Below are 72,089 nucleotides of genomic sequence, written 5' to 3'. Positions count from 1 at the left end.
TTAGTTGACTGTGATCTTATTCAATGCTTCTAATCAATTTTATATTTGTCACTTGACCACACAGCTTAGTATCATAGCTGCTGTAGTTTTCCAACAAGTTCTCTCCATGAATAGTCTAAACAGCAGGGAATCCAGAGCAAGCCCAGTGGGACTTGACTCATAACTGCATTTACTGACAGAGCTGTTTTCATTTATCATCAACGTCTGCTTTCTAATGCCAAAACAGTTGTCAGTTTAACTTTTTGTTTTAATTGAGGATATCAGTGAGAGCCTAGTTGCTCTTTTTTTCTGTCTTGACTGCTTTCACTTGATGCTCCTTTTTGGAAAAGATTTTGAAATCATTTTCCAGCAGTCTCTAGAGAAAATGTGCAAACTCTTTTCTTCAAACACAGCTGGCCAAAGTTCTGACTTTATCAAGATGTTAGGCCAGCTTCTTAGTCTTTAGTGGCTGCCCTGCAGGGTATGAGATCCAGCTGGCCAGTAAGCAATTCTCACACTTTGAATTCAACCATGTCTCCAAATTGGGTTAAAAACATACTACTGCAAATACTAGAGAACTAAAGTAAAAACAGATCGTGTTGGAGAAACTCAACAAGTCTAGCAGCAGCAGCTTTGGAGAGAAGAATTAATGTTTCAAGTCCAATATAATTCTTCTGGAGAACTAAACCAAATTTAACTAAATTGCATCATTGTGAAGTGGCTGTGGATTATCCACTGTAAGGGTCCTACTGAAGTGGCTATTGTCCTAAGATACCAAAATTTATTGTGTGATTGGAGTGAATATAGCTACATTTGGTCAGGTACAAGTACTAGAACATTATAGGTCGGTCTACTCTGTCTGGAAGTTAGAACAGAACTCCTTGTCTCCAACCACAACGTGTGAGTGGCATTAGTGGAATGGGTGCAGCCAATGTAATGTAAGTACTACCCTTTTCAGAATCATAACCTTGTACAACAACCCTAACCCTGTACTACTGGCAACAATGTTGAGTAAGTTAAAATCTAAGAGAGTGAACCCAAGAAATCAAGAACAAATCCCATTAAGCAGTTGATGATTCCTTCAAAGAAGCATCTTCCTTCAATTTAGGCAACCAACAAGTATCCAGATATACAGGCTACTGTCTGTCACACTCGTAGCCAGTAATCTGATTGATGTTCTTTAAACTTGCTGGCCATTGTTTCATCTTGGTCATATGAAACAGTTCCTTTCTCATGTTTGGTTTTGCCATGACTGTAGTAACCCAGGGACATGTGTTGTTGGTTACCCCTTAATCGGTTGGTTGACAACTATTTGTTTTTGGACCTGTTGGTCTCTTGGAACTAGTGGGACTCTTTCGGCCATCTTAAGGATATCGTGACCAAGACATGCATGCTGGCTAAAGAGGGAGGTGTGATGATGGTGAACCACATGAATGTTTTCAACTCTCTTGTGCTACTGATTTGCAGTGTAACTTGGAGCATTCCTACACTGTACTTTTGACAGTTATTTGACCTTCACCACGTAGTCCCATCTCAATAAACTGCAGTCTCTGCTTCATGCTACGATAACTGGTCTGCTAGGATAGCGTAAAAACAGTATCTTTTTATTTTTCTGAATTTTTGATTGTGGACTGGTGCAAAAATGATTACTTTTAAAAAACAATGATTATGGAAAGGATTGCTGCTCTTTTTAAAAGCAAGCTACATTCATTGTAAGTGTTGCTTATATTGCTGTTTGTTCAAGCAGTGGGGGAGGTTACTACAGACAAACTGGAGATAGGAGGTATGTATTAATGAGCACTCAGACAACAACAAACAGCTGATGGTCACTGAAAAAGGCCTTCTGCCTGCCAACAACTATATATTTGGTTTTTACGTGTTCTTGCCTTCCCTTTCAAGTCTATGCATCATTTTTCATGAAGTTATTCTTTTTCCTTTAGGAATATTTAACTTCACCTCCTGGACCTTCGGAGGATTTTTACAAAGTCTATTTCACTAACACTCACGTTTGTTTTCTAAATAAGGCTGACTTTTCTCACTTTTTCTAACCATACTCTTTTCTGGAGCTTCTTGCCAGCTTCTGGATGAAGTTTTATCTTTGGAACTCTGAGCTTGCCATTTTTCATGCTTAATGCAACTTCCTAACCCCCCAGCCCCCGCCCCCGCTTCTTTCCATAATTCAGCTGCTAACTGACTGTGTCATCTTAAAGACATAATAATCTGACAGTGGCAAGTTCACTTGCTTGACATTTTTTCCTTTTCCTGGGTTTTGTAGATTTCTTCTCATGTTGGGGATTAGATCTGCATTGCTGCAACTGTGTTGTATTTTCCCAGACTCTCTCACCCCTTACCTCCACCAGTACCTTCTGGTATGTAGTTTGGGTGAAGCTTATTTGAAATAGCTGCGACTTTATCATTATTTCCCTGAATGATTTCTTCGATATCTGTGGCAGATTCTCCACATGTCATGGAAGAACAAAATCATAAAAGCACTCAAAGGAAATCTATGAAGTATATGCATACCTGTCAAGCAGAGGCTACCTCTCTGGCCTGGATGTTTTTGCAGGTTGGAAGATAAATACATTCCCAAAGACGCCATTAATATTTAAATGGGAATTTAGTTGGAGTGAGGAAAAAAGAGAGAGTTAAAGCTCTACTTAAAGGATGCTTGAAAGTGTGGAATGAAAACCATAAACATCAATTTTCATATATGGAAGACAGTAACCGATAACAGAGGGAAATGGTGACGTTACCCTGGTGGACCATATCTGTTACCATGCATTCAGTGGCTGCAGCAGCTTGACAACAAGCACCAATGCTGAAAAAAGCATGTTACAGTGATGCCGTCTCAAATGAGACACTTAACGAAGAATCTGCCTCTCATAGACTCCTCTCTTCAGCTTCCTGCAAAAGTAGATCATGTGAAACTATCCAAATGTTACTGGAGGTGCTGAAGGTCTATCATCTCAGGAATTTGGAGGAAATGTCAACGGGGATCCGGGATGACCCCTTCAACTCTTCCCGACACGGCAACAATAATTTAAAACTTACTTGTTCAGGGACGTGTTGGCCTCAGAATATAGTCAGAATATACATGGTGTCTCTGTGACTAGTTACAGCCCAAAATGGAAACTGAGGTCTTATGTACAACATAAAACATGAAATAAAGCAGGCCTTCAATTGAAACAGGCAGGTGTTCCAGTAGGTAGAGCCCTTTGATAGTGTCTGCTAGCTGGTCATTAACAGGACAGCACGTTGACAGCCATTACTACTCCATTAACCATGCCCTCTGCAGGTTAAAATCACCTCTCCCATTTACTGAGCTGCTTGGTCATTGTTGCTAAAAAGAATTCCCCCTCCCCCTTGAAAATGAGCTTAGTTTTCAAATTAGTAATTGTTTGGCCTATTCCTCTGAACACATTGTCAGAGTTATTCAGAATGATTGTAATTGTTCACAGCTTGTTCTCCACTATTGTTTAATTATCTAGCTGCTCTATGACTAATAACCTAGTTCAATGTGGTATATCTTGACACAGCCACTAACTGTGGGAGTTTGCCATAATGAATTCCAAATATTTTCTTTTCAATCATCTCTTTGGAACAGGCAATATTCTTACCTGTGCTCAGTTAATGTTTCTGGAAGGCTCAGGAGCTACAGTCAGAAACCATCCTAACTAGCTCCTTGATGCCTTTTGATCCATTGATTTGAAGCATTGCTTTTATTGAGGTACCTGCTCCTAAGAAATTTTAAATATTCTGATATAGGAGATGTTTCTGTGCATGCATATTGATTTTCAATAGATTTGCAATATGTATGGTGATTTACTTTAAATACCTTGAGTTTACATTGGTTATATGCAAAGTTACTGCACTTTTCCCGCCGCGCATGCATTGTGTCTTTACAAAACATGGGTGACTATAGTGGGAAAGAGGGAGGCAAAGACTCTTTCCATGTTCAAGTTCAAACACAGGCATTTCAACATCTACGTATCAAAAAAATACAGCTATTCAAATGAATGACTTTTCTCCAACCAAATGATCAAAACAGGTTCAGGATCCAACTGGGCTGCTGCTACTATGGACTTATTGAATAAGTTTGAGCATGTGCATTACAGGCAGACCCCAGGTTGTGAATAAGTTCCATTCTGGATTTATGTATAAGTTGGAACCCAAAGCAGGGCAATATAAAGGATCTGTACATACGTACAGGTAATGTTCATATGTCGGTGTTAATTAAGGGATATGGGCCAAAGGCAGGTATGTGGAGTTAGGCCACAGATCAGCCATGATCACATTGAATGGTGGAACCAGCCTAATCCTGTTCCTATGTTTCCACGTTTTTATAATTACACCCCCACTCCCCACAAATGAGATTCTGTTCATAAGAATGTGTGCTGTAAGTTATACAGTCGTAAATCGTGGACCTCTGGACTTTATTTTGCAAATAGGTTTTTTTTGCTCAGTAGCCCTACACATTCCATTAGTCAAAATACCTTCAGAGTAAATGACCCTAAATGTTGAACCCACTGCCTATGCAGTATCAACCTAATTGAGACATTTGCTAGAATTGCTACGGCTCTGGCAGATGGACAGGGATGGCCAGAACTGTAGCAAGAAGTGCCATCAGGCAGCTTCCCCAATGCAGTCCTGCCAAAGGAAACACAAGTTTCCTGTTAAGGGATATTTAATGGGGCCCTCAGTATTTCATTGATGGTAGAACAGTTTCTTAACATAAAAGACGATCTCCAGCTTCATACAGGCATTGGAGGCATCATTCTGCAGTAGTCCAGGAAGTCATTGGAGAACTCTTTCTCTGGGACTTTTAACTCCATTTGTTTTTCTCTTTTACCTACTGGAGCCTCAAGATATCTCAACTGCCTTAGTAGCAACTAGCTGTCATGTGGCAGCACATAAGTGACTATTAAGAAGGCTAACTGTGGCAACATTGCCAAGGTGGTCCCTGTCTTGGAAAGTGTGAGCTTAAGCCCCACTTTTCACCCCAATGACAGTATGTAATGACTCCAATAAGATTCAGACCACAGTGGTTGATCTAATGGCACAAATGCTACTGGGTGTCCTATATTCAGGAATGGTAAATTGTGCGCTGTTTTGACTATTAAAAGTGAAAATGGGTCTTCAGCTGTATCATTGAGGAGAGTACTGGGTGGAACAATGAAGCATTATCGGATCAAATATGCCAGGGGAGGGAAGTCCTTTCTCCTGTGAATGAGCACCATGTTCTGTGAGGAATCAGGATTATTTGCAAGCAGTAGCAAACCATGACAATGCTAATGGTTTTTACTTTCAGAACTTTGCTGGAGTACATAAACTTCTTTCACAGTTGCATATCCTAACATCAAAATGGTCTGACAGTATGTAAAATTGTGAGCTTCCCGTACTTTCCTTATGTGCAGCATGGAAAACTAAATTCTCTCTCCCTTTTATCGGATCTGATCCTCTGACATCTTTTACTGGTACTTCCCCCACCTTCCATGTGCTGTAGCAGTATGATGTTGTATCCACTATGGGCAATAAGCTAATTATCTGAGGGTTGAGGTGCATTCCTCTACCACTATTAATAACGATTCTTTGTGCAGATCAGGACTGCTCAAAAGATAAGGTGAAGCCACGCCACACAGCTGAAGGATGCCCCACCCCCCAACCCCAATCCCCTGATTTTTCAAGTTCAGGGCATCTAGGATAGGAAAAATACTCAAAAAGTAAAAGGTGAGTGTGCAGGAAAATGGATTTGAGCTGTACGGTTCTGCTCATGCTCCTTACACTGACTCCCACTGTGAAACCAAATCAAAAGAAGAAGATCAATTCCTCACCCTTCCTTGTTCAGGAAATGATGATTGACCAAATTGCCACCAAGGTTGTGTCCAAAGTTTTTTTTCTGTATTTTATTGAATACTTCTAAAGTTTTGATATTTGCTGAAAGATTACTTGCTGTTATTGGATTCCATTATAACATGAGATTTCGTCAGATGACAGCAATGCAAAGAATTCCTTAAATTGCCAGTATAAATTGTTATGTAAGCTGTAAACTGCTACATTCTGTAAAAGCTTTAAATGCATTTTGCTTCATTTGTACAATGCAAGACTTAGCATTTGTGTAGGCATTTAAGTAGGTAATAACGAGCATGCCAGTATTCATCTCAATATAATTGTATTTCTTCTGAGCTCACTTTCTGTATTGTCCCATTCTTTCCTAACATGATGTAGTCACAATGGATAGATGATTTCTGTTCATCTTCTTGAGACTCTTCAACTAATTAACTGCTTACTTCCATCAATGAAGATTGAAATCTCATGGTTGCCCGTGCCTTGAAATTTACTTCCTTTAATCAAGTGAGTTTCAAATGTTTTTGACCAGTCTGCTAAACTTGGGTAGATTATTTCCTTCTCCACTCTGACGGGAAAAATTGTCTGAGTGGAGCATCTAAGGAAAAATCTGATAGGGAGGGAACATCATTTCTAACTCTCACCAAAACTTGCTGGAATGATATTTTCAATGAAAAGAAGAAACAGCAGATTTCTGCCCTCTGATCCCACACACTCGATGTTCCTTTCTGCTCTCCATTCAGCTTCCAAGCGTAAAGAAGAGTTTACAACCGTGTGTGATAATAAGCTCTTCTATCTTCAGAGTAGTGAATCACTTGGAGAAACCAACTTTTCCAGACTGAACAACATTTCCGATTGATTGGCATTAAATCAATATTAAAGTAGACCACATTTGAGTCCACAGTGCAGGTCCTGTTAAAATAAACATAAATTTGACTGCTGAAAAATAAAATGTACGCTATTACAAGTGAAGTGCACCCTCGAATTAATTATTTGAAAAAGGTGACTAGATAACAGTGGACTCTTTAGGCTAAAATTGAAGTTTAGTTTTAATGAAGGAGTAAATAGTTCAGACTTGTGAATGGTATAGAACTTGCGAAGAAATTTTTTTTCTTAATATTTGTAACAGTGTACCTTTAAAAAATACGTTTTTGAAAAATAAATGTACCCCAGCTATTCACAATATATAATAAAGATTTGAATTTGGGAACTAAACACAAAATCTCCAAATTCACAGATGAAAAAAAAAATTGGATGCAAGCTGTGTGGAGGATGCGGAGATGCTTCAGTATGGTTTGGATGAGTTGAGTGAATAGCCAAATGGCTGATGCAGTGTAATATGAATAAATCTGAGGTTATCCATTTCGGTAGCAAAAACAGGAAGGTCAATTATTATCTGAATAGCTATAAATTGAGAGAGGGGAATGTACAATGAGACTTAGGTGTCCTTGGACATCATTTTGTGAAGGTTAGCATGTAGGTGCAGTAGCGATGAAGAAAACAAATGTGAGTTGGCCTTGGTAGCTAAAGGATTTGAGTACAGGAGCAGTGATGCCCTGTGGCAGACATACAGGGTTTTGAATGATACCTCATCTGGAATATTGTATGTAGTTTTGGTCTCCGTGTCTGAGGAAGGATATTCTTGATGTAGCAACAGTGGAGTGATAGTTTTCCAGATTGATTCCTGGAATGGCAAGACTGATATAAGAGGAGATGACAAATCATTAAGATTATATTCACTGGATTTCAGTCGAGTTAGGAGGAACCTCCTTGAAATCTATTAAATTCTAACAGGCCAAGACATAGTACTTGCAAGGAGGATGTTTCTGATGGCCATGGAGTCCAGGATCAGGCGTCACAGAGTAAACCATTTCGGACTGAAATGAGGAGAAATTTCATCACCCAAAGAGTGGTTAGCCTGTGGAATTCATTGCCATTGAATGTCATTGAGGCTAAAACATTCTATTATTTCAATGAAGAGGTGGAAGTAGCATTGAGGTTAAAGGAGTCAAAGGATATGAAGTAAAAGAAATAGGAGTTGGATAATCAGCTATGATGAATGGCAAAGCAAATTCAAAGGGTCAAATGGCCTACTCCTGCTTCTATTTTCTGTTTCTATATCACTTTGGTTAGACAGGTAGCATCGCACTGTTTATAATGCATCACGTTTGCATAATGTCGATTGGTTTCATTATACGTCTGTTTGTTTGAGTCTCTCAAGGACCAAACATAACTATGCTAGCATGATGTTTAGCTCCATGTTCATACAGGAGTCTACATTGAAACTCAGTTGCAGCATGTGGAAACAAGATGAATAAGAGTTTTATAGGGTGATGGGTTCTAATGGTACCCTTTTGGTCAAACATCTTTATTTTTCCTTGGCCTCAGTGTAAATGAAGTGGTCAGCAATGTGTGGGGTAGGAAGGTATACAGCTCACAGGGGCTCAATACATTAGAATCATCAGAGATTAGGGAGCTTGCAGGTCTGTGTCCTGTACACTGCTTGGGTAATGTTTTTTTTCCTGGAAAGTGCTCTTACAGGCCCCTCACCCACAGGTCAAGGCACTGACCCCACCCACTCCCACTATGAGAACAACCATTTCTTTACCATTGCACAAGTTCAATTTCCAGCATGATGGAAGGTCAATGTGAACACTCTTCAGCCAGTTGCTTCCAGCCTCCAGTTCTAAGTTTGGTGAGTCCCAAATATCCAGATCTCTTTCCACATTGCCCTTCCTGTGAACCGATAGGCATTGCTCCTCCTCAGGTATACAACCAACTCATCGACATGAACCTGCACCTGCCACCCATTCATACTGCCCCGGCATATGAATTGCCCTTACCAAATGTGGTCATTCAGTGACCCTCTGTGAAGCCGGGATGCTCCTGATTATGAATGAATTACCCTCCCACATTATCCATTCCAACACAAGCTTAACTGTGTTTCCTCCCTTACAAATGCAGCTTCCCCCTTCACAAAAGAGACCTGTATAAGATTCTGGCCTGTGTATTACTTGAATATTTCAGAATTCTTCAGTGATTGATTGCTTAAAAACCTGCCAAGAATTTTTTGTGTTGTTTTGATGTGTTAGTTATATCAACTTCCATTAGAACTTGGACGACCACTTTGACAGATCCAATCTAGATTCTACCTTAGGAAGGTGAACTGATATCACTTCCAGGACACGTTGGCCGCAGGACATCTATAAATAGCGTGAAGTGAGCTTTAATTGGTCCATTGTATTTGGACGTGAATGTTCGTACTTCAAAGTATACATTTGCAGAGTACTGCTTCCCAACCAAACAGTATTGTAAAGGTGAGAGTGTAACTAGATCTGAAACCAGTATCAGCAGTATAACAGTCTCATAAGTTATTATCAGTAAACTGCATTAGCAAGTGAATTATTAATCTCAGCAGTCTCATGATTGTCAGAATACTTATAAAAATTTCTTCAATTTTGACTAAATGTTAATGAGAATAACTTTCAAAGTTACTTCAAAATGTAATACATAGCATATAAGTATTTATTCCTCATGTGTTGACTGTAAAGTTATATTTTACAAAATATGCCTGAAACATATATTTGGTAATGATTGGATGGGAATTTCCATTCATTGTCACTGATATTAAAGGGAATCGTCTTGGCCCTGCTCAAACATATTAAAACAGATGTGAAAATAGCTGCTTTTATTTAACCATGCTGTCTAACTAATGCAATGTAAAATATCATAATTTAATTTTTTTTGCATTCATAGTCACCAGTATCTAATCTTAACTTTATAACAGGCTCTCAGGGATTATGTGGTTTGCAAAATGGTTAAATTAGCTTTAGCTACACTACTTTGGTTACTTGCCAATTGATAATTTGTGCAGGTTTTGTAGGCTGATAGGGGCATAAGTCATAGTCAGCAAATGTATAATTTTATGTTGTTGGCCAGTCTCCCACAAACAATAGTTACCTTGTTAAGTCAATAAAGAGGCCAATTTAAGTCAACGATCAGAAGCTAACACACATTTTTCCATTGGAATGTGGGACCAAATGGAATCATGTCCACAGCAAATGCCTGGCCTCCAAACAGCAGACAAGGAGCCAGTGCTCCAGGGTATTATTGAATGTGTCTCCCCAACTCGCTGTATTCCAGTTACATGGCTGAAATGCTAGACAAAGGTTGTTCAGCAGAATAATAGCAGTCCTGTGACTGTGGCTATTTCTGTGTTTCAAATACTAAAAATGCACTGAGAAGATTTATTAAGAGCTGTATACCTGGAAAGGAGGGTTACAGATCCTTCATGCCTAGAGGGTCTCCAATTGGTCCTCCAGCATTGTGAGCCCACTCACCATCCTTAACTGGATGGTAAATCACCCTTTTGGCCATAAATTGGCCAATCCAGCCAAGGTCTATGTCCAGGTGACTGCTCCCAGTGTGATTCAGAATGTGAACCTACAATTGATCCTGAGGTTTAGGTCCTGACCCACAATGGAAAAACTTATCCTTTGTTTTAAAGCATTATGCCATAAAGGGAAAATTTCTATATAACATTTAGATAAGAATAAAAACTATTTCTAATCCTGGTTAGGACAATTGGTCCTATGGTAATTGTCTGACTGAATTCTTAAGACATGTCAAGAATAATTTCTTCCTTTGCATTAGAAAATGGTGTGTATGAAGGAAACTTGTTCCAAATGTAAGGTAGGTCCTCCTCAATGTCATATATCAGTTCAAATAACATAAATATACCTTTTACTAAAATTGTAAGGAAGTCCTAATATAGACTGTATTAGAATTAATGAAATGATCCCTTTAATGTGATATTCTTTGTCAAGTCTTTGTGGCATTAAGACAACCCTCTTGGAATACATCACTTGGAAATCTGACCTCAAAAGGTTATTTGGTTAAGACAAAGTGATAAAGATCCATTACAAAGGTGTGGAATTGTGACACCAACAAACCTACAATGATATTACAAGAAAATAAGACACAAATTCATTCAAAAAGGTATAATCAAATATTCAGAAATTCTGGCATACCCATTACTTATTCATGATAATACAACTATATTAAGAAAACTAAACAGCATTAGTGCTCAATCATTTACAAAATAATGAGTTTTTGCATTTATCACTACCTAGTCATCAAACACTAAAAGGAACATTGAGGAGTCACTTCAGAGGTAATTAAACAACTGCAGATACATTTTCACCAATTTAAAGGCAACAGAATTTATAGGTATATCCTGAAACAGTGGTTTATATGATAAGAATACAAAATTAATCATTAATACCATTAGATAATAGTATTCGAACACTCGTTGATCTATCCTTCATGTTTCACTTTTCTGATTGGAGTTCAGTTATGCTTTATGATTATGATGAATGCAACAATTTAATTAGGCTTTGTTGATTGTTGTCAACAAACTTGATTTCTTTCTATAGAAATGTTAGCAACACTTTCCTGATCAATTTTCAGCTTTTGTTTTCTTATGTGATAGACAGGTGGAATTATCTGTATTCATATTTGAACTACCACTTGAATGTTTAAGTTCCAATAATAAGTCACACAAAAAGTAGATTATTTGAAATTGAGCCACATTAATAATATTAAGAGTTATCAGAAGTGGACATAATGGAATGCACCTAAAACTGTTCTAAAGTTTCATCCTCACTGAATTTGTATTACTGACAGCACCTAAATCAGCAGAGTGTAACAGTAACTGCTTTATTTGTATTTTTATTACTTTTTTCATTACTTCAAAAATGCATGTTGGATCTTATAAAGCTTATAAGATGTTGAGATGTTTGAATTGATGCTTCAATTATAATAAAATAGTCTAAGATAGCAAATTCTAAATTTGATTTAATGAAGAAAATACACAATACCTAAATCTGGTATAAATCAGATAAATTATCATCACGGATGCATAAGGGAAATGTTGTAAAGATAATGTGCATTTAAAAGACTGATAAGCATAAAGACAGTTTTAAAATCATTACTTACTTGATGTGTAAAAAAAATGATTAATCTTACTTATTGCCTATGATTAAAATATATATTAAACAAATTTTATTTTGTGTGTATTGCTATTTTAAAATCAAAACATGTCAAAACAATTATTTAATTCCATCAGAATTTGACAGCATATTACTGAAAAGTATACTGAACAATTGCTTATCAACTAAAATGAACATGGCTAAATTTTGTACATGAACTATTGGGATTTTTGTCTTCACAATGGGTTGTAGTCTGGTGGCATGATTGCCAAACTGTTTTAAAAAAAACTCGTGAATTTCAATCCATTGATTTCAAAGGAAATAAATCAGAAAGTTCTATGCCAGGCAAACAATCGGCTCCACCTGATTGTCGTCAAGATTAGAGTGTGTGCTGGAAAAGCACAGCAAGTCAGGCAGCATCCGAGGAGCAGGAAAATCAATGTGTCAGGCAGAAGCCCTTCATCAGGAACCAGACTTTCGCCTTCCACCAGATTATCAATAAGGCTCTGTAAATAAATATCTTCTTTAAAATAAGAACATTGGAAAAGCGAGCAGGGATAGGCTATTTAGTTCCTTGAGCTTCCTCTGCTATTCAATAAAATTATGGCTGATCTGATTGTTGCTCATCTCCACTTGCCTGGCTACCTCCATAAACCTTGACACCCTCATAACTCAATAGTCTGTCCAATGGTTCTTCTCAATCAAAAATCTGTGAGTATGGCTCCCAAACAGTTTTAGTAAGGTGAGAATGAATGATTTGATGCATGGATAGTGGATAGAGAACTGTCACCTGTTCTTAAATCTTTAGACCCTTATTCCACTGTGGAATAGTGGGTCATTCATTACAGTCATTAAAAGATAATATCTTTGTGTTACTATGCTTGAAATTCAAGCTGTGTTCTAAGAAAGTGGGGTTTTAACTGATTACTGCCCACTTACTAGTGAGCAGGTTGCTTTTTCATCAATAATCTGTTTACAATTGCTGTGTGGAGTGTTCTGCATTTTCAAAATATGCATCACCAGATCTTATAATGTCTTCATATCAAATAACTTCTCTAAGTTTAAATTAATGTTTAAAGTGTACCTTTAAATGTGCAAGGTTTGGAGCAAAGATTTTACCAAGAGCGTACAGAAATAACACCTGAAAATCGAATAAAACCCAGATCACTTTGTTTCTAAATTGTGACTGATCAATCTAGTAGATCTAAAATCAGATAAAACTTTGACAAATGAGTGTCTGCCAACCTTTCATGTACTGGGAGTTTAATACTTTCTTCTGTCTACATTTAGCTACCCTGCTTCCATCAGTGCCATTTCATTTGATCAATGATTCATATGACAATACATTTTAAAACCCATCATGCTATTAAAAGCTCTGTAGATATTGCTTTCCCTCGATTTACTTTCAGACAGAAAACTTCATAAACCTAAGTAGACAGGATTCCCACTCATCACTCGCCTTTTCTAGCTATGAATAGGATAAGAAAAATGAAAACATAAAAAAATTGTCATCCAGGGACCTACCCTTCTGTAAAATTAACTTAATTAAAAGTGAAAGATTTAGTTATTTTCAGTGCCTTGATGTTTGACCAAAAAGGTACAGGAAATTATACTTTCAGTAAAACATTACTGCAAAAGCTTTTAAATAATTTTAGATCTTCTCCTGCCACATGGGAAGAATTGAGCAAGGTTGCATTATAGATTTCACCTGGAAATGAAGCCCTTTTGTTCTCTCTCAGTTTTTTTTCTTGTTTCTCTCCTTCTAGGTCTTATTATTATCATAGATGGATTAGGCAATTTACCAGTAATGTTTGCAATAGCTTCATATGTAAGCAATGCCAAAGATTGTTCAAGAGTAGTCCACAGCATTCCCTTAAATCATCCTTTCCTTCCTGTAGATGTGTTCCTTGTCACCAGGTAATATTCAATAGAAATTAGGAATTACCAGGAATCATTGCATAATGTCTGCACCTTTGCATTTTGTGATGTAGCAGTTGACCTGCCAAACTCTTGGGTAGCTATTAACATTCCTGGAATCTTAGTTGAATCAGAATCAAAGTTTTTAATTCCTTGCCTGTACACATTCCACTATTTTCATGAAATGCTCAGATTTCCTAAAGGTCCTGGAAAATGCAGTCCTAATAGGAAATTGACCCACAGCCCACATTGTCTTGCAGTCAACATGCCATTTGCCAGGGAAAGGAGAGATGGTGGCTTAGCTGCCAGCCAAAAGGCCAAATGTGTTACAAGTGACAAACTAAGGGCTACTTCTCCACAGGCTCTGCAAGAAATGTACTCACATCAGGAGACCCACCACCCGGTAGAGAGATCGCCTGATGAAACCTGATGGCCACTAAATGGACTGCAAGGGTGGATGATGTGTTGAGAGGGAAGCTCCCTTCTAGACAGTAGATAAGGAAGGCATTGTTGTGATGGTTTTATCAGTCAGCTATTAATCCTGACAACTAACTAACATTCTGGGGACCTGGGTTTAAATCCTACGATGGCAGATGCTAAAATTTAAATTCAATAAAAATCCAGACTGTGGAACTATCATTGAGAAAAAAAAGTCTGATTCATTAATGTCTTTTAAGGAATGTAACTGCTGACCTTACCTGGTCTGACCTATATGTGACTCCAGACCCACAGCCCACATATGATTGACTCTGAACTGACCTTTGGACAATAAATAGCCAGTGATGCCCACGTCACATGGGTTAATAAAAATAAAACTTCCAGTACTCAGGGAGAGGATCCCTTGTAGCTATGGATACCTTTCGAACAACAGCACTTAACAGTGCTGCTCTCACGCGCACACACACACACACACAAACACAGATACACACACAAATACAGACACACGCACACAAGCACAAACACACGTGCACACACAAACACATGCGCACGCACAAACACAGACACACACACAAACACAAACACATATATGTGCACACACAAACACAGACACACACAAACACGTACACACACAAACACAAACATGTGCACGCACACACAAATGTGCATACACACGCAAAAACACAGACACATGCACGCACGTGCACACACACACATTCACAAAATCTACAATTGTCATAAAACCCAATCAGACTCAGTAGTGCCCTTTAGAGGAGCATATTTGCTAGCCTCTCCTGGTTGTGGCTTGCTGTAGATTGATTTTGGTTGCCCTCTAGTCAATTAGATAGAAAATAAATGCTGTCAGCAGCAACAAAGGATGCCAGGTTGACATCTGAAGTTCCCTCATGTGATCTAACTGCAAGGAACCTTAAGGAGGATGGATTCCTATCAGTACCCAGAAATTATTGGCTATTGCAGCTCACTCATGCTGAACAGTTGCCCCTGATTTAGTTAGACTATAAGACCATAAGCCATAGGAGCAGAAATTAGGCCATTCAGCCCATTGAGTCTGCTCAGCCATTCAATTATGGCTGATCATTTCTCTGGGACAAAGTGAGGACTGCCGATGCTGGAAATCAGAGTTGATGAAAGGCTCATGCCTGAAACATTGATTCTCCTGCTGTCGGACATTGCCTGAACTGCTGTGCTTTTCTAGCAACACACTCTCAACTCTGATAAGTTTTCAACCTTATTCTCCTGCTTTCTCCCATCTCAGTCATAAATATACTCAATGACCTGGTCTCCACAGCCTTCTGTGGCAATGAATTCCATAGATTCACCACTCTCTGACTGAAGAAGTTTCTCCTTATCTCTGCTCTAAAAGTTCTTCCCTTTATTGCCAGGCTGTGTCCTCAGGTCCTTGTGTCTCCCACCAATGGAAACATCTTCCCAACATTTACTCTGTCCAGACCATCGGTATTTGATAACTTTCAATTAGATTCTCTCTCATCTTTCTAAACTCCATCAAGTATAGATCCAGAATCTGCAAACGTTCCTCATATGTTAAGCTTTTCATTCCTGGGACCATTCTCGTGAACCTCCTCTGAAACCGCTCCAGGGCCAATACATCTTCCTAATATATAGGGCCCAAAACTGAGCACAATACTCCAAATGTGGTCTGACCAGAGCCTCGGAAGCACATTCCTGCTTTTATACTCAAGTCCTTTCAAAATAAATGCCATCATTGCATTTGCCTTCCTAACTACTGACTCAACTGCAAGTTTACCTTGAGAGAATCTTAAACTAAAACTCTATTATTTCTACAATAGTGTATGACCTCACACTTTCCACATTATACTCCATCTGCCACTTCTTTGTCCATTCTCTGAACCTGTCCAAATCCTTCTGCTGCTTCCCCCCTCCTCAATATTACCTGTCCCTCCACCTATCTTTGTATCATCTGCAAACCTAACCAGAATGCCCTCAGTTCCTTCATCAAGATTGTTAATGTATAAAGTGAAAAGTTGTGGTCCTGACACTGAGCCTTGTGGAACAACACTTGCCATCCTGAGAAGGACCCTTTTATCCCCACTCTCTGCTTTCTGCCAGACAGCCAAGCTTCTCTCCATGCTAACACCTTGTCTCTAACACCATGGGCCCTTATCTTACTTAGTAGCCTCCTGTGCAGTACCTTGTCAATGCCCTTCTGGAAGTCCAGGGAGATAACATTCATTGCCTCTCCTTGGTCTAACCTGCTCGTTACTTCCTCAAAGAATTGTAATAGTTTTGTCAACCATAACCTCCCTTTGATGAAACCAAGCTGACTTTGCCCTATTTTACCATACATTTGCAAGTATTCAGAAATCTCATACTTCACAATGGACTCCAAAATCTTACCCATGACCAAGGTTAGGTTAGGCTAATCAGCCTATAATTTTCCATCTTTTGGCATACTTCCTTTGTAAACAGGAAGTTATATTAGCAATTTTCTGGTCCTCTGGGACTTTCCCTGACTCTAGCAATTCCTGAAAGATCATCACTAATGCCTCCACTAAGTCTTGAGCTATCTCCTTTAGAATTCTGGGGTGTAGTCCATCTGGTCCAGATTATTTATTCACCTTCTGGCCATTCAGACTTTTATCACCTTCTCCTTGGTGATGGGCACCATACTCAGCTCTGCTCCCTGACTCTCTTGAATTTTTGGAATATTAATTGTGTCTTCTACCATGAAGACTGATGCAAAGTAATTATTCAGCTCCTCAGCCATTTCCTTGATCCCCACTACTGTCTCTCCAGCATCATTTTCCAGTGGCCCAATGTCCATTTTTGCCTCTCTTTTGCCCTTCATCATAGATCAAATCATTTCAAAGTGTGGAAACCATCTCCACCAATTACATACAAGATCAATTTCACATTGTTGTCCCATTGAAGGTTGACCATTGAGATTTGTCTCCACAAGATTCTCAGGCTTCCCTTATATTTGCTAGAAAAACATAATTTTCCTTTTTGTTCCATTCCCCTATCATTACTCTCGCTAGTGCATGTCGCCAAATGATAACCTTCACATTAAGTACTCTCTTTTCACCCTATCACAGCAAGTCTGTGTCTGGAACAACCTGCAGAGTTATTGGAGTAGTTAACGTCTTCCCCAGATATATTCCCTTTGATTTTAAAAACACAATAATTTGTTTAGTTGTGCACATAGTGTCATGGGCAGTTGAAGAAATAGCAGCAAATGCTAAGGTTACTGTAATTCTTCAAAAAGGATAAGAAACTAAGATTACATTTGATAAGTATTCCCAATCTTAATAAAGCTTCTGCTTGAAGTTCACTTCAAACATATTCATCCCTTAGAGTTCAACAGTTTATTTATCGAATTCTTTTAATGTCCAGTTATTCGGCATTAATTTTGAAGGTAGTCATGACCCAGAATTCCGAGCCTAGAGTTTTGTCCCTTGTGAGATCAGGAATGCCATGGTGAGAGTGATTGGACAAATTCCCTTTAAATTAGTTACACTTGAAGGCTAGTAATTGTTGCTCAGCAAACTTAATGGGCTGAATAGCCTTGCCCTACTTCTATGTTTTATGGTCTGTTCCTTGTGGGATGCACAGTTAATTAGTTAATTGGCGGTTTTGTGTAAACAAAGTGGTTGAATGTTTGGAAAATTTCTGATATCAGGACTGACTTTTCCTGCCACCCAGGTTCTTCAACCAAATGGTAATGATACGTAAAAAGGCTTGTAAAACAGTGCAAGTGGTTGACAAAGTATATTAGAACTAATGCCATGATCTAACTGGGATCCTTGTTCAATGATTGAGCCTTTTTCTGTGGCTTGTGACAATACTTTGATGAAGATGTCAATGAATGCCCAATACTTCATCTCAGAATCGCAGAACTGTTATAACACAGAAGGAGAGCATTTGGCCCACATGTCTCTATCAGTTCTCCAACAAACATTGCCTGCTTTTTCCTCATAATTTTGCACAACAGAATCATTTCCCACCACACAAATATGGCTCCTATGAGCCTTCTCCAACCACTCAATGCATTTTAAAATATACCTCCTGTCTCTTAGCTATTAGTGACAACTCCACCAACTCCCTTCATGCACTAGAAAAATCTGGGAACCTTTCCATTGTTGCTATCCCTAAGGTGGATACTCCTGCTGTGATTCTGAACTATAACTAGATGCAACATTTTAAATATTGTGATGGGAGCTGTAGTCTTCTCCATTCCAGTAGGAAATCAACATAAACAGTTTTCTGGCCTCCAAATCACCTTGCATAACAAGTAAATGTTCTAACAGTAAATAAGACAGATTGGTGGTTCACATTGGTGGCACTAGGACCAGCCAATTGCAAACTTGCAAAATGGAAGCAGGGTTTTGTGTGCTTACATGAATCAGCAATTCTGATTGGTTCTGTATTTACTTAAGTAAATGTTAATATTTTACCCATATTTAATGATATTGGGTCATATCATTTATAGTGTATAACAAAAAGATTGTAAAGGCATTGCAACTTATAATAAATTCAAAATATTTCTTAACTCTGGCAAATTCATTCTTAAAAGGGAACAGATTAGAATCTTAAGGGCTAGTGCACAATATTTTGAGTTATCCTAGGACTATAATGTAGATTATATCAACTATGAACGTGTAAGAACAAAAGCTATTAATCAGCCTTATTCCTAAGTCACTGGGCTGTTCCAATCAATTTACAGTAATTAGAAACAGCAGATCAATAAGCTAAATATCAATAAGGTACAGGTATATCAATATCAGCTGCTAATTTATTGTATAGAGCCACATAAATACTTATCCCTACTTTACATGATACATGTTAATATCAATTTGCCTCTCATATGAAGTTTGTTGCAAAAGAATATCAATGTATTTAATGTTTCATTTTTTATCCCAAATTCTTATGAAATACAATCTACATGTTGTTATTAAGTTTCCATACTAGTGGTCTGTTATGCATTTTTGTATCTTATTTTAATGGCAGTATTGCATAATTACTTTGCAATTATTTATTTGAGTGAATATACAGACACTAAACATGCCTGCCTGTGTCTTCATATTGCCATCTGTTCTAATTAAGATTTTTGCAACAGAAGTTAATTGAAGAGCAGTAATTTAAATGTGTGTTTGCGTTATGTTCTGACTATATAAGTACAGGGAATACAAAGGAAATGCAATGATGAAAAGTATTGCAAGTACGGAGACCTCACATTCTGGAAACTTACATTATCGTTGAAAATTTGAACATAATCGTAAGATGATTAGAAAGGATCTTTCAACCCCTTCCCACTTTCATGGTTTCCATGGTTTAGATTCTCATGGACAAAAGATCAACCAAGAGAGGATCAAAACGACTCTGGCAAACCAGTAACTAGGAGGTGCATGAGCCTGATCCTAGGCAAACTAACCTCTAGTTTTACTTCCTCCATGTCTCTATGTTCTCCTGCCTGTTGTGTGACCAAGTTTGTGAACCCAGCATGTTGTGTTTTACAGATGCAAAATTCTTCAGTATACTTTCAAGGGAGGAGTATTTTTAGCAATCTTTATTTCCCAACTATTAGCCAGGAAAGCAGATTCTTTAAATCAAAAGTAAATATGCTAAAGGTCTTATTACGTTCCATTCATGTATCATTGACACAAAGAGCCCTTCAATAAGTGGTTCAGCTGCCCGTACACCTAGGCTGCCTTTCAGTCAATAATGCAGAAGAGGGAAGTGTTCAGAACTTGTATATGAAAGGTACAGAATTTCCAGAAACTGACTTCATTATGTGGAAGGAGGAACATTTTGTCCATTCCTTTGACTATCTGAAGTCAAAATTGTTCAATAACAGTTGTAATTATATTCTTCCTTTTTTAACTTAATGTGATTCACAGCCACTAATGATCAAACAAGTGAAAAGAGTCACGGTTTCTCCCCCGAAGTAATAAATTAGCAAAAGATTATAAACATTGATCAAAAAGAATTTCCAGCTACACAAGCCCAACTGATAAATAAAGCATGCAGACATATGCACATGGTGCTGCTTATTCTAATACAATAATAGAAAGCTTTGTGGTATTTTCTGGTGAATTCTAAGTGGATATTCAGTGGAAAGCTCCATAGGACAGCTACAGAACATAATTAAGTCAGCTAAAGGGCTGTCATGCTGCCTGGACTAGCATGTAGAAAATAAGAGCAATTCTACTTTCCTTAATAGTGAAAAAAAGTATTGTTTCAAGTGGAATTTCTCCGCAGCTCAGCAGCATCTGAATCAGGATTCTTAGTTACAGATTAGATTTTCAAGAGAATATCTTTAATATGGATCTATCCTGAGTGTACATTCCTGCCATTAGACGGCCAGATACATTTACACTTCCTTCCACATTTCCTCCCACCCACTTTAGCACCAAGAGACATAATGCTCTTTACAAAACTGTCAGAGGTTCAGAAATAAATTGGCTTTAATTGAAATAATGCACAAGCATTCCTTTTTCTAATGTTGCGGAGAAAGACATTGAAGACAAAGACTGGGTTTTTTTAATAATCAGAGACTGGATCTGAAGTTATTGATCTGAAATTATTTATTTTAACATTTATAATCTGCTGTGAATCATAACTTCATTGACAACAATAAATGTGATCAAAATTATTATATCTCGAGAATAATCTAGATTATAATCAATGGCAAAATATTTTCGTCAATAGATTTAACGTGCAGAGTCAAAGAAACAAAATAACTTGGACTACGCAGTTGTGTAGATATGATTGATTTTGTATGGAACCTGCCGAAATGTTTTAAAATAAAAACATGGTGTTAAAATATATAATGAAAATGTTGATGGATATTGGTGGCAAATCCACAAGGCGTCTCATGTAAGACTGATCTCCTCCTGCAACAGATGGTGTAAATTTTATGGTCCCTCTGTACATAGCAATGATCTTCAATCTCCTAAAATGCTGTGATTCACCTCAGCTGCCTTGTGGATGCAAATCCATTACTTGTCTGACCTTGCCATGTTTACTACAATGCAACCAGCCTGCTTGACTGTGACTGTACAGTCAAGAATCACCAGCCTACTTGATCTCAGGTCAACAAACCTCCAAATTACCGATATTGTGTACTGAATTTACAGCCACCCTTATCCTGTATGGCTTTCGTCTTCACATAAACACCAAACTGCTACCTATAGAATCACATCGCAGTACTTCATGTTTGCATGTCTTTTGGCCATCTTTTCAAACACGTCATTTTTGAATGCTGCTAATTTTAATCCCTCATCAAACTTGATTATTAAATGTCAAAGGAGCAGTTAATTAGTTAGTATTTGTCTTGTTCTATCGGTTTGAATATCAATAACCAAACTGTGATATTGCATAATAGTTGTAATAATTTGTTCCTGAATGCACACTATAGCAAGCATAAAATTGGATGACGAGGAGCTGAAAATGATTGACTTTTCCATGCCATAAGAATATAGCCCAAGTTATCACATATCTCATTCTGTGTGATAACTTCAAATGCTGAGCATGCAAATGATAGATCTGCAGAAACATCCTGCATAGTTCAGCTCTGCCTTTGCCAATTACATTTACAGTGCTCTTTGTGCCATCTGCCAGTGGCTGCCATTTCTCTCCTCATTTCAGATGGAGGATTGAGATTTCACATTTAGACTTTGGAAGAAAAGAATGGCTAATAGACAGATACCAGAAAGACTTGCATTTATATGGTCTTTTTCATTACATTAAGACATGGCAAACAATTTACATTCAGCAATAGACTACATATATTTAACTTTGGTGTGTGACTTGAACACACAAGTTTATGTTTCACAAGTAGGAGTGCTCCTCAGTGAGCTGAAAAGAAGCAAGTAGTATCCATCCTCCAGTATCCTGACACCACAATACTGTACATAGGCAGAGGTGCTGTTGCCACAGTACTTGCCAAGAGAGGTTCTTGCAGAAATTTTGCTTCACAAAGCAAAGTTAGAATTATGGGACAAGTGGTTAAAAATTGCAACCAAATAGGAAAATGGACGCCTTTGCAGAATAACACCAACCACATCAACAGAAAAATATCCATTTTCAGGAAGTGCAGTTCTTAGATACTAAAAGTGTTCATTTATATTGGCACTGTTATGTTCTAAAGTACTTATTTGTTATCAAGGAAGCTCCTGACAGATCAAGCTTTTGATTATCAGAATTAGTTCAGTATTGTTTGCCAGATCTTCAAACTGAAGTATCAAAAAGATAAAGGAGTTTGCCTCATCAGTAAAAAGGTTCCATTCCATTAATATTCAAGTTATTTGTGATCAACGGTTTCAAATTCTAGAAACCTGGAAGCTGCCACGATCCTTGAGAATTCTTACATTCCTATGTTTAGGAAGGATTTGGATTGTTATGGGCCGGGTGCTGGCAGGTGGGACTAGATTGAGTTGGGATATCTGGCATGGATGAGTTTGACCGATGGGTCTGTTTCAGTGCTATATGCATCTCTATGATTCTATGACTCCTGCTTTGTTTCAAGAATTGAATGTCATGCAAGAATGGTTACTGGGAGACAAAGACGACCATAGTACGAGTACTATAGATGGGTCAGTTTTTGTCCAATGTGTGCAGGAGGGCTTTCTGACACAGTATGTAGACAGGCCTACAAGGGGCAAGGCCACATTAGATTTGATACTGGGTAATGAGCCTGGCCAGGTGTTAGACTTGGAAGTAGGTGAGCACTTTGGTGATAGCGATTACAATTCTGTTATGTTTACTTTAGTGATAGAAAGGGATAGGTGTATACCACTGGGCAAGAGTTACAGCTGGGGGAAAGGCAATTATGATGCGATTAGGCAAGATTTAGGAAGCATATGATGGAAAAGGAAACTGCAGGGGATAGGCACATTAGAAATGTGGAGCTTATTCAAGGAAAAGCTACTGTGTGTTCTAGATGAGTATGTATCTGTCAGGCAGGGAGGAAGCTGTAGAGTGCGGGAGCCGTGGTTTACGAAAGAAGTGGAATCTCTGGTCAAGAGAAAGAAGAAGGCTTATGTTAGGATGAGATGTGAAGGCTCAGTTAGGGCGCTTGAGGGTTACAAGGTAGCCAGGAAAGACCTAAAGAGAGAGCTCAGAAGAGCCAGGAGGAGACATGAGAAGTTGTTGGCGGATAGGATCAGGATAAACCATGAGGCTTTCTATAGGTATTTAAGGAATAAAAGAATGACAAGAGTAAGATTAGGGCCAACCAAGGATAGTAGTGGGAAGTTGTGTGTGGAGTCAGAGGAGATAGGGGAAGCACTAAATGAATACTTTTCAACAGTATTCACTCGAGAAAATGACAATGTTGTCGAGGAGATTACTGAGATACAGGCTACTAGACTCGGTGTGATTGAGGTTCACACGGAGGAGGTATTAGAGATCCTGCAGAGTGTGAAAATAGATAAGTCCCCTGGGCCAGATGGGATTTATCCTAGGATCCTCTGGGAAGCCAGGGAGGAGATTGCCGAGCCTTTGGCATTGATCTTTAAGTCATCATTGTCTACAGGAATAGTGCCAGAAGACTGGAGGATAGCAAATATGGTTCCCTTGTTCAAGAAGGGGAGTAGAGACAATCCTGGTAATTATAGACCAGTGAGCCTCACTTCAGTTGTTGGTAAAGTGTTGTAAAAGGTTATAAGAGATAGGATTTAAAATCATCTAGAAAATAATAATTTGATTAGGGATAGTCAGCACGGTTTTGTGAAGGGTAGGTCATGCCTCACAAATCTTATTGAGTTCATTTGAGAAGGTAACCAAACAGGTAGATGAGAGTAAACCATTTGATGTGGTGTATAAGAATTTCAGCAAAGCGTTCGATAAGGTTCCCCACAGTAGGCTATTGTACAAAATGCGGAGGAATGGGATTGTGGGAGATATAGCAGCTTGGATCAGTAATTGGCTTGCTGAAAGAAGACAGAGGGTGGTAGTTGATGGGAAATGTTCATCCTGGAGTCCAGTTACCAGTGGTGTACAGCGAAGGTCAGTGTTGGATCCACTGCTGTTTCGTCATTTCTATAAACGACCTGGATGAGGGTGTAGAAGGGTAGGTTAGTAAATTCGCAGACGACACTAAGGTCGGTGGAGTTGTGGATAGTGACGAAGGATGTAGTAGGTTACAGAGAGACTTAGATAAGCTGCAGAGCTGGGCTAAGAGGTGGTAAATGGAGTTTAATTCAGACAAGTGTGAGGTGATTCACTTTGGTCAGAGTAACCAGAATGCAAAGTACTGGGCTAATGGTAAGATTCTTGGTAGTGTAGATGAGCATAGAGATCTCGGTGTTCAGGTACACAGATCCTTGAGAGTTGCCACCCAGGTTGACAGGGTTGTTAAGAAGGCATACAGTGTTTTAGCTTTTATTAATAGAAGGATCGAGTTCCAGAACCATGAGGTTATGCTACAGCTGTACAAAATTCTGGTGCGGCCGCACTTGGAGTATTGTGTAAAGTTCTGGTCACCGCATTATAAGAAGGATGTGGAAGCTTTGGAAAGGGTGCAGAGGAGATTTACTAGGATGTTGCCTGGTATGGAGGGAAGGTCTTATGAGGAAAGGCTGAGGGACTTGAGGCTGTTTTCGTTAGAGAGAGAGAGGTGACTTAATAGAGACATATAAGATAATCAGAGGGTTAGATAGGGTGGACAGGGAGAGCCTTTTTCCAAGTATGGTGACGGCGAGCACGAGGGGGCATAGCTTTAAATTGAGGGGTGATAGATATGGGACAGATGTCAGAGTAGTAAGGGTATGGAATGCTTTGCTTGCAACGGTAGTAGATTTGCCAACTTTAAGTACATTTAAGTCGTCATTGGACAAGCATATGGACGCACATGGAATAGTGTAGGTTAGATGGGCTTCAGATTGGTATGACAGATCGGCACTACATCGAGGCCTGAAGGGCCTGTACTGTGCTGTCATGTTCTATGTTCTATGTTCCTGCAAATGTGGCTAATGACTCCATTATACAACCCACTGATTGAGGCCACGTGTAGATAGAATACTGCTCATTCTTCCAAAAAGATCATGGTAGAATGACAAATTAGGATGCCTGAGGATAATATTCTATTGCTTCTATCAGACATAGGGGCCCTTGAATTCCACTCAAAACAGTATGTGTTTCACAACCCTAGCATGTTTTGCTCTGTACAACTTGATGAGGTAACAAGAGGGTATGATGGAAACAAAGGAACTACACGAGCAGTCTTCTGAGGAGGCCAATATTCTTGAACCTGCCTGATCATCTCCCAAAATAAAATCAACTCCTTTTTAGTGACTTGTTTGACAACTTTTCCATTTACCAAATCATTTTTTAATTCAACTCCCTAGAACTGGTTTGTAACCTCCAGTTAACAATAGTGGAGGTTAAAGAAAACCTGAAATATTTCACAAGGTACATTTGGATTGTTTCCTGCGTGTTGTGACTAGATCTCAGGCTCATTGAATTTGACAGAAAATGAGTCTATGAAATCACATGGTCATGATGTGGAGATGCTAGCGTTGGACTGGGGTGGACAAAGTCAAAAGTCACAAGACATCAGGCTATAGTGCAACAGATTTATTTAGAATCACAAGCTTTCACCTGTTATGGACCAGGTCATGCCCTCTCAAAATATTTTAAAATAGTAACCTAGACCCTAATGTTTTCTTATTTTAAAGGCAGCTGTCCAGGGGATATTCCAGGTATGATGCAGCTGGTCAAACCACTCAGCTTTAAGCAAAACAGAATTTATTTAAGCACTACATTGAAACACAATCAAAAGAAAACAGAATTTAGTATAAGTTAGGTAATGGAAAACTTAAACAACCCCATATAGTAACTATTACTAATTAACTGTTCCAATATAGTAACATCCCATCAACACACCCTTTGGCAAAAAGGTAAATCCAAACACAGATTCTCACAGGCAGTAGGGAACAATATCCAAAGGGGTTTCAGAAGAAGGTTAGAGGAGGTCTTTACTCAGACTTACAACTTCCCTGATCTCGCATATCTTGTGGCTGCTACAGCTAAAAACAAGCTAGATAAAAACTGAACTGGGAGAACTGGCCACCCCTCCCTTCCATTGTTAAACTAGGCACTTCCTGGACTCTTTGACACCTCTGCTTTTAAGCCTCTCTTCAAAATAAACCAAGGACAAAATAACTTTTTAAAAGTGACAGCATTGTCACACACCTGATGATGGAACAGTGCACTGAAAGCTTGTGATTTTAAAATAATCTGTGGACAATAACCTGGTGTTGTGTGACTTTTGACCAGTCCAACACCTGCATCTCCACATTGACACACAAACCATGTGCTCAAAGTGGAGGGGGTCTTCAAGAAGACCATGCATATTGAATCAGAAGATGCCTGAGAAATTCAGTTATTGGATAAAATTCTAAAATTTAACTAAAAAGGATGAAGGTAAAGAGGATGAGGTTGACATGTTTAACCCATCTTCTTCTTTATTAGAAATGCAACAAACTGATGGAGAATTAGAAGAGTCATAGCAAACAGTCTACTCATAAATAGAATCAGAAATAATATGTGAATATTATTATTTGAAAGTCAATTCAAATTTCAATTAATATTTTTTCCTTCATAGCTCCCCTGGAGCTATCATCAGCTAGCTGCAGTGACTGACTTGCTCCAGTGTCTTTCAATATCTTCATTGGTTTACCTCCTTGCTTTGAAGCATTAGGGTCAGGTGTGCGATGTGGCTTTGGCTGACCATGCCATTTTTACCCTGCCATCCAGCAAACGTTACTGGGGCTGTGCTCCATCAGAATGGTTAGGGGTTTCAGGCTGATAATATTGGCAAGAACACAACTAGCAAGTGCTTCTAAAATATAGAGAAACCATCCTCGACTAATGATAGAATCTGGGATGCAAAGGATTCTGGTCCCAATTTATTGTGCCCTTCTTAAAGATGTATGGCTGCATGGCATCCATTGCTGCAACTTTTAAGACAAAGGGAAGTTCGTGGGCAGCACGGTGGCACAGTGGTTAGCACTGCTGCCTCACAGCGCCAGAGACCTGGGTTCAATTCCCACCTCAGATGACTGACTGTGTGGAGTTTACACATTCTCCCCATGTCTGCGTAGGTTTCCTCCGGATGCTCTGGTTTCCTCCCACAGTCCAAAGATGTCCCTTTAGGTGAATTGGCTATATTGCCCGTTGTGTTAGGTGTAGGGGAATGGGTCTGGGTGGGTTGCGTTTCGGTGGGTCGGTGTGGACTTGTTGGGCTGAAGGGCCTGTTTCCACACTGTAAGTAATCTAATATTTCTGGGTTAGGTAGCTGCAATGCAGGGGTCTGCACCATGGCCTGTTTCAATGCAGCGAAATCATCCAATGGGGTCGCACCAACATCCTTCACTGTTGCCATGCTGGGGAGGTGTAAAGTACACATCTTCAGGCACTGGCTCAAAGTCAAGATGCCAGGAAGTCTGATGAATACTTGTCCAATATGTGACCCTCAGGTTGGTTACATTTAGTTCCTCTTGAATCTTTGTGAGCTCTATGACCTTGGTTGTCACTGTTCTCTGTAGCCAAATGCTGCTGGCCGCTGTTTAAATTAGTTTAGCTAATTTCCTTTCACGGCTGACTTCTCTGGCTGTGCGTAAACTTTGAATATCCAATTGTGGGTCCATGGTCACTTGACCATATTCTCCTTTCCACTTTTGTCACTTTCCATTATTCTCTGCTTCTTTTTTATCTTTTATCTTCCTTTCCATTTCAAGTTTTTTTTAACTCTGCGTCCTTTTCCACTGCTCTCTCTCATTCCTTTCTCCTCTAACTTAAGACCATAAGAAATAGAAGCAAAATTAAGCCATTCAGTCCATCGAGTCTGTTCCACCATTTGATCATGGCTGTTTTGTTTCTCAACCCCATTCTCCTTTCTATCTGTAGCCCTTGATCCCCTTACTAATCAAGAACCTATCTATCTATGACTTAAACACACTCAGTGTCTTGGCCTCCACAGCCCTCTACAGCAATGATTTCGACAGATTCACCGCCCTCTGGCTGAAGAAATTCCTCCTTATCTCAGTTCTAAAGGATCATTCCTTCACTCGGAGGTTATGCCCTCGAGAGCTAGTCTCTATTATCAGTGGTAACATCTTCTCCATATCCACCCTATCCAGGTCTCTCAGTACTTTGTAAGTTTCAACCAGAACTCTGACCATCCTTCTAAACTCCATGAAATGCAGACACAGAGTCCATAACTGCTCCTCACATGAAAACCCCTTCATTCTGGGAGCATTCTTGTAAACGTTCCCTGGAACCCATCCAAGGTCAACACATCTTTTCTTAGATTCTGGGCCCAAAACTACTTAAAATATTTTAAATGCAGTTTGACCAGAGCTTTATACAGCCTCAGCAGTTCATCCCTGCTCTCGTATTCCAGCCCTCTTGAAATGAATGCTGGCGTTGAATTTGCCTTCCCAACAGCCACCTACATATTAACCTTAAAACAATCTTGGACTAGAACTCCCAAATCTGTTTGTACTTTAGATTTCTGAAGCCTTTCCTCATTTAGAAAATTATTTACGCCTATTATCTTCTTACAAAATGTATAACTTCACACTTTCTCAGAATGTTAATGTATAACATGAATAGTTCTGATCCCAACACTGACTTCTGTAGAACTCCAATAGTTACTGGCTGCCATCCTGAAAAAGACTCCTTTATCCCCACTCTCTACCTACTGCCAGTCAGCCAATCCTCGATCCATGCCAGTACCTTTCCTCTAACAACATGGGCTCTTGTCTTATTTAGCAGCCTCCTGTGTGGCACCTTGTCAAAGGCGACTTGGAAATCTGTATAGATTCACATTTTCTGGGTCTCCTTTGTCTAACTTGCTCATTACCTCCTCGAAGAATTCGAATAGATTTGTCAGGCATGACCGCTCCTTGACTAAGCCTTGCTGGCTAGCCCTATTGTATAATCCACTTCCAATTACTCCACAATCACTTCCTTATTAATGGACTTAAAACCTTTCCAAAAATCGAAGTCAGGCTAGCTGGCCTTTTTCTTTTATTCATCTGTGGGACTTGGGCGTCGCTGACTGGCCAGCAATGATAGCCCATCCCTAGTTACCCTTGACAAGGTGGTGGTAAGCTGCCTTCTTAATCGCTGCAGTCCACTTGCTGTGGGTTGACCCACAATGCCTTTAGGGAGGGAAATCCAGGATTTTGACCCAATGACTGTGAAGGGACAGCACAATATTTCCAAGTCGGTTGGTGAATCGTTTAGAGGGGAAGTTGCAGGTGATGGTGTTCCCAATTACCTGCTGCCCTTGTCCTTCTGGTGGAAGTGGTCATGGGTTTAGAAGGTGCTGTCTAAGAATCTTTGGTGAATTTCTGCAGTTTCCTGGTTTCCTGTCTTCTGCCGCCTTCCCTTCTTAAGCAGGGGTCATACATTAGCCATTTTCCAGTCCTCTGGCACCCTCCCTGACTCTTGTGATTCCTGAAAGATCAACACCAATGCCCCTCTAATCTCCTCAGCTTCTCCTCCAGAACTCTGGAATGAAATCGTTCAGGTCCAGGTGATCTTTCCACCTTTAGACCTATAAGCTTGCACAGAACCCTCTCCTTTGTAGTGGCCACTGCACTCACCTTTGCCCTCTGACTCTTTAGAAGTCCTGGTAAGCTGCTGGAGTCTTCCATTATGAAGTCTGACACAAAAAACCTAACCAGTTCCTCCTCCACTTCTTTGTTCCTCATTAATACTTCTCCAGCCACATTTTCCAATGGACCAATGTCCACTGTTGCCTCTCTCTTACTTTTTAGGTATCTAAAAGACTCTTGCAGTCTTCTTTGATACTATTAGTTAGCTTATTGCATATTTAATCTTCATCACTTCTTTGCTTTTTTTTGTTATCTTGTGCTGGTTTTTAAAGGTTTCCCTCTAATCTCCACCACACTGTATGTGTTTTATTTCTTTTCCTTTCATACTGTCCTTGACATCCCTCATCAGCCATGGTTGCCTCATGTACTGATTAGTAGGTTTCTTCTTCCTTGGGATGCATTTCTGCTGTGCCAAATTATCCCCAGAAACCCCTGCCATTGGTGCTCCATCATCTTCCCTGTTGGGGTCCCCTTCCAATCAACTTTGGCTAGCTCCTTCCTCATGTCTTTGTAATTACCTTAACTCAGTTGTAAATCCATTACATCTGATTCCAGCTCTTCTTCTCAAACTGCAGGGAGAATTCTATCATGTGATGGTCTCTGGTCCCAAGGGGATCCTTCGCCTTAAACTCCCGAATCAATATTGTCTCATTACACATCACTTAAATCAAAATTGCTTATTCCCTTGTGGGCTGTACCACAAGCTACTCCAAAAATCCATCTTGTTGACATTCCATAAACTTCTTTCCTTGAGATCCGCTACCATATGATTTTCCCAGCCAACTTGCTGATTGAACTCCCCCATGATTATTGGATTTGTGCCTTTCTTACATGCCTTTTCTAGCTCCTGATTTATTTTCTTCCCCAGACCCTGACTACTTTTTGGAGGCCTGTACACAATTCTCATCAGGCTCTTTATTTCTTTTTGTTCCTCAACATAACCCATACAGATTCTATGCCTCCTGACTACATATGTCTTTTCATTTCCAGCTGTGTCTTAGCTCATTCCAGTTGTGAAACCCCAAATGTAGGCTTCTTATCTTCCATTTCTAAACATTGTGTAATTATTTAAAGTATTTCATCTTTGTGTGATCTTACTTTTGCTCCTGTCTTCATTTTTTCTGCTAACCCTTTGTTTCGTTTTAGTCAAAGATTTCAATTAATCCTCTGTTGCGTTTTCTAGAAAACACTTAGCCACAATCAAAGCATTCTTCAAACATTGTGCAATAAATTTCACCACAACATAGCTGTTTTATGTCCAGACCTACCGCGTGTATGTGATTTCAAAGTAGAAAGACGCAGCTCCATCTTAAATCCAGTGAATTCAAATCCCCAAAAAATCTCCATTTGTCATGATCCTACTTGATATTATTACTGGAAATTTCAGATCCCAGAATGAAATTTGGTTTGATACATCATGTTTTATTTTCTTTTATTTGACAATGTGGACTTACGCTAAATCACAAGTATGCAAACCTGTAGACTTCATTTTAACAGTAAACTAAAGTTAGTTACACAAAAAAGGAAGTAAAATTGAATAAGCTAAACTTGTTACACATAACACAATTTGAAAGAATTTGAAACCCACAGATGCAATCCCACCTATCCAACACCGTCATTTGATCATGCTCAAACACCAGAGAGCCTTTGCTTCTCTATCGCATCTATAGATTTGACTTAATTGTTTCCTTCAATTTCCAGTCTTAAGAGTGTGATAACCTCTTCCTTGATTTTGCACACAATTGAGCATAGACATTTTCAGCTTAAAATAATTCATTCAATGTCCTAAGCAAACACTTCTGTTATGGAACTTTCAAATTAAATCCCTTACAATGATGTGAAATTTCCTTTCATAAAAACAAAATATTGCAGATACTGGAGATCTACATGAAAATTAAAAATGCTGAAGAAACTTAACTTGTCTGGCAGCATTTGTACAGACAGAATCAGAGTTCATGTTTTTGGGTTCGATATGAATCTTCAGAACCCATTTCCTAATCCTAACTGCTCTGAACTAACCCCTTTTTACTCTTACCCCTAACATCGAATGGGACTTTATTGAACTGAAACCAAAAGCTTCTCAAACTGAATTTTAACCCTGAGCAAAACAAATCCTAACTCTTCTAAAACCAAAGTAAACTAATGTTTGTCAATGTTAACTCTTTTCATTTCCAACACAGTCAAATTCCCATTATCACTCCTGGAACTCTGTCTCTCATACCTAGTTAAAAAGAAAAGTGTGGCTTCAGAAATACTAACAAGTTAATCATTGACCTCCTCATACACTTAGACCAAAACCTTAGGTCACTAGTTCAAATTTCAAGCTCCAAAGTAAATTATATTAACACATAGAGCAATTAGACATCTTACATTGCAATCAATATGTCAATGAACAAAATTTTAATGTTGGTTTCTGTAGCATCATAACCAACCTGAACCTTCAGGTATGAGCCAGGTATCGAAGGTACTGAGTGACTGCCCAGGAAATCTCTATCTCTTTGTCACTCAACCCAAGTTTGATATTTTATTTATATATTGAAGGCATAGACTTTTCTCATATTACAAAACTGACTTTTCTGTCAGTGTATGCTGAGTAAAGTTTGTTGAACTCTAACCAGTCTCACCAAATATTACTGTTAACCCAGTCAGCATGTCGTGGTCTAATTGCAACAATATGAAGCTGAACAAGGTATGATCAGCTACTCTTGTGCTATAATCTCTGAGCTGTAACACGAATTCAATTTGATGAATAGAAATATAACCAGCTAGTGTTTATTAACAGCTGATTTAGTACAGAGCCATCGCAAAAATTTGTGTGGATTCCTGCAAAACATATTTGACTTGTTGTCTCAAAGCTTCAGTGCTGGATATGTTAAGGCGAGCTTTGTGAAATCCTAATAATAAGAAACCATGTTGCAGTAACATACAGAAGTCTGTGCTAATCTGTAACATATACCTCATTTTTTTTTAGCTATAGCTATTATGTAACAAGGAATGAAACAGTGACCTGCAACCTGACATTGTCGATTGATTTCAGAGGCTTGTTGGCCTCACAGAAAGTTGGGCTGCTGGTGTTGGCAGTGCATATCAATCCCGCAAGCAATCAAGCAAGCGATTTGTGTAGCCCAAAGGGCTTTCTACAGTTCCAAACAGAATTTGCCCTGACAGGGTTGGCAGGCCAATCAGAAAAATTATTTCATCCTCTGTGTAGTGTGTAGTTGCTGTCTATGTGAGAATAGAATCAATTAGCTGATCACTTATAATATTGATGTACTCATTGGTAAACAATTGTCTCTTTTTTTGTAAACTTTCTTAAGTATTGTTCTTTGATCTGGACGGATATTGTAGGGTTGAATGTCACACACTGTCAAAAGGTTATTCCCATACATTATGACATCAGTGATGTCATTCCTCAGATTATAGAGATAAGTCTGATGTAACTGACACAGTCTCATCAGATTCATTCATTTGTGACAATGAATAATAACAGAACAGAAAAGGGCAAGAATAATCTGGGCAGGAGATGACTTATTTTATACTTAATTGTCTGTCCCAGGTCATTCCTATGATAAGGAATGTGGTTCCTCATAAGGAACTCCTGCAAGAAACCACTGGACACATTATTTTCCACATTGTAACCTTTTAAATGAGTGCTCTGTCACTTTGTGTCACAAAATGAATTAAGAATACGGTTTTTTTAAACTCATGCCCAGACTCTACCATTCCCACTAGAATTAAAACCTATTTACTTACATGCGTTCAGTTATTTTGACTATTTCTGACATGAGAAGTCCATGCACCTTTATTTCAGCTTTCAATCCTTTCATCAAAAGGAAAACACTGGAGATCTGAAATGAAAAGAGAAAATGTGGCATGTAGATCCTTTGCCATTACTTGTTCCTGTTTTGCTCTGCAACCTTCATCACTTTTGACATTAAATCACTTCTACCCTTCACTCTGAGATAAACATTCTCCTTTGTTATTTCCTTCCTCCCCATTGGCCTCTCCATGGTTCTGTACTTTTAAAAATATTGGTCTAGAACAGTTTTCATATATGATGGAGGTTCCTGAGATATTAACCCTGTTTCTTGCTCCATAGAAGCTACCTTAATGGTTTTCTAGCACTGTGTTTTTAGCTTTTTAATCTTGCCTCCTGAATATGGCAGATTTTAATCTTATCTATTTATAACCTGAACAGGGTTATATGTAGGTGCGCAAACTCATATTATAAAATGAATTAGCATGGGCTAATTGTAATCTTAATCTTTAAAACCAGTGTTTAAAGCAATTTTAAATAACATCGTATTGAATATCTACATACCTCTGTCTAAAAGGTGGCTCACAACAATTTCTTCTTAAATAAGCAATTTAAGAAACATATTTTCTTTATCTCTGGTGGTCCACAATCTTGCACTCTTTTATGACATTCTTTCAGGAAAGGTAACATTCATTTGGTGTGGACTTTTTCTTTCAAATGATGTTTCATGACAAAGTCTTGTTAGGCAAAATATGCTTTCTGTGGTGTCATCTGACCAGAAGGGTCATAATAACAGAGTCTACTGTTGCTTTGACCAGTTAGTTGATCAATGTGTTTTGCAGTCCAACGTTTAATGTTCCTTGCAGCAATGAGGGAGGATACAGCTTGGTTTGCATCACAGATGACTTACAGTCGTAGAGTCTTGGAGCATGGAAACAGACCCTTCGGCCCAACTTGTCCATGCCGATCAGTGTTCCTGAACTGAACTAATTCCATTTTCCTGTATTTGCCCATATCCCTCTAAATCATTTCTACCCATGTACCTTTCCAAATGTCTTTGAAATGTTATAACCGTACCTGCCACTACCACATCTTTTGGCATAAATGCACCATAAATGTACCACCCTATGTGTTAAAATGTTGCCGCTCAGAACCCTTTAAACCTTTCCCTACTCACCTTAAACCTAAGCCCTCCAGTTTTGATCTCCCCATAGGCTAGGAAAAAGACTTTGGCTATTCACCTTATCTATGCCCTTCATGATTTTCTAAACCTCTTTAAGGTTATCCCTCAGCTTCCAATGCTCCAGGTTAAACATGACCCAGCCTATCCAACCTCTCCTTATTACTCAAACCCTCTGCTCCTCGCAACATCCTTGTAAATCTTTTGTCCATCCTTTCCATTTTAATAATAGCCTACCAATAGCAATACTGCAGAATTATATGCAGTACTTCAAATGTCTTGTACAGCTCTAACATGACATCCCAACTCCTGTACTAATTGATCCGAACAATGAAAGCAAACATGCCAAATACCTTTGTCACCACCTTGCCTACCCGTGGTGCCACTTTCAAGGAACTGTGGACCTGCCCTCCTAAGTCACTCTATTCAACAATATTCCCCAAGGCCCTACCATTAACTGTATAAGTCCTGTCCTGATTTGCCTCACCAAAATGCAACACCTCACATTTATCTAAAGTTAACTCCTCTGCCACTCCTCAGCACATGGGTCCAGTTGATAAAGATCCTGTTGTAATTTTAGATAGCCTTCTTCACTGTCCACTGCATCACCAATTTTAGTGTCATCTGCAAAATTACTAACCATCTAAATCAGATAGATAAATGATGAACAACAGTGGACCCAGCACCAATCCTTGTGGCACACCACTGGTCACAGGCTTCCAGCCTGAATGACAACCCCCTACCACCACCTCTCTATTTCCTACTGTCAAGCTAATTTTGTATTCAATTGGCTAGCTCTCTCAGGATCCCATGTGATCTAACCTGTCTACCATACGGACCCTTGTTGAAGGCCTTGCTATTGTCCATGTAGATGGCGTCTACCACTCTGCCTTCATTTATCCTCTTGGTCGCCTCTTCAAAACACTCAATCAAGGTTGTGAGACATGAGTTTCCATGTACAAAGCCATGCTAGCTATCCCTAATCAGTCCTTCCTTTTCCAAATGCATTTTGATACTGTCTGTCAGAATCCCCTTCCAACAACTCACCCATGACTGGTGTCAGGCTCACTGATCTATAGTTCCCTGGCTTTTCATTGCAGCTTTTCCTAAGTGACAGCCCAACATTGGCCACCCTCTAGTCTTCCAGCACCTCACTCATTGATGTCGATGATACGCATATGTGAGCAATTTCTTCCCGAGTTTCTCACAATGTCCTGGGATACATTTGATTGGGTCTCAATGGTTTATCCACCTTTATGCACTTCACGATTTCCAGCACCTCCTCTTCTGTTATGTGGACTGTTTTCAAGGTTTATTTCCCCAAGGTTTCTAGCTTCCATTTTTTTCTCCATGGCAAATACTGACATGAAATATTTCTTTAGTGTCTCAGCCATCTCCTCAGGTTCGACACATTGATGGCCTTGTTGACCTTTAAGGGATAAAGTGAGGACTGCAGATGCTGGAGATCAGAGCTGAAAATGTGTTGCTGGAAAAGCGCAGCAGGTCAGGCAGCATCCAAGGAGCAGTAGAATCGACGATTCAGGCATAAGCCCTTCTTCAGGAATGAGGAAAGTGTGTCCAGCAGGCTAAGATAAAAGGTAGGGAGGAGGGACTTGGGGGAGGGGCATTGGAAATACAATAGGTGGAAGGAGGTCAAGGTGAGGGTGATAGGCCGGAGTAGGGTGGGGGCGGAGAGGTCAGGAAGAAGATTGCAGGTTAGGAAGGTGGTGCTGAGTTTGAGGGATTTGACTGAGACAAGGTGGGGGGAGGGGAAATGAGTAAACTGGAGAAATCTGAGTTTATCCCTTGTTGTTGGAGGGCTCCTAGTCGGAAGATGAGGCGTTCTTCCTCCAACCGTCGTGTTGCTATGGTCTGGCGATGGAGGAGTCCAAGGACCTGCATGTCCTTGGTGGAGTGGGAGGGGGAGTTGAAGTGTTGAGCCGCGGGGTGGTTGAGTTGGTTGGTCCGGGTGTCCCAGAGGTGTTCTCTGAAACGTTCCGCAAGTAGGCGGCCTGTCTCCCCAATATAGAGGAGGCCACATCGGGTGCAGCGGATGCAATAAATGATGTGTGTGGAGGTGCAGGTGAATATGTGGTGGATATGGAAGGATCCCTTGGGGCCTTGGAGGGAAGTAAGGGGGGAGGTGTGGGCGCAAGTTTTGCATTTCTTGCGGTTGCAGGGGAAGGTGCCGGCAGTGGAGGTTGGGTTGGTGGGGGGTGTGGACCTGACGAGGGAGTCACTGATGGAGTGGTCTTTTTGGAACGCTGATAGGGGAGGGGAGGGAAATATATCCCTGGTGGTGGGGTCCGTTTGGAGGTGGCGGAAATGACGGCGGATGATACGCAGTATATGGAGGTTGGTGGGGTTCTGTCCTGGTGGCGGTTGGAGGGGTGGGGCTCAAGGGCAGAGGAGCGGGAAGTGGAGGAGATGCGGTGGAGGGCATCTTCGATCACGACTGGTGGGAACTTGCGGTCTTTGGAGAAGGAGGCCATCTGGGTTGTACGGTATTGGAACTGGTCCTCCTGGGAGCAGATGCGGCGGAGACGAAGGAATTGGGAATATGGGATGGCATTTTTACAGGGGGCAGGGTGGGAGGAGGTGTGGTCTAGGTAGCTGTGGGAGTCGGTCGGTTTATAGTAAATGTCCGTGTTGATTCAGTCGCCCGAGATAGAAATGGAAAGGCCTAGGAAGGGGAGAGAGGAGTCTGAGATGGTTCAGGTGAATTTGAGGTTGGGGTGGAAGGTGTTGGTAAAGTGGATGAACTGTTCAACCTCTTTGTGGGAGCACGAGGCAGCGCCGATACAGTCATCGATGTAGCGGAGGAAAAGGTGGGGGGTGGTGCCAGTGTAGCTGTGGAAGATGGACTGTTCCACATATCCTACGAAGAGGCAGGCATAGCTGGGGCCCATGCAGGTGGCCATGGCTACTCCTTTGATTCGGAGGAAGTGGGAGGATTGGAAAGAGAAGTTGTTCAGAGTGAGGACCAGTTCAGTCAGTCGAAGGAGGGTGTCAGTGGAAGAGTACTGGTTGGTACGGCGGGAAAGGAAGAAGCGGAGGGCTTTGAGTCCTTCGTGATGGGGGATGGAGGTGTACAGGGACTGGATGTCCATGGTGAAGATAAGGTGTTGGGGACCAGGGAAGGAATATATCACGAAAATCATGGAGGAGGTGGAGGGCGTGGGTGGTGTCCCGAACGTAGGTGGGGAATGTAGGATCTTTACGGGATCCCATTTTTTCCCTAGTTAATCTTTTGTCCTTAATATATTTATAGAATTCCCTTGAAATTACTTTAATCTATCTCATGTCCCCTTTTTGTCCTCTTGATTTCCTTCTTAAATGTACTTCTACATCCCTTATACACCTCAAGGGATTTACTTGATCCTAACCGTCGAAACCTGACATATGCCTCCTTCTTTTTCTTGACCAGAGTTTCAATATCTTTAGTCATCCAGTGTTCCTTATTCCTACCAGCCTTGCCCTTCACATTAACAGGAAAATATTGTCCCTGAATTCTCATTACCTTGCTTTTGAAAACTTCTTACTTGCTAGATGTCCTTTTATCTGCAACCAGCCCCCTCCAATCAATTTTTGAAATTTCTTGCTGAATACCATCAAAGTTGGCCTTGCCTCAATTTAGAACTTAACTTGTGGACCAGGCCTATCCTTTACCATAACTATTTTAAAACTAATAGGATTATTGTGACTGGTCTCAAAGTGCTCCCTCACTAACACCTCAGTCACTTTCCCTGCCTTATTTCCAAAGAGGAAGTTGAGTTTTGCCCTTTTTCTAATAGATTGAGAAGGTTTCTTGAACAGACTAAACAGATTCCTATCCATCCAAGTCCTTAACACTATTGCATTCCCAATCTATGTTTGAAAAGTTAAAATCCCCTACTACTTCAACCTTATTATTCTTACACCTATCTGTTATCTCCCTACATATTTGTCCCTCAATTTCCTGTTGATTAATCAGAAGCATATAGTCCAATCCTGTCAAAGTGATCACCCCCTTCTTATTTCTCAGTTCTCAGTATATAGCTTCACTGGATTATTTCCTCAAGAATGTCCTCTTTAAGAGCTGCCATGATATTTTCCCGAATCAAAAACACCACTCCTCTTCCTCTTTTACCTCTCCTTCAATCCTTCCTATAGCGTGGAACATTGAGCAGCCAGTCCTGTCCCTCCCTCAGCAATGTTTCGATAACAGCTATGATATTCCAGTCCCATGCTCTGAGTTCATCTGCCATACCTGTCAGGCTTCCTGCATTGAAATAAATATATGTTTGATTCGGCAGTCTTCCTTTGTCCTCTGCCATGCGTTTGCCTGCCTTGTCCATTTAGCTTGTTCTGTTTAACTTCTGTACCAGCTTCAACCTTCTCTCTTATCTCACCACTGTGTAAGGTTCTAACCCCTTGCCAGACTAGTTTAAACCCTCCTGAGTAGGATGTTGATGTTTAGACAATGGAACCCCTAAGCACAATGCATCAGTATTTGCTCAGATGATGTCTTCTGGGCCACATGTGTTTCACCATGCAAACATTGCGAGTTTAGCCATTTCTTAGATAACTTTGATCCTGTGCTGGATAGAAAAGTTATGATCATGAAGCAAGTTTTCAAAATTGTCATGATGCTAGCAGAGATATACAATAGCATTCTACAAACCATCAATCATCAAGCACACACCTAGGATGTCCTTATAGTTGAAAAGTGGCCTATAGACACACTGAGGGAAGGTTACACCCAGTAGGCTGCAGTCCTCCTCCATGCTGCTTAATTCTCCTAGTCTGGACTCTAAAGATACCAGAAGACAACGTCCATTAGGATGCCTGATGGAGTTGGAGTAGGTCTCTTTCTAGATCCACCGTTCAAATATTTTACCAAGTTACTAATATAGCCAATTGTATATCTCATCTATATTAGCTTCAGAATAAAGTGATGCATCAGGTGGATTCTTTTTAACGTGCATACAATATCAATTTATGATACAACAAGGACTATTTGACAAAAATGCAAAACTGATTAACATACAACCTGAAAGATGAAAAGTATGAATATAACTGCTAACTTCACACTAACTCTTCTAAATAATCCCACACATATATAAACACACACAAGCACCTGGGCGGTATTTAGGCTTGAGCTGAAAAGTGGAAAGTAACAGTTGAACCATACAAAGCCAGACAATGACCATTTCCCATAAGCAGTGCTCTAACTAACTCCTCTTGACATTTGATGGCATTGCCATCACTGAATCCACCACTGTCAAAATCCTGAATGCCCAGAAAGTCAATCAGACTTATCACATAAACACAATGGCCACAAAAGCAGGTCAGAAATTAGGAATACTGTGCTGAGGAAGTGACTTCCTGATTACCCAAAGCCTGTCCACCATCTACATGTCATAAATCAGCTGTGTGAGTGGATTACTTGAGCACCTTCTCCCATGTCCTTACCCTAACCCACAAACACCATGGCTTGACATTACATGGGCTGCTACAACAAGTAGCCCGTTATCAGCCATTAACTGTTCCTATTAACAGCTATTCATTTTCTATGGCTGCCCTTTACCCATTCCTTTGTCAATGCAACTGTTTTCTCTCTCTCTCTCTGGGCTCATCTCCACATATTGTTCACTCCTCTTCCCAACCCTCTCCCTATCTTCTGCATAAATAACAACACTTTCCCAGGAATCATCAGTTCTGTCACTGGACCCAAAACATTAACTTTGTTTTCTCTCCACAGATGTTGCCAGATCTGCTGAGTTTTTCTAGCAATTTCTGTTTTGGGTTCTGATTTCCAGTATTTGCAATTTTTTGTTGTTGTTGTGTGAAGGAATACTCCCCACTCACCTGGATAACTGCAGCTTCAAAAACACTCAACATTTGATACATTTCAAGACAAAGTAGCTCCATTGATTGGCACCACATCTACAATCATCCATTCCCTCCACCATCGACACTCTGTAACAGCAAGGTGTACTATCTAGAAGATTCACTACAGAAATTCACCAAAAATCCTTAGACAGCACCTTCAAAATCCACAACCACTTCCATCTAAAAAGACAAGGGCAGCAGATACATGGGAACACCACTACCTGTAAGTTCCCCTCCAGATGACTCACCATTCTGACTTGGAAAAGTGTTCTCATTGCTTCACTGTCGCTGGGTTAAAATCCTGAAATTCCATCCGAAAGAGATTGTGCATATGCATTTCAACAATTCAAGAAGATAGTTCATGATCACCTTCTCAAGGGCAACTACAGCCAGGCAATAAATGCTGGCCCAGTCAGCAACACCCATGTCCCACAAGTAAATAAAGAAAAACTTCTGGGTCCTTTATTGTTTGTGGTATATAGATGAGGATATATTGGAAAGAATGATAAGTGAGGTTTCACATGACATGAAGATTGACCGGATGGTTTACAATGAGCAAGGAAGTGTTAGATTACATGAAGATATAGACAAATATTAGTCAGATGAGCAGACTAGTAGCAGATGAAATTTAACCTGAATAGTGTGAAGTGGAGCATGTCGGTAGAAGTAACAAGACAAGGGGGCATAGACAATAAATGTCAGGACATGAGGAAGTTCCGAGAATTCTTAAGGTGCTTGTCCACAGATCCCTGAAGGCAGAATTACAGGTTAATACGGTAGTTAAGAAAACATAAGAGAGACTTGCCTTTATCAGTTGTGGCATAGACGATAAGAGCTGGGAGGTCATGTTGGAACTGTACAGTACTTTGGTTTGGCTGCAGCTGGAGCACTGTGTGCAGTTCTGGTCACCACACTATAAGAAGGATGTGATTGTACTGGAGAGGATGCAGAAGAGATTCACCAGGAGGTTACCTGGGAGGAAGAAGCACTTTAGCTATGAAGAAAGGCTGGATAAGCTCAAGTTGCTTTCTTTGGAGCAGAGAAGTTTGAGCAGGGAACCTAATAATGGTGTACAAGATTGTAAAAGGCATGACAGGAAACACTGTTCCCTTAGTTGAAGGTAAAGGACAAGGGACAGAATTTGAAGGTGAAGAACAGGCGGCTTAGAGAGGATTTGATAGTGGTTGGAATCTGGGATACACTACCTGGGACAGCTGAAGCGGCAGGAAATTCTTTAAAACGTATACAGTTTGCACTTGAAATGTCAGAACATTTAAGGCTATGGGCCAAGTGCTGGCAAGTGGGATTAGTGTAGATAGGTTGTTACAGACCCAATGAGCTCTATGATTCTATGAAACACATTCAGTGTCCAACTCTGTGGGGTATAATTTCTGGCCACCAGTAATCTTGACTATGTTACTGGTCATTGCAGATTGAATATGGTCTTCTATGAATCACAGGTGACTATATAAGTGACATCTGTGGACCACAATTGATAAAAACAATACAAGGTCTCATTGACTACACAAGGGCACAAAACAGATTTCCTCTCACCTTGAATTCTAAATGTTCATAACAATACATTTCTTGACTGACGGGGGTGGGGGGGGGGGGGGGGGGGGTGGGGGGGCGCGGAGGCCAAGAGGAGAAGGCATCAGTAATCATGTAGCTCTTACAATCACTTACTGTATTAACATGACATGGCTTGTGCTCCTTTTATAGGAATAAGGTCCCAATGTCAATGATTATGTAGAGGTATTCCATGGTCAGTTATCCTTGCCAGGGTTCTCATTGTTCCATTGTATGGGGGAACATGGAACTAATGGGGAAGTGTGATAAACTATAAAAGGCTAGATACCTTATAAGGGTGGTTACAGGGAATCCCTTCTGGTTACAGGTTACCTTCTGCAACCATGCCTGACGGCTTGGTTATGCAATTTCCTGACTGAGGCTGAGCATAGTTACAGTGCAATCCATTGTTTGGCCAGGACCATAGTGGATCAGATACTAAGCCTGCAGAAGATACAATTCCAGGACTTGGTTCAGTCTGGGTGGCACGGTGGCTCAGTGGTTAGCACTACTGCCTCACAGCACCAGGGTCCCAGGTTCGATTCCGGCCTCAGGTGACTGTCTGTGTGGAGTTTGCACATTCTCCCCTTGTCTGCGTGGGTTTCCTTCGGGTGCTCCGGTTTCCTCCCACAGTCCAAAAATATGCAGTTCAGGTGAGTTGGCCATGCTAAATTGCCCATAGTGTTAGGTGCATTAGTCAGAGGGAAATCGGTCTGGGTGGGTTACTCTTCCGAGGGTCAGTGTGGACTGGTTGGGCCGAAGTGCCTGTTTCCACACTGTAGGGAATCTAATCTAAAATAAAGCCTGGCAGAATACCATCTTCATCATCATCATTGGCAGTCTCTCGCAGAGGAGGATGACATTCTTCCACTCTCAGGGTGAATTTGTAAATGGCTGTCCAGTCTGCTGTGGCTACCACAGGCTCTGTTATACTTGGGCAGATGGTGGTCACAGGACAGGGTGGCTAGGGCATTAGTGTGGCAATGTGCTCCTTTCGCTGTTTCCAATTGGCTTCCATTTTTTTCCTGACGACAAGTTTCAAGGTGCTCAACACGTTTCCGGATAGTCCTCCTCCACTTTGGACAGTTTTGGGCCAGTGATTCCCAGGTGTCTGTGGAAATGCTGCACTTTGCCAGTAAGGCCTTGAGGGTATCACTGAAGCATTTCCTGTATCCACCTGGGGCTCACCTCCCGTTTGGAAGTTTCTGCTTGGCAAACAATCCAGATTGTGACATATAATCCCTGCATACTGAACTCTGCATAACTGCAGCAGGCAAAGGAGGGATGTGATGCCGTCTGAAGTGCAGGAAGATGAGGACATTAAACAGGTATAACATCACCTTCTGCATGATGGGACATTGCAGCATTGTGTCCAACTAACCACAGAGGATTTATTGGCATCTGATTCCAACAGGTCTGAGGAGGTACACTGGTCAGTCATTGATTGTAACTTTGTTGTTCATTGCAAGGTAACCCTGTCTGCTTCCAGGTGCATATGAAGTTCTGTTTGCTTGTTTCTCATTCACTTTGCAGTTGCTGAATAAAGGGAATGTTTTGAGCCAGTTGAAGTAAGGCAGTGTGTGAAGGAGCAGGAGAATCAACATTTCAGGCATAAGCCCTTTAATCAGGAATAGGCTGATCTCATTCCCGATGAAGGGCTTGTGCCTGAAACATTGATTCTCTTGCACCTTGAATGCTGCCTGACCAGCTGTGTTTTTCCAGCACCACACTCTAGACTCTGATCTCCAGCATCTGCAGTCCTCACTTCCTCCCGTATGTGATGGTTCCACTATGAACAATGAACGGATATTGGGCTACATTGAGCATTGGGGCAGTGGCAAGTGTTTCCTCATGTGGTGAAAGCTGAACTACGACAAGTGAGGTGCCATGGGCATGGCACCTAGCTAATGAAGTGAGTTTTGAGAAACTAGCATGAGAAGTTTCTTGAGATATCACTGTCAGAAACTCAAAAGAATTGAGTTAGCCAGTTTCTGGTAAACTTCAGCCATCTGTCTTTTTCTGAATTTTTGCACTTCTCTCTCTTCTTAAGAAAGTAATTACTCATTCTGGAGAGTGCATTAGTAACCTGTGGAAACTGTCCAAGTGGCCATTCTTCATTTGTGAACCTTGACATAGAACATGAATCAAAGCCAAACCAACCAGATCCCACTTGCCATGCAAAAGCACTTTCAGTAGTAGTCACTGAATAAAAATAAGGAATAGGAACTATTGAATTTCTTTCACCTTCATAGCCCATTGATCCTGATGCCAAATATAGTTCTTGTGGAGATGGACTTAGTCTACTTAGCGAAAGAATTGAAGCTGGGAATCTTCCTGGTCTATACATCTCAGCATCAACCGACCAATGATATTGAGTCATTGACACAGCATTCCTCCAAATTTCAATAAGCATTAACGCTATGCTATTTAGAATGGAAATCATTACATCTCATCTTTTCTTTTCCTTCAGTAAAATATATCTAAGCTTCACTTTGTTGCATAGCTTTTTTTTATATTCCAATGAAAGTGATGGTAGTATGTGCAGTGTGGTACAGGGGGAAAAGGGTGGAATGGAATAAAAAAACAACCATGCTTATTTGGAAATACTTTCCCAGAGAAGTAAGTGAACTATAAGACCAGTTCATAAAATAGAATAAAAATTAAAATAACTTCTATTTTTAAAATTGCATTTATTTTAAATATTTACTTCGTATTTTAAACGATATAGACAGACATTCCATGTCTGTTCCTATGATCGCTGACGATGTACATCTTATTCTCAAAATCAATAGTTCTGCCCTCTCTCAGTCTCGGTGATCTCCCAACTCTGCTATTGTCCATCTCTGGGCTGTATAAATTCTGGATGAGTTCACAGACTCTCATCACTGTTATTGTAACATTTGTATGACTAAAATAAAAGCAGAAAATGCTGGAGAAACTCCATAGTACTGGCAGCATCTGTGAAGAGAGAAACAGAGTTAACATTTCAATTTCAATATGACATCTCATCAGAACCCTAGTTCTCTGTTTATCTTTCACATTTCCAGTATCACCAGCTTTTATTATCAGAATAACTAATGTGGTTATCTGTTATTTCACATAAACTTCAACATCTAGCCTTTGTTGTGACTGGCAAAATTACTGGAAATAGCCTGAAACCTCAGAGTACCAGTAATTCTATGTAAATTGTCACTGTGCATGCAGATTCTCCTGATCAGACACAACTGCACACTTCTTCAGTGATCTTCTGATCCTTGTTGCTGTATGGCTCTGAAAATGTTTGAAAGGGTTAAGTCTTGATTGATTGTAGTAAGCATTACCCACTGTGATAATGTCATGAGGACTTGGGCAGAATAAATTTGGTGCAGATGAGAGACATACCTGAGAATAGTGTGCTCCTAACATTCTGGGGGCCTTGTCGTGCAGTGATAGTGTCCCTGCCTCTGGGTTAAGAGTCCTGGGTTCAAGTCACACCTGCTCCAGCAGTGTGTTTATAACACCTCTAAACAGATTGATTCGGAAAGTCTCTGTAGTAATTTTTAAAATATATTCATTTACAGGATGAAGGCATTGGTGGCCAGGCCAGCATTTATTGCCCATCCCTAATTGCCCAGAATGCAAGTAAGAGTCAGTCACATTGTTGTGGGTCTGGAGTCACATTTAGGCCAGACCAGGTAAGGATAAAAGTTGCCTTCCCTAAAGGACATTAGTGAACCCGAGGGGTTTTTCCAACAATTGACAATGGATTCACGTTCATTGTTAAATCCAGATTTTTTTATTGAATTCACAATCCACCATCTGCCGTGGCAGGATTCAAGCAAAGGTGCTCAGGACATTAGCTAAGTTTCTGGATTAATAGTCTTGTGATACTGCCACTAGGTCATTGCCTCCTCTGCATTATGATGTAGCCTGTAAATGGTTTCAGTAATGCAAAATATCTTCGTATTGTTTACTTAATAAGAATTTTTGAGAAAATGGCTATCATTATTTACACAACAGCAAAGGTGCTCACATGGTGAGCAGTGATGAAATAGAAATTAATGAACAATAGAGAAGTGCTATTTCTAAATGGTACCAATAAAGAGAAGTTAGACTTCAGGCCTTCGAGAATATCTAGGGAGATGACATTCTGCTGACCCAGAAGAATTCAAGAGAGACAGTTATTGCTGATTGCAAATGACAATGAACCCCACGAGCTTCATGGCACCTCTCAACACAAAGGAATACTCTGAGAATAACACAGAAAGGATTGCACAGAAAGTATTGCACACCTGACAAAACGCACAAAGAAACAGAAGAGATCTGCAGCTCCAAACCAGAGGGATAGACTGTATCAGAGGGCAGAACTAGCAAAATAAAATGGTAATTCTTAGAGGTTAACATATTGGAGCACTCTTCTGAGGATCACAAAACAAGCTGGCGGAAGTGAGGACTGTAGATATTGGAGATCAGAGTCGAGAGTGTGGTACTGGAAAAGCACAGCAGGTCAGGCAGCATCAGAGGAGCAGGAGAATCGAGGTTTCGAGCATAAACCCTTCATCTGGAAGGACTGATGAAAGGCTTATGCCCGAAACGTCGATTCTCCTGCTCCATGGATGCTGGCTGACCTGCTGTGCTTCTCCAGTACCACACATACGACACAAGACAAGTCGGGCCAGTATATGTCATTTGTAAGCTTGACTGTTTTTCCTTCTGGGTTGCAAGGCAGTCGTCTGCAGAACTCGTCTTGATTCCAAGTTGAGCTGGAAGAGCTGACCAGACTTTGAGGAGTGTATGAGTTAATGCAAAAAAACATTTTGTATAAAAGAGGAAGCCTTAAATGACACAGTAACTCAAGCTGAAAGAGCAATAAGTTGCAACTTTGATTAGATTGTGTGTCCCTAGAGAGCATGGACACCACAAAGCTGTGAAAAAGAATCTATGAGGGCTACTAGAAAAAATATTGTAGATGTCAGAGTGTAAAGCTGGGGAAATTGTAAATTAAGCCATTTAAAGCAGGTAAGCATTGGGCAATTGAGAAAAGTGTTTGATTCAGGTCTATCACAGAATTTATTTGGGGGGATAAGGAGAAATCCCCAGGAGTCTTTGTGAAACTGCACAGTTTAGAAAAAATTCTACTGCAACTGCAAAGGCTGTGAAAATCTTTTAGTACAGCAGAAAAATGCAAGAGAACTGTCACAATTGCAGAACAAAAACCTTTCAAGATGATAACATACAAACTTACATTGGGAAGCTCTGCCATTTGAAATAGTTTTGCAAGGAAGATTTAATTACAGGGATTGGCCAAATAGAATACAAAATTGAACAATCTGGGAAAAACAAATCTTGAACTGTGGAATAGCTTCTAAGCTGGGTTACTAAGACTGAAGCTGAGCAAGTAAATGCACTTAGAGTCAGAGTCATGGAAACAGAGCCTTTGGTCCAAATAGTCCGTGCCAACCATGTTCTCAAACTAAACTTGTCCCACTTGTCTGCATTTGGCCCATATCCCTCCAAACCTTTCCCATTTATGTACATATCCAAATGTCTTTTAAACGTTGTAACTACATCTACATCCATCACTTCCTCTGGCAGTTCATTCAACACACAAACCACTCTGTGTAAAAACTTTGCCCCTCGTTTCTTTTTTAAAACTTTCTCCTCTCAATTTAAAAACATGCCCCTAATTTTGAACCCCCTACTCTAAAAAAAAGAATCCTGCTATTCACCTTATTTGTGCCTTTCATGATTTTACATAAGGTCACCCCTCAACTTTCTATGCTCCAGTGAAAACATTCCCAGTCTCTCCAACCTCTCCTTATAACACAAACCCTCCATTCCTGGCAACATCCTGGTAAATCTTTTCTGAATCCTCTCCAATTTAATAATAATTTTCCTATAACAGGACAACCAGAACTGTACACACTAATCCAGAGCAGGCCTCACCAACATCCTGTACAACCTCAACAGGACATCCCAACTCCTACACTCAAAGGTCTGAGCAATGAAGGCAAGTTTGCCAAATGCCTTCTTAACCACACAGTCTACCTGTGATGCAAATTTCAAAGAATGATGTCCCTGAACCCCTCACACTCTCTGTTGTACCACACTACCCAGGGCCCTATCATCAAATGTATTAGTCCTGCCATTGTTTATTTTACTAACATGCAAACGGCACATTTACCCAAATTAAACTCCATCTGCCATTCCTCAGCCTATTAAACCAATTGATCAAGATCCCTTTGAAATCTTAGATAACCTTCTTCACTGTCCACTAAACCTCTAATTTTTGTGTCATTCACAAACTTTACTAATCATGCCTCCTGTATTCTCATCCAAATCATTTGTATGAATAACAAACAAAACGGGACCCAATACCGATCCCTGTGGAGCACTGCTGGTTGCAGGCTTCCAGTCTGAAAAACAACCCTCAATCACCCCTCTCTATCTCCTAACATCAAGCCAGTTTTGTATCCAATTGGCAAGCTCACCCTGAATCCCATGTGATCTCTTACCAATTAGTCTACCATGCAAATCCTTGTCAAAGGTTTTACTAAAATCCATGTAAACAATATCTACCACTCTGCCCTCATCAAGTTTTTTGGTTTGTGCCTCAGAAAACTCAATCAAGTTTGTGAGGTATGATTTCCTTCACACAAAACCATGCTGGTTATTGGAAGAATAGCAAATATTGTTATTGCTAACCAAGGGGATAAGTGAAACAGTTAATAAATCCACCCTCTTCAGGACAGATCCATAGGCTGAATGAGAATTCCACAGACACAAACTGAAGCTGTAGTGCCGCAACTCCATGGAAGACACCACTAAAAGCAGTTAAATAATGTGCAAATATCCAAAATACTGCAAAGAAAAAGAAATCGTTTGCCAGAGGAGGGACAACACTGACATTTATGAAGGATAGGTGTAAACCACCAAAGACCTCCATGAAAGAAGTACACCAGTTCAAGAAAGAGCTACAGACCTCAAACCATCAGGAAGACAGTTCAAGTTAAGTACCTTATAGTAATAAACTACCATTCTTCCAAGTCCAAAGAGATCATGTTCAAGAGAATAGAGAAACCTCCAGATAGTCTAAATTTCTAAAGTCCAAGAACTGGATGAGATGGGAGAGTGATGTATGTAAATAAATCCATAACAACATTGGCATAATGAAATAAAGGCTTCGGGAGAGATGATGAAATTTGAGTCTGCAAGTGTATGTAACAGTTAATACTTGATTGAATGCACCACCCACAGTGACATTGTAATGAAGAACTGGGCAGAGTTACATTGGAGCATGGGGTGGGGTGGATATCAGGTCTCAGGACTCTAATGGTATCAGATAAAACCCTTGGATCCACACACTGCAATGGAGAGAAAGGTTTGCAAACATAAATCTCTGCACAGAGAGAAAGTTGACAAGCATTAAAATCATCTTCTCCTTCATCCACCAATTTTGCACTGTTGAGGAGGAATTTTATCCTAACTCAGAAGCTAACTAGAGTACTAGCAGAAAAATATCCACCACAAGGCTGTATGGTCCAATCATAACATCAAAAACAGGGTATGCACATCCCTAAAGGAAACCATTAGCCTCTTTTTGTTACTGTCAGGAATTTGATGCAGAATGTTGTATGTTTTCAAGGGACGTAGTTACATAGGTATAATCTTACAGTGTAAGAACAGGCCATTCAGCCCACCAGGCCTAGTCTGGCGATTATGCTATCTGTGAGTCTTCATCTCAGCCTAATTTCATTTTCCTCTGTTCCTTAAGTACGAAACTAGCTTCCCCTTAAATGTATTGAAGCTAACGATCTTAACCACTCCATTCAGTTGCAAGTTTTACATTCGAGCAGTGATGAATAAGTAAGTTTCTTCTTAATCCCTTATAATTTCTTTGGAGAGTAGCTTATATAATGGCCTGTAATTTTGAATTTTCCACAATTGGAAACATTGTATCTACTTCTACCATATGAACTCTCTTTATAATTTTAAAGAATTCTATCATCTCATCACACGGTCTTCTTTCTAGATTATCAACCCATCCTATTCCAGCTTTTCTTGCAGTTGTATCCTCCCATATTTGGCATCAACCGACCAATTTTTTTTTTCTTATTTGTTCCAATCTTTACCCATTCTTAAAAATATGGACACCAAGATAATGCACAATACTGTCCGGGTGGTCAAAACAAGATCTTGAATTTGAATATTTGTGCATGGATTTGAATAATAATGATCAAATTACAGTTTTGTGGATACTAAAATTAAACTGCACATGTGCAGAGAGATGTATGTCACCCCACCACCCCCGTGCCTTTTTAACTCAAAGGGGCATTCTAAACAAGTTGAATGCAGACGAACCCAGGATGATTCCGTGTTTAGTTTTGTTAACAACCATCATTTTAAATGTAAGGCAAAATTAGTAAACAGATTTGAATAACTTGACAAGGGAGGTTTTCACCGAAATGGTACAGAAGAAACATTGTTTCTTCAACAAATTGACCAACTCAGAATCCTTTTGTTAGACAAAATAATCATATTCATTTTTTTTTGTTCAGTTGCTTTTGTCATGTACTATACTAATTTCTATTGACTAATAATTCTCTAACCTATTGACCCCTCTGAGTTGTACAGTCTTTCTGTCAGAACCTGTGCATTCAAAAATACATTTTCCTTGATGTCTGCCTTGCTGGAATAATTATATTGTACCTCAAATGTTAGCACATTTACTGCTTGTGCAAGAAGTGACAATAAAATCAATAAAACACAAATCCCAAATGTGTATCAACTGTTTCACAACATAAAGGATTAGTGCCACAACAGTGCGCTCTCCCTCATTTCTCTATTCAAGTGCTACCTTGTAAAAGTATTTTTATTTTATTGACAGCTGACTTTCATTTAACCCATTCCTGCTGAGTTAATCCATTTGGAAACTTCTTTGAACCCTCTCCCTTGCGTTTCTTGTGCTTCCTTTCTGAAGCTGAGGTGGGTATCATGCGCATCGATCAATAGATATGATGAAGGCTTCAGTGTTCTACCTTTGACCAGCAGCTACAGTTTTTCGATGATTCTGCAGGAGTCAAAAACTCAACAAAGCGAATCGCGGGTGCTGTAAAGGGAGCATGCTGTTCATGTCTGTGACCACTGTATGCAAAGCTTGGCATTAGTCACCGCCAGGCCGCCTCTGACAGCACTGAAGTGAAGGAGATTAATGTGAGGCAGGGGCACTTTATTATTGTCACTCTGTTCTTTCACACTCTGCCTCTGACTTTCAATTTTGCTCCAGAATTAATTGTCTGCTCCATACAGTATGACTGATGTGGAAGGATACAAGTACCATAGGCACCTGGCTCTGGCCTTGGTGCACTGACTGGTGAAGAAGGATATATTGTGTGGTCAGTCTCAGGGGCCAACAAGCGTCTTTCACAAGCATTAATTTTGCTTTTTTTAAAAGATAGTTTGTTTTCTGCAATTCATATTTGTTCACAATAATTGGTTGTTATAGAACAACAGCTGATGTTAGTCTCATTAATTGCATCAAAAGCTATTTCTGCTCTGTCCACATTTTGGATACTAATCAGCATCCAATCGTTTCATTCTGTGATATACTCTGAGGAAAATTTGCTGACACAATGGAATAACTGTAACGTCCTGAAAGCAGATCAAACTGTCATTTTAAAATAAAGAAAACTGAACTGCAAGATTATTCAAAATATGTCAGCCATAATCATTGCATTATAACAAACTTTCCATTCTATTTTTTTCCGAAACATATGATTTGTGCAGCAAGGTTGAAAACGTGTAAGTGAATCTGACACCAGCTCCTGCAGTTGCTTTTCCATATTAAAATCAAGTTTGTATTTGCAATATCTGCACCCATGACATCTAGCTGCAAGGATAAGTCTGTTTGAGAAAGCAAAGAAACCAGTACAACATCCTTCGGAGCAGACATCAAGTATTCAAATTTCACTAAAGCAAAGTGCAAACAATTAAATTAATCAATCTTAGAGGCAAAGTACCTAAACAGATGTTCAATAAAGCCAGCCTGTTCACAGGGAAAGGAGTCCACTTTTAACAGTCCTTCATTTGTGACATCTTTCACCCCATCCTTCTTTAAGCCTCATGGGCTACTGTCATGTAGTTCTGCTGTGTTGTTCCTTTATTATAAATAACAACAGGCCACCTGGACTACCTGTGATACCTGGGAACAGAGGCTTAATGATCCTTCAGGCTACATCCTCAGCTCTCTCCTGATCCCAGATAATGGGACTGATGGGAATGGCAGAGGAGTGACGGATGGCAGTGACGGATGACTCCAGACTAACATGTGCTGACAAGCAGTGAATATGGGGCAGTGTTGCAGAAAGGTCAAGATGAAAGTGTTCGTTTGACTTTCAAAGTTTTCCAGTGTAAAATACAATAACTTTAATAATTATCAAAAGAGATGTGCAAGTAAATTGAAGCCCCTTTAGCAGCGAAAAAAGAATAAAAGAAAGTGTATCTACAGTGAATGATCTGCACACTCAGTCTGCCACCTTGAGTAGAATAGAAAGGAATGAATAATGGACTTTCTTCATACAGCTGACTCTCCTTCAGGAAAACATGGAAGTCCTGTGGGGTATGGGCTGCATTCACACCTGAGACAGTTGTACATCTTCATGCCCTCACATTTGCCCACTTGCAAGATGGCCTCGCCTATGTTCCATGTGCCATTTAATCTGAAACAAATGATTGTGCAAAAATACATTATCACCTTGGTGAGGGATCAGGAGTGTAAAGAAAGAAGAAAGGGTCTGTAGGCAAATTCATCTTCTGCTGCTACAATCAATCTTTCACCCAACGAAATACACAATAACTAGGCAGAAAAAGGGCAAGATTTATGGCCATGTAGCATCAACACTGACCAGTGTACACCTAAACCCACTCAGCCTTTCTCCCTACCCTGGGATAGGTCTTTTCTTACAGCTGCAATAGCAAACTCTTTCACTTTAGATTTTAATTCTAATTGTAGCTTTATTTCAATGAGTGAAAAATCACACAATTTAAATGTAAACATAATGTAGTAGAGGAATGTCTTTAAAAAAACACCCTCATGAAAAGTGTTTGATATGTCTTTTTCCAAAGCAGCACAGTTGACATGAACTTTATTAAATTTTTTTCATTATGTAATAACAATGAAAATTAGCTTCATATTTTTTAAACAACTGCTCCCCGCCAATAAGGAAGTTGGTCAAATCATTTATGAATTAACCGTGTCCCTCTCAGTCTTAACTTTGCAATTGTTCCTGAAGTAAATAAAATCACACTGAATGCTATTGGTAAATGTCATCATATGAAATTTTAAGCAACATATTATCTTGTTCAAAATGAACAACTTACAATTCAAATGAACGGTGTGTCAATTTATTCTGTACTTTTGTGACTAATATCATGACTTGACAAAAAGTCTCAAGTTTTCAGGAAAGTTCTTGGCAGTTTTTAACTTTCCTCCAGAATTGATTTCACACAGCTGCACTGTCCTCATGGCCAAAACTATCAGTTATTTCACAGAATAATAACCATAATCCATCATTCGAAAATGTAATCAAACAGGAGTAATCCTATAAATTGGTAAAGGAACCGGTAAGTAAAAGGGCTGCTACATGTCAATCTGGCCTGTAAATCTGTTGGAGAAATGTCAACAAAATGAGGTGTTTCCTATAACGGGTGCCTGATTCACCACACCAGTTTTGTACTTGGGCAGAAAGTTGACAATCTACCCTAGTATTGCAAAAGCCTGCACATTGGAAATTTAAGTTAACTCTTGCCAGTTTTTCCAGTTTAATATTATTTAATGTAGGTTATTAATGATTTTCCGGATAACAAAATATAGGCTAAGGCCAATTGAAATGTAGAAGGCATTAAATTAAGGTTCTGCTTTTATTGTCAAAAAGGATGTAAAAAATGCCAAGGCACTGTTTTGAAAAGCACCCAAGTGTTTGACTTATCCTAATGACTTGATCAATGGGTTACCACTCAAACAACACCTACAAGGGTTAGCTGGTTATTATCTCATTGCTACTTGTGGAACCTTGCAGTGTGAAAATTCATTGATGATATTCTCTATTTTACAACATCAATTGCATTTAAAACACAAAGCACGCTGGACACCCTGAGATGATGAAATCCACTATATAAATGCTATGTTTTTTTTCTCTTTCTAAGTAGATAATGACTTCACTATTTGCAATTCTTCTAATAACAAACAAGGACATTCATGTAAACAAATCAAATGATCAATTAGTTACATTGGACAGAGTAACTGAGTTAATTGTGGTTATTAAGAAATATTTAACAACTTCCTCTTCTTTGTTAATTTTTTAGATTAGATTCCCTACAGTATGGAAACAGGCCTTTTGGCCCAACAAGACTACACTGACCCTCTGAAGAGTAACCCACCCAGACCCATTCCCCATACTTACCCTTGACTAATGCACCTAACACTATGGCAATTTAGCATGACCAAATCACCTGACCTTCCACATCTTTGGGCTGTGGGAGGAAACCCATGCAGACTTGGGGAGAATGTGCAAACTCCACACAGACAGTCACCCGAGGTGTCAATCGAACCCAGATCCCTGGCACTGTGAGGCAGTAGTACTAACCACTGAGCCACCGTGTCACCTTAACTAATGTAATGAAACATATTTTGAGTCTGTTATATTTGAAACCATGATGAAAAGAACATAATGTAGTTATTTTAAACATTTTTACTCATTAAAGAAAATATTTGCCATTTTTTTCCCCGAATATGCTTTTATAAGGTGTTTGAGGTTTGATTTTGGCTAGTTGCGATCAGCTAGGCATGGACTGCAATTGAGAGGTAGCTTTTTAGGAGCCGATGGGAGCAGACATGCAGCTAGAGTATTCGAGAATTTTACCCAGCTGGTTGATTCTGTATCTTCAGTCTGCACCCACCTGCAGGGTGGAATGAGCTTCCCACCGAGGAACAAAAGTTAGTCGATTTACCCTGTTAAGGAACTATTAATGCCCATTTTTGGCTGCCAACTGGAATTTTCCAGTCTTTAATCTGAAACAAACGATTGTGCAAAAATGCATTATCACCTCAGGGAGGGATCAGGGTGTTTTAAAAAAAAACTCCCTGGAGTTATTAAGGGACGATGCAGTTTACTGAAGGTAGCCTATCAGCAGCAGATTGGGGATAGGGTGGGGTGGTTCCACAGCTGCAGTGTTTCCTCTCACTGCAACAGTGGCTCAGGTAGTGTTCATTTTGTATTTTTACATTTTTAAAGTTGTTGAGCCCGAGAGCACCTCCTCTATCTCGGGGCACATACTCATCTTCACTGGCCTTCTGCTTGTGCATCGTCAGAGATAGAGGTCTGCCTGTTGCCCTTACAGCTTCTCAAACCCATCCAGCAAGCCCCCTTTCTGATTACTAACTGACCAATTTGAGGATAATTGCTGGAAAAACCCAGCAGATCTGGCAGCATTGTGGAGAGAAATCAGAGTAAACGGTTTGGGTCCAGTGACTCTTTTACAGAACTTATTTCTGATTTCCAGCATCAGCAATTCTTTTAGTTTTTATTACTGAATATAATTGCAGTGTGTAATTGTTACTCAGTGTGGGCTTTAACATTTGGGTATGTTAGCATGGTCCTGAAATGTGTGAGGAATATCAGGCCTCAGCTTGTACTGCAGTTTCTCACGATTACGATGAGAACAAAGTTAATACTTTTCTATGTAAATGGATAAGCAGAATGTAACTTAAAATTCCATTGTTTGGTTCAATTTGCAAAATTGTGTCAGGATGCAGAGCTTTAGTAATCACATAAAAGTTTTTAATCAGGCCTTTTGTACTCTTCTATTACGGGACATGTTGAAGAAGAATTGAAACAAGATATTTACTTAAATGTCAAAGGGGGCTTTCAAGACCATTAGAAATTTTCCTGTTTGCTTAACAGTGACTGTGAAGTACAGTGTAATCCCTCAACAGGTTGAGCTAAACTTTCTGCTTATCATCTTCTGAACATGCAGAAAAACCTCTACCAACATAGTCCCAAGTAGAGCTAGTGAATGTTTTCAAATCCTGTCCCACATATTTAGCCAAATGCCTCATTGCTTGGTGAGCTATCAGCTTGACCTATACAGTCAGGGAATGGGCAAAGTGAAACTAAAAGGTGCCCGCAGGGATGAAAGGAAAATCAAAGCGTTACCATAAACTCCTTCAAGCCACCTGTTGTGTCTCTGATCCAGGCCCTTATTAGATGGAGATTGGTTCTGTTCTTATGTTTTCGGTCTTTGTTTCCTGGTAATGCTTTCTCTTTTGCTGTTGATGTACATCAGAGTCAAACATCTATTATAATCATGGTTAATGGGTCAGTTTGTTCTTATAGATCCTAAAGACACTGTGAGATATTTGTTTACCTACTAGGGCTTGAAAGGTTTTAGAAGCACACAGCATCCTGTGGTGAACAACCTCAAAAACAATGGAGATTGTTAACTTTGAAGGATGGGAATGAAATTAAAGGATCACATCATTGATTATATATCTTTGGTGCCTTTAAATGTTAAATGTCCATTGTCAGGAAATGACAAGATTATAAAGCAAGGATATATCGTGCCCCTATAGCCGAACGTTGCTTTGGCACAAATAATGAACTGTTTTGAATGACAACCTTCTACCATGTACATAAATGTTAATGTACTTATCTAAGTTTGGATGGATATAGTGGATATTCAATAGTCCTGTTTGTCAGTTCTAGTCTCATAAATAATAATAAATAATTAATCTTAAACCATAGTAAATGTTCAATGTTTCATTGTTTCTGTTCACATATCCAATAACGCACAGTGGAATTAGATTTGCCATCTTTAACTGAGATGTTTAAAATAATCTGAATAATCTGAAAGCAAGTAGAGAGTTCTACATTCTATCCTAGGCTTACTGCAAATTACCCAGGTACTTGGAGGGCAAAGGCAATTTACTTAACTCAGGAAAAAGTACTACAGGAAAGAAAAGATAAAAACAAACTTTTAGTGGTGATTCAAAAAGTTTAGCACCTCCTTCACATTCTGGGCAAAGGTGATGTCACAAAAGGAGATCCCATATAAGAAGAGAAATAAACTAAACCAATGCTTCCAGAATATGGAAAGAATCTAGGATAGTCATGGTAAGTGAACAAAAATCTGCAGAGATTTCCTACTTAAGTAACTACAGTAAAGTTGAGTCTTACAATGATGTCAAACTAAATCTGTTTTCAATTGCTAATAATGGAAATTGAATATCTGCAACAAACTTTATTGGAAAGTATATTGCCAGTTTAAGGATCATGTCAAGACACTTTCTGATGGGAGAGGGTTAAAGGAAAGTTTCCATTGTTCAGAACCTTTATCTGGCCCTTGGGGATAAGAAGAAATGATTTAAGTGATCACTATTCTAATAGTCTGGAGGTTTCAGCATTACAACACGGGTATTTCTTTCCATGGTTCAGCTCAATTAAACCAAAATAAATACTTTGGAATTGTACATTTGATTTTCAAAGCAGACCAGCATTCATCTATACTGCCTTATTCTAGCTGCTTGTTGTATTATCTGTAAAGCTAATATTCAACATTTGAATCTTTCATTTTAATTATGATCTAAAGCAAAAAAAAATACAGAGAAATAGAAATAATTCAGCATATAAATTAATAATCTTTTCTGTTCAAAATTCCAGTGCATTAAGTTTCACAAAATTGCACATTCCGTTTCTGCTTTTTTAATTAAGATGTTTATTAAAAAGAATCCTCTACCACCCAACAGGCAAGCATTCAGAAGAGAATGAAACTGCTGCACAGACACTTTAACATCATAGTCTGGGGAAAAGATGGCGAGAGGTTGATGTAGTGATTAGGGACATTGCTTTTCTAAAAAAAGCTTTTCAAATTATAAGCACACTGCCTAAAGTGTAAACATCACTTCATGCAATATTAATGTTAATAAAATCTTAATAGTCATTTTCATTTTACAAAGCCTTTGACAATTAAACTTTTGAATGATAGAAAATAAGAAGTCAGACTATACAGTAATGGTGCAGCATCAAATGCACTTTTGATACAGTCATTCAAGTTGTGTTGTACAAAGGTGATTGTACTGTTTCAGTAATAATGCACATCCTGAAATTGGTTTTTGTTTTCAATTTAATAGCTCACAAAAATCTCAAAATGTGATCCGAATTAAGCTGCTCCATGTTTGACAAAACACAAACATTCTAGTGTGCAAGATTTACACTTGAACAGGAAATGGTTTGATGTTTATGATGATTTAAGATATCCAAATATTTGATTAATCATCTCAGTAGAATATTCAATTACAAAAATCAGTGGACAAAGTCCAGGGCATTATATTGTATTGTCATATCTTTCTATTGCTTTCTATATAATCTTTGTTTGAAAACAATCTATCCACAGTACAATATATCTTCTGCATGCAGAGGCTATGATGCAGAACCAATTATTCTGATTAAAGTTGCTCTGTTAACTCTAACTGCTCCCACTATGCTATCTATCAGTTATTGTATTGCATTCTCCTTTCAAATAATTATCACAAATGGTTTTCATTTCCAACATTTTTTAAAAAAGCATGGTAAAAACCAGGAATTCACACTTCAGTTCCAGCCATTTCATAAAGACAAGCAAAGCACCCTGTCAATTGTTGATGGATATTCAAAGTAATTTGTAAAATACTTTAAGCCCACAAAATAATTTAGGAGATTTGTCCTAAGTAAAGGTGTAGTCAAGCTGATACAGTCTGATCATATGCAAGGTAGAGTCCTACACTGATTTCTATCACATCATATCTGTGTATTGCACTGTTAGTATTTGGAATATCTAAATATTTTTACTGGAGCTATCTAACAAACTTGAATGGGTCAAGTTTTGTTCAACGTGGAAGAAATAAACATGGGTCATGTATTTTTGTTAATCATAGTACCTAGAACAATTAAGAAAAATGATTAATTATGGTGGGTTTTCAGCTTATTGCAGATAGAACATGGATACAAAATGTAATCCTTATAAATTATAGGATGACTCTTATCCGCATGTACAAGCTCATAACTTGTAAAAAAAACAGTATCAAAGAAATGCAGCAAATGAACTGTACAAACTTACTTCATAGGATAATGCAGAGCAAATTCACAGTAAAAGTTCAATTTTGTGAAAGCTGTACATTTAGGTACATTAGTTTCATAAGGGTGACAATAGAAAGATGTCTAGAACATGCCAGTTATCCAGATCAATGAATTGTGGAAAAAAATAAAGATAATATATGAGAATTTGACCACCTGTTCTGTCCTCTGTGCAGACTTTTCATCATTACTGATAAATACAAGCAAATTAGAAATGAGAAATCAACAAGTTTAAACACGTAAAAACAAAAATGCTCATCATGCAAACCTAGTTGTAACTAGACTTACTATAATTTGAATAAAAGTGATCAAGTTAACATCAGAAGGCAGTTTTACATAACTGAGCGTACCAGGAATCTGCACTTAAGATATGCAAATAGAATGCAAGTTACAGCCATAAGGGTAATTAATTGCAAATCTAAAGAATAATGTTTTTGTCAAGCCTGTCTTGGTGTTGTGCAACAATTTGAAGACTAATGTGCTTTTATTGTGGATTTGTTAACTGCCTGCCTAAAGATCAGAGATGTTTGGCACATTAAAACACTTGTTTCCCTTAATGCACTAGTACAGTGTGCACAAGGTACATCAAGAGCTAGCTTTACTAAGATTTAAAAAGCCTCCAAAAGAAGCAATGCGTTGTCTGGTTTTTCATTTCTTTTTACCTGTATTTGCATGATTTCAGTGTTGAATGTTGAAATCAATTTTACAGTGAGTCCAACACTACAATGCTGTAAACTAAGATTTTCATTCCCATTGCTTTCCACTTCACAGTCTTTTTACTGATGATATCAGGACGCATAGGGAATCGACATCCTAATCTGTATTACTGTTCCTACTCTACCATCAGCAAATAGAAGGTGCATTTTAATGTGACAAGTCATGGCTTCTTTCTATCCACATTGCTCTGAAATGTAATAAAACACATTCACAGTAGCAAAAGATCATTCCATAACTGGAACTGAAAGTTGTCAATCCAACTGGCCCATACCACTATTGCAACCTACGCATGAATGGTTAAACATGCAAAGTGGAAATTCAAAAGTGATCAAGCCCTTGCAAACGTTTCCCCATTTTTAACACTTCAAAATTGACAATCTACGATTAGAATTGTCAACTAACTTTACAAATAGATTTGAGATTTAAGTACAGCAATATGCTATTCAGCTCTCTCAAGTCTGTTCCACCATTTAATTAGATCCTGGTTTATCTATACTTCACCTCTATTTAATCATTTTAATCCATATTCTTTTCCACGCATACTTAATAAAAACATTTCAAACTCAGAATAAAATTTTAAATTGACCATGTATCATAGACTTTGGGAAAAGGAATTCATGATTCCCACTATCCTATGAGTGAAAATTGCTTCCTGATCTCACTCCTAAATAGCCTGCAGATAATTTTAAGATTGTGTACTCTTGTTTTGGATTAAATACTTTCTCTGTACCTACCCTTTTGAATCCTTTTAGTTTGATTTTGCACAATTAGATCATCCCTCAATCTTCTAAACCCAAGGGAATGCAGCTGGAGCTCAAGTAGCCTGTAGTCACAACTTAACTCTTTAAACGCTTCTATAATATTAGCAAATCAGTGCTTTGCCCCTTTGTTTATCAAATATATCCTTTTATGTGTGTAATGTCCAGAGTCGAAACCAATTCTCTAGATGGTGTCTGAGCGAGAATTTGTTTTATTTAGACCCGTAAGTGCCTAGACTAACAAAAATAAAAATCCAGCTTCCTGTTTATACAAAGCAAGCAATATTGGTGAGCAAGACCATAAGGCTTCATCCACAAACCAAATTCATTTAAAGAAATCCTGCTTATATGAAAACTTAATTACTCATCATACTAAGTCACAAAACCTCACTTAGCTGTTATGCACCATATTCCTACAATTTATGTCACTGAATATTTGTTGTTTCTTTCTGTAAGAGTTAGTAAGTAGTAATTTCTTTTTGACCTTTCATGGTGTCCACTCCTAGTCAATCTGTTGACGGATCTCTTTACCAGTTGTACTTAATTTTACTAAAGAGTAATGTAGTTCTTCATTACCTTAACTAAGCTGCTGATAGCTGGAGACTGCACTGTGGCTTTGAGTTACATGGCATCAGTTTATCTACTATGACAGAGAAAAACGATATGTTTCAATCCCAGCCATAGGATGAAAGACAGGTGACCAATGAAACACCTCCATTGCCTCGGAAAATCATTGGATTTGTAATGTCTAACTAGCAAATGGCAGAAAAGCAGACAAATAGATTTTCTTCTATATTTATAACCAGCATCAGTCTTCCTTTCAGACTTCCAGCGCAGGTAGTTGTTTTATATGAAATGAACAATCTTTATAGATGTACAAAAGCCATAACAAGCCTGATTTCCAGCAATGTTGAGGTATATAACTCTTTACGGACTGTCAGGCATCTTGCTCCACAAATCATGCCTAACTTATGATGTTTGCAGTGTAATTTTTATTCCTGTTTGACTACCCAACTACCCAGTGGTAATAGGATGTTAGCAAAGGGCAGCAGCAATGTTTATACATACAATGACTGATTGGCAAACTCAGCACAATTCATTTATATCTTGCGATTTGAAATCTGTTAAGTTTGGAAAAATGAAACAAAAAAACCACAAGAAGAAATGCTCCCAGACAACAGTGTGGCACACTCAGAGTTGAGTCCAGCCCACATCTGCTTGAATTGTCTCTGAACATTAAGATATCTAAATGAAAATCAATACAATATGTGCCAGCATTTACAAGTGAAAACAAGTATCAAGAGACTTAGACTAATCAGGCTTTCAGCTTATACAGGCACTGCAGGCTGTACCCCAGGGGTGTCCTAATTGGCCCAGGCTGATCGTACAAGAGTTAAATTTATAACCAGATAAGACATCTTGTTTTTCTTCCCAAGCCATCATTTTAAAATGTTCATCTTTACCTGTGTGCTACCAGATGATCTTGTGCATCACATTGTCACACAAGCTGCTTTTCACCTGTCAGTAAAAGGTGGAAGAAAGAGTAATTTATTCCCTTAACCGATAAATAACCTGGTTAAAATGAGCCGTGAACTGAACAGGTGAAGTGAAAACCAAAGTGTGCTCTCTCCTGAATATTCAAAAACTGTGATCAGAAAGGGGCCATCAGTTAAATATAATTTTTAAACATGTTAGTCTGAGAACATTTTGCAAGGATTCTTAATGTGACTTGTTCTATTTCCTTTTTAAAAATATTTTCACATTGCAAATTCAGTCAGGCAGAGGACATGACTAGTGCTTTCCCAATAAATCAGAGTGTCCCCATGTGGCAGAAGCAACAGGGGAATAGTGTAAGAGCACTGCTGCATGTTGACCTAAGCAAGAGCTTATCGAGAAATGATGTCCCCTTAAACAGACTCCTGTTGAGATGCACTGTATTTTGCACTGACAAATTATTAGTGCCCTGACTGCAATGCTTCCAACAAAATAGGCTGATTTAGCAATGCACAAACTGCCCATTATCTTACTGCATAAAGAGGCCATTTATAGGAAAGCCTCAGGACACCGACCCATAGGAAATAGCAGGCCTGAAAAATGACCCCCATCTGGTGCCACCAACACTGCTAACTACCCTTGGGAAAATGTCTCATTCAAGCCTATACAGTCCTATTAAATTTAATCATACAAATTCACATTTCTTTTTACATGACTTTTTATATTTCAATATTATGTACTCCTATTACCTTTGTTTTCCACTGCATTATTTTCTACCAAATGTGTATGTGAATATGTGAAACCATTAATGATATCTGTCTTTATTGTTATGAAAATGATCAATACACTTCTCTTTCCCTCCTGGCAGATAAAACCGAATGCCTCGCTGATATTAATGTGTCAGACTGTGTCAGGCAGAAATTCTTCATAAAACCTATTGCAACACATCTAACAGAGACTCCTGCTTCATATATTATTTTTTAAAGCTGGATAAAGATTTTTAAAGGCACAGACCACAATTCTTTGATAATGATAGCTTAGTAGTAACCTCTATTCAGGGTGGAAATGAGGGTTCCTGTTGCAGTCTTGAGTAGATTTCCTAGCTGAGCAGCTGTAAAAAGCAAAGGAATAAGCAAACGCCCTGACAGCTGAAGCTAGGCAGGGATTTAGACACTTCCCTTTTTATTTTCTATTCCCCACGTTGGTGATTAGAAACTTCTGTATGTTTATGTGGCTGGCCCAAGAGCTTTCGGGGATTTGTTTTAAAACCAGGTTTCAACATGTATTTTAGGTGAGTGTAGTCTAAATAGCCAACATTCCCCAACTGGTGGTAGACAGAAAGAGGGAGAACTAGGAAAAACAGTTATGCTTTACAAGTGTCAGATAAAAACACAAACCCAGAGGACACCCTCTGTAATACCACCAATGATGCACTAGCCCATGATGGCTACCAGCCGACAAATACCCGCAGACCTCAATCCATTTTATCGTATTCAAGCTGCAGTGTTATATTTCCTGCCTCCCCTTAGCACCACACATACAGTGTACTCGAAAACAAAAATCTATAATATTGATCCAGCAATGTCACCACAATTATTCTTTTGAAACAGCCATTGAAAACAAATTACATCTGCACTGCCTTTTCATCCGATTGTTCTGGGTGAGCAATGCTCACTGTAGCCTCCAGCACTTTCAACATTAAAGCTATGTCACTAAATACGACAATGATAAGGCCAGTTAAAAAGTTCTAAGAAGTAGACTAGATCATGGAAATCCTAAATAAGTGGCATGTATTTTCAACCTTTTACTTAATAGAACTGCAGCAGGTTAGGATTTTGCTGCAGCTTTTATGTCATGATTTTCTTATTCAAATAAGTATTAAACCTTCCAAGGATCACCCACCACAGTTACGGCAGTATCATTGAAATGTTTCTGTTCTATGTTTTGCAAGAAGCTTCAAATACAGTTCATTAAGGAGCTCTTTCTTATCATGCATAAATCATATTGCACAATGTGTTCATGGAATGCTATATTATGCTATAAAATATTGTGTTGGAATCATCCACTTATCTTTTTTTAACTGAAGTGAACCAGTTCCTTTTTCAAGCATTCTAAAAGAACAGATATATTTTTCCTCTGTGTGCGCTCACATAAATGGTCTCACCTGGTGGGAAAGCCTATATCATACTTAAATTTTCTTTCCTTTCCCAACGGTTGGTCAAGACCGCATTCTTTGTGAAGCCTTGACCACACAAGTCACTGCAGTGTTTCCCACAGCAGGGAAACGACAACTTTGGAGTATTAAGAAAACCAATAGCCTTGTTGACATGAACATGGGAGCCTAACCCCTAAAGCCTCCTGATATGAAGCATTGATTTTTCTGTCTGGGTACAGTACTAAAGCCATTCATTCTCTATGGTCAGGACTCATAGGGCCAGGAATAAAAAATCTGTTCTCTTCTACTTTTACCTCCAGGCAAAGTTGAGGAATAAATTCTATATTTCCAGACATGATTCGCGGAGACCACATTTACAACGAGCTTGTTGCATGAAAACAATTTGTTCCACAACCATTAAACCTGTGGCCACTTATCCCTGCATGCACTAACCTTCAGGAAAATTATGTTCTTGCTTGATAATTAAGCCAGGATCCCAAAATAAATGAAGTCATTGTTTCCATATACATCCATTTCTTTTAATATTGCCCTTTTATAACACACCATCTCAGGTAATTTCTTAGAATAATCCATTTTAATGCATTGACAAAGATTATTTCTATAACAAATTTCCTTAGCTGCAGGATAGATTAGTCAGAATGAGGATTAGGTTGAACCGAGAATGGTTTTACCGTAGGTAAGACAGACATCGTAACACAGGCATATAGTCTTCTCTTGGCTTGTGCATTTCTGCATATAAAAATAAGTGGAAAGCTGAGATTAAGGTCTTACATTCTGACATGATTGCATCGTTTTACATGATAAGGTACTTAACAGAAACATTTGGAGTCGCAATGGAAAACAATTAGAGAGCTTTGTTCGTAAAACAGCATTTACATTTTTGTGCATATTTGAAGTTTTTGCATAAAAAGTGAAGTGGAAACAGCTCAGCTAATTCAGAGTTGAGTCTGGTTAACTATATGATGTTCTGTTGGTTGATGGGATTCAGTGTATGAGGTTGGTTATGTGAATAGTGTACTTATTTTTGTGCTAAGCACGTTTGAAGTGCAAATATGATCATTACATTAATAGACACAGCAGCAATAAGGTGATAAATTAAGTAGATCATAGATCTCTCTAGATATTAATGTCACTTCATTAAGACAAGTGAAATGATCAGGACTGTCAATGTTATAAAATCCCTGGTTGTGAGATTTTCAATTTTGCGCCATTTACGTTAGGTTTTGCCTCAAGTCGCGATGGCTCAGTGGTTAGCACTGCTGCCTCACAGCACCAGAGTCCCAGGTTCGATTCTAGCCCAAGGTGATTGTCTGTGTGGAGTTTGCACATCCTCCCCGTGTCTGCGTGGGTTTCCTCCAGGTGTTCTGGTTTCCTCCTGCAGTCCAAAGATGTGCAGGTCAGGTGAATTGGCCATACCAAATTGCCCATAGCGTTAGGTGCATTAGTCAGAGGGAAATGGGTCTGGGTGGGTTACTCTTTGGAGGCTCGGTGTGGCTTTGATGGGCTGAAGGGCCTGTTTCCACACTGTAGGGAATCTAATCTAATCTAAAAAAAGTCGGAAATATAAAGGTACTTCAAAGTTGTGTTATATTGACCACAGTGAGAGACATAAACATATTCTCTGCTCTATGCCCTCTTCCCAATGCCCTTCTTTTCCCTTTACTCCATTGTCACAGCAAATCTGGCTGTGATACGTGTATAATGTCTCTTGGAACTTCACAGGTGGATTATAAAAGTGCTCAATTAAATTGATACAGTTATCCAAACAACTTAAATCAAGAAAATACCAGAAATTATCAGTAGCTCTACAAGATGTAGACAGCTGCTAATGTTCAGTCTGAGGTTCCAAGCTCACAGTAAAGATTCCTGACAAATGTGAGAGTAGATAAGTCTAATTGTCAGGTTTTGATTGCATCCTGAAACTGGATTGAAGTTCATCAAATGTGGCAGACCAAGACTGCCAATCATGGGGGTATCTTCTATCGAAAATCTACTATACAATCTCTCACCACGCAAGGTAGGGGGTGATGGTGTTGTAGTGGTAATGTAATTGGACTAGTGTTCCCAAGGCCCAGACTGATTGTCTAGAGGTGTGAATTCAGATTGCACCATCTATACTGTTGCATTTGAATGCCGTTTATAAAATTTGAAATTGAAAGCATATTTCTGTAATTCCAACTGTGAAACCATTGTCACAAACGTCCATCTGACTCACTAAAGCTCTTCAGAGCAAGAAATCTGTCAATCTTGTTGGAGCAAATTACTGTAGATGCTGGAATCTGTACTGAAAACAGCAAATGCTGGAGATCACAGCGAGTCAGGCACCATCCATGGAGAGAGAGCAAGCTAATGTTCTTGAGTCCAGCCCTGATGAAGAGTCATCTAGACTTGAAATATTAGTTTGCTCTCTCTTCCAGGGATGCTGTCTGACCCGTTGTGATCTCCAGCAATTGTTGTGTCCAATCTGCCAATTTTACATGGTCTGGCCAGCATTTGTCTCCAGATACATGGTAATGTGGTTGACACTGATAGGGGCCAGCAAGCCATTCAGTTCAAGTGCAACTACAGATGGGCAACAAGTGTTGATCCTTTCAGTAATAACTACATCCTACCAAAAAGAAATTGCCAATTTAAATCCATCATGTGTAGGAAGAAAAACATTTAGTGCATCGAAGTATGAAAAACATGTTATCGTTAACTGTTGCATTTGCTCAAATTTTCATAGATTAAACAGAATTAAGTTCAGTTCAACAGACAACAGAGAAATTCCAAGGCTGTATTTTCAGTCACAAGACGAATGGCTCAAGTTAGAAAATTTCCCAAATCACCTCAGTGCAAACTGCCCACTTAATTTTGTTTCCATTCTGTGAAGGCAGGGGCAGTATGAAAGTAAATTGGAGGTGTGCACAGGAATAGCCGAGAGTCGTGCTGACTAAGAGGTTTACCTCGCTTCTCTTGGAGCTCATCCGAGTTGTTTTATTCCAGTTTAAACTCTCTAGCCCTCACCCTTCATTCATCTTCATCACTCACATGCCACCTCTCGGCTATCATGCAAATGCATGGCCCCCACCCTCCCCATGCATTCCTTATAATCCCCAGGCCCCTACTATGCTAAAAACTGTCAATTAAACAGATCAACAACAAAAGCTTTAAATACTTGACATTTCTGAACCTTGGGCAGAAATCTCTGGGCCCCCTCAGAACTTTGAGAAGAGTGGGTGGGAGTTATCACTTGGCCAGAAAGCAGTATCCAGTGATGGTTTAATGTTTGGTTTTAAGTTCAGTTTTCAGAAACCTTTGGGCAGGTTAACTTTCACAACTTTTGTGGTGGAGAACTCTTTTGCATTCATGAGCATGTAATGAATATTTATTAACATCCTTGCTCACTGGAATTACATCATGGGCACAATTTTGTCAGTCAAATCCAAGTACACATCCCAGGTTCACACCTGTCAGGGTGGCCTGGGATGGCTAAAATCCCCTTGATTAACTTGGCTCCTTCAGAAACCAGCCGTTCCTTGCTCCAACTGCTACAAAGTCAGGGCTGAGGGTTCTCTATGTCGCACAGTTCACATGGAGACATATTCACAGGTCTTTAGGCACAATGCAATAGAATTATGACAGTGTTAAGGTAAATACTGTTCAGGCCCACCAGTCTGCCCAATCAAGGGAGCCACACTGGCTCATTGACATGCATCTGACTGGGGCACACAACATGCCTTAACTTTTAAAGGAGATGAAGTAAAATGAAGCATTAGCCTAAATGATGGCATCAATAAAATAAATCCATAGAAATGTGAGCTGGGTGCACAGAAAGAGAAGGGAAAGCGACTCAAAGTTCACAGTTGTCTTGGGCAGCAAGAAGAGCCTGGGGAATGTAGGCAGCAAACTGGGATAGAGAAGGAAAGGCAAAGTAACAGGGGCGACAGGGACGAGAAAGGATGGTGTCGAGAGTGTGCTGCTGGAAATAGGCAGGATCCGAGGAGCAGGAGAATGGACACTTCCTGATGAAGGGTTTATGCCCGAAACGTCGATTCTCCTGCTCCTCGGATGCTGCCAGACCTGCTGTGCTTTTCCAGCACCACACTCTCAACTCTGATCTCCAGCATCTGCAGTTCTCACCCAACAAGGGTGGAAGCTAACTATTAAGAGATGTGTGGGTTGAGTTTATTTGGAGAGGGAGAAAGTGCAGTGGAATTGAATGAGGGGACTATAGGGTGAGGTTGGGCGTTGGGATCTCTATGGGTATAGAATCTGGGGAAAAGTAGGCAAACGTTGAAAGTAAAAGATTTTAAGAACAGGAGATTGAAGAAGGATGGGAGAAGTAAAGGGAAAGTGACAAGCCCTTTCACTGTAATGGGGGAGATGTTAAATGTATTCACACTGGGGAGGGTAGAGGAAGAAATATTAACAGCTAAGAAATATACCATAATCATCTTTCAAAACTTTGATTTCCATAAGAGAGATTATGAGAAATACAAATTGCAGAGGTCCCAGATTTGTTTGCAAGTTGTAAGGCAAAATGAACACATACCCAATGAAAGCAATCCAAACAGAACGTAGAGGCAGAGAGTGCACAAACTATGTGTTGATGTCTTTGCTTTGAGAGAAAAGTATAAGTGCATATTAAAGGTCAATAAGGTGTAAAATCTATAAACAGGTACTGACTGGTCAATCATTAACCTTTCACATAAAAGGAAGCCAAAATTCACTGACATGTTAGGGGAGTGGGTCAAAGCACAAATCAGCCATGTAGAGTCCTTCCCAGGCTGCTGTATGTGGACGTTAATTACATCATAATGAAACTGCTACACTGCTGGTCCTTCCGATGTCTAACAGCTGCATTGCAGGGGGAATGAAGGGCAAACAGATTGATTCACTTTGTGCTATTTAGCACATGCATGAAAAGCACTGTTAAGATAAAGAGCACTCATAGTTTGCATGCAGCAGCACAGGAGCTAGTTATGGGTTATGGAGATCACACATCTCCATGTACAGAACAGACTTTCACCCTCGGCAGGAGGATCCAGACAAGGCCCAGTGGTGCCAGTGACTGTGACAAGGAGCCAAATCCTGCCAGCAGACAACTGGGAATGAGAACTGCAACATGCTTTACAATGTTGTACGTGTTCCACACGTGAGTATGCAGAGTCAAATTAACCTACTATTAAATGATCAACAGCTAGAAATCTTAACAGATTGAATGAGACCAAAGGAATTTAGTTAGAATTGTTGTAACTTCCTCCAGTGTAGTGCTGTACAGAAGTTTTACATCGATGTACTCAAAATTATTTTAATATTCTTCAATAACAGCAGAATATTGCAGATACTGGAAAACTGAAGTTAGGAAAAAAGAAATTGTTGGAGAAACTCAGCAAGTCTGGCAACATCCATGGAGAGAGAAACAGAGTTAATCTTTTGACTCTGATCTGATTGTTCTTCATATTGAACTTGAAACATAAACTCTATCTCTTTCTTCATAGAGATGTGCCACTTAGGTCGATTGGCCATGTTAAGTTCCCCATAGTGTCCAGACTGGGCATGGTAAATGTGGGGTTACAGGGAGAGGGTAGGGAGCTGGGTCTGGATGGGATGCTCTTCAGAGGGTCGGTGCAGACTCCATGAGCTGCATGACCACTATCTACACTATAGGAGTTGAGTTTCTCTAACATTTTCTCTTATTTGTTAATATTCTTTAAATTACTTTAATATTCTTCAATAACAGCAGAATATTGCAGATACTGGAAATCTGAAATTAAGAAAACTGAAATTGTTGGAGAAACTCAGCAAGTCTGGCAGCATCCATGGAGAGAGCAACAAAGTTAATCTTTTGAGTCCAATATGAACTTGAAACATAAACTCTATCTCTCTCTTCGTAGAGATATGCCAGTTAAGTGGATTGCCATGTTAAGTTACCTATAGTGTCCAGACTAGGTGGATTAGCCATGGTAAATGTCAGGTTACAGGGATAGGGTGGGGAGATGGGTCTGGATGGGATGCTTTTCAGAGGGTCAGTGCAGAATCAATGAGCTGCATGGCCACAATCTACAATGTAGGAATTTCATGATCCATGATCATCTATGATCAGATGCTGCGAGAGCTGTTGAGTTTCTCTAACATTTTCTCTTATTCGTTAATATTCTTCAATCCTTCTACAAAGTGGTGCCAACACAGCAGCCACACCTGCCGACTGGTTTGTCACCATCTTTGATGACTTTGGAAGATGAGGTTTGACCTCTGGTGACCCAGGGCCTGCTGGCTGTTTTCTGTGCAATCTCCTCAGCCTGAGCTGCTGATGCCTCGTGGGTCACTGGCTGTCCAGAAGTGCTCAGCAAGACACCTCTGCTGCCAGGATAACTCCTGCCTGGTGATCTGCCATTCCGCCTCCAGTGTATATTGGCAGCTCCTTCACCCCTGAGGGGATCAGGTACATGGAGGGATGCCAAGGTCCCTCGCCTCCTTCTTGCAGAACCAATGAATGCATTCTTCATTTGAGTGAAGCTCTAAGTGTAAATCCAGGCCATTGCTGGTCCAGGCTCTCCCTGGTAGCTGCCACCTGGCTAATGGAGATAACCATGCACTCACGTGACAGAGGAACAATCTCAGACTAAATGTGGAAAGACTCCACTGTCCTTGCTCAATGTGCAAATGATCTCCAGTACTGCCACCGGGCGTTCCATTGCTTGCTTCTGTACTTCTGAATCAAGAGGGTTACCGTCTGTAGTGGCCTCAGCATTGGCCTGTTTCCTAGCAGTCTTCAGAGTGGCAGAGACTTCAGCCATTTTGCTTCCTCCTCTAGTAACAGGTCAATGTCAATATTCTAGATAGACTACCTATTGAGGTCAATGTCTCTGTGCTGATGGACAGTGGGCTGGAATGCTTTGATAGTGCATCTTCTGGCTATTCCTCTTCAGAGAGGTCTTCTACAGGTGACGGAGAGATAAGCCTAGGGTCTGGGGCTCTTCCTCTTCTGGCCCATGCTGGGCTTTCTGTTCTAGATACTGCTCGAATAAACATAGCACTTTGTTAGTGTTGGAATGCACCATCCTTACTCAAAGTCTCTTTAAAACATAGATGTTTAATGGACAGTTAGCATTAGTTGCTTTCAAGCATTCTCATGAGATTATTGGATATATCAAATTTCCCACTTACACAGATAGGCTCCCTTTGTACAGCTGCCAGGTCAGAGGGCTTCTCCCTGAATGTGGTGAGGTTCTGACCTCAGGCATGCACCTACACCCCAGCCCATCTCACCCTGAGCTGTGCACATTGACTGGCTGTGCATGTTTCTTGCAGGAGGACAGAAGCATTTAGAAACATTAGCATAGGTACACAAAGACAATGCCTGCAGTTAGAAATGTGAATCCCTCAAACTGTGATTGTCCATTTTTTTTATTTGTAAGAAGAATCGTGTAATTGGAAAAGTTAAAACTTAAAAACTTTTATATGAAAGGGGATTCAGTAAGGTCAAAGAGCTAGAATTGATGGATGTCAACTTTACATAATAAGTACACCTTATGTTCTTGAGAGGTATTCATCCTGAACTTGGTACATTGTGGGATGGTGTCTTTGACCACGCAAGCTTTTGGTGTGTAGCTATGTAATGTACACATTCTCCTC

Source organism: Chiloscyllium punctatum, chromosome 26, assembly GCF_047496795.1.
Source record: "Chiloscyllium punctatum isolate Juve2018m chromosome 26, sChiPun1.3, whole genome shotgun sequence".
Lineage (NCBI taxonomy): Eukaryota > Metazoa > Chordata > Chondrichthyes > Orectolobiformes > Hemiscylliidae > Chiloscyllium > Chiloscyllium punctatum.
The sequence above is the reverse complement of the archived record's forward strand: the minus strand, read 5'-3'. Positions refer to the sequence as shown.